Below are 70,299 nucleotides of genomic sequence, written 5' to 3' on the forward strand. Positions count from 1 at the left end.
AATAATGAAAGAAGGAGAGAAAGAAAAATGGAGGGAAGGAGAAGCAAAGAAAGAAAGAAAGAAAGAAAGAGAGAATGTATAGGGGGAGTGGTCTGAGCATGGCTGAGTGAGGGCGCGCAGAGTCCGTGCTCCGAGCAAAACCGCCAGTCACAGGAGATTTGTGCCTGAAGATCCCGGGATGAGCGCACCTAGACAGAGGGAAACGAAAACCTCCCGTAGAGTTGCAGGGTGTGCTGGCTCTCAGTCTGCTATACAGCAATATTTCCCCACCAAGAGGATATTGGCTATCAGGCATATCGCTGAGGCCACAGACACAGCCAAGCCCCGTGAGGGGGTGAGCGTGCAGCTGGATAGAGGGGGAGAGATGAAGTGCTCAATGGATGCAGGGAACAGCGGAGTGGAAGACGAGGAGGCTGCCCCGCATACGATCCGTATACGATCAGAAGCAGAGGATCTTAAGAGTCTAATTCAGGCATTACCAACGAAAGCCGATATAGAGGCTCTTATTAAAAGAGTGGAGGAGACTCACCGCGTGGAGATTCAGCAGGTGCATACTGAGATCCAGCTAATTTCCGACCGCCTGACAGCGGGGGAGGTAAGAGCGTCCTCATTGGGAGGAAAAATGGAGAGAATGGAGAGGGAGAGTAAGGAGCATGGCGAGACGATGGCAGAGATGCAGCTTCAGGTCGAGGAGCTCGAGGATCGCAGCCGTCGCTGCAACCTGAGGCTCTGAGGCGTCCCAGAAGTCACTGAACAGGAGGACTTGCAGGGGAAGGTAATGAGCGTTTTTCACAAAGTTTTAGATTGCAATGTCCCGGCCGACATGGACTTGGACAGAGTACACAGGGCGCTAGGTCCTAAATCGATAGACCCCCAAAGACCCAGGGATATAATCTGCCGCCTCCACAGGTGTGCGCATAAGGAGATTTTGCTGAGGAAGGCATGGGAGGCTGGCACTATTGAGATAGAGGGGTCAGTAGTGAAGCTCTTACCTGACCTTTCGCGGGCCATATTACAACGTAGAGCACAGTTGCGAACAGTCTTAGACTGTGTACGACGGGAGGGATACACATACAGATGGAAATACCCGCTTGCTGTGGTAATAAGAAAAGGATCATCTACATGCACATTGTGACCTTACAGCGATCTTTCAAAGTTATTTGCTTTCATAGGTGTTGAGCCGTTTATGGTGCCGAATTGGAGACTCCCACTCTCTCTGCTACAGAGAAAAAACCCAGAAATATAGAAGGAGAGGGGGGAGAGGGAGAGAGAAGGAAGAGATAAATATGTTACAGTATATTGGGACACACGCTGGAAACTAAGCCATACCTCAGAATTTGCTTTTCTGCTTTTTCTGGGGGTTTTTTTTTCCATCGCCCAGGTTCCCAACTTGTTTAATTACTTCCTCCCATGATGATTTGAGAAGTATGAGTGGAGTGAAATCTGCCTTTTTTTTTTCTCTTGTGTGGATTGGTATGAATGGAGAAACGAGAGGTGAGAGGTGGGTAGCAAGTGGGAGGAGGAAGTTTAGAGGAGAGAGGGGGGTGGGACGGAAGGGGAACAGGAGATATAGATGGAGAGTTCAAGATAAATACATAAATATGATTATATGATTATATATATAAATATGGAGGGAGGGAAGGGGGAGAGGGGGGATCAGGTCCCTTGGGAGACTTTCATAACCTAGGTTCCTAGAAGGTGTGGTCACTTAGGAGAATATTATATTTCACGGGGGGTAAAGAGATGGTTGGGAGAAAATGCGAGGATAGGGGTTTGCCGTGTCTTTTTTTTTTTTTTTTTTTGGGGAATGGTTTTCTTTTTTTTTTTTGAAGTGTTGTGGGGGGTATATATCTTTTTTTTTTTTAGAGAGGGAGGGGGTAAAGGAGAGGTGGGTCAGTGAATACATAGGATGGTGGCACAAGGGTGGGCTTGGATTTCGGGAGGAATAACGGGAGAGGGAGGGTCAGAGAAGGAGAGCATATTTAATATTAACACTAGGAATTGTTTTTTTTTTTTTTTAAAAGAGTTAAATAACAAACACTATTAATCACTAATATCATTAATAAAATAAAAGCACATAGTCAGGGACCTGGGGGAGATGGAGGGCCCACGGGATTGGATCCCCCTATCTGAACCTAAAGATGAATAAAATACTTCCATGAGTTGTACCCTTCGGTTTTACCCCCTTCCCTCCTTTTCCTCTCTTTTCCTCCCCCCTTTTTTTTAAGCTGAAAAATGAGGAGGAATGTATGGTGTTATTTTATTGTTGTATTAATGTATTATTGTATTGTACTGTTTGAATAAGGTTGATACACAATATGGCTCTTGTGTGAGGAGGGGGGAGAGAAACAGAGAGGAGATATGGAAAATGGGAATGAGGGGGTATGATCAATATGAATATAGGGGAGGTTTAAGTGGTGGACAAGTGTGGGTACACATATGTGTATGTTTACACATGTCCATTTATATGTGTATGTCTATACATGTGTGTATATATATATATATATATATATATATATATATAGACGGATATATTTGGTCTTTCTATCTTTTTTTTTCTTTCTCTTCTGTGATCTCCCCTTTCTTTTGCAAGAGCCATGTTGGAGTAGATACAATGTACTATGAAGTAACTGGTGATATTATAAAATACGCTATTAGAAAAGACTGGTAGAGTGCGCTGGGAAAGCTCGGCCTGGAGCAGCCATGCACAACCACAAAACCCCACTAGGTCAACACTCATAGTCCGGAGCAGTGGCGGAATTATAGGGGTCGCCAAGATCGCCATGGCGACCGGGCCCCTTGCTGCAGGGGGCCCAAGGGCCCCCTGTACTTCTGCGATAGGAGGGAAGGCTGAGAGGAGCTCACAATCATCAGCCGAACTGAAATCGGCACTGTGCGGCAGCTCCTCACATTAGGCTTAGTGAAAGCAGTGTGTGCTCTTTGTCTCCCCCTAGAGTGCAGTACCCGCCAGGAAGAGGTAAATGTCTGCTGTTTTTTTTTTAATAAGCCTGTGTGTGTGTGTGAGCATGCTTGTACGAGTGAACATGCTTGTATGTGTGTGTTTGAGCATGCTTGTATGAGTGAACATGCTTGTATGTGTGTGTGTGAGCATGCTTGTATGAGTGAACATGCTTGTATGTGTGTGTGTGTGTGTGAGCATGCTTGTATGAGTGAACATGCTTGTATGTGTGTGTGTGAGCATGCTTGTATGAGTGAACATGCTTTTATGTGTGTGTGTGTGAGCATGCTTGTATGAGTGAACATGCTTGTGTGTGTGTAAGCATGCTTGTATGAGTGAACATGCTTTTATGTGTGTGTGTGAGCATGCTTGTATGAGTGAACATGCTTGTGTGTGTGAACATGCTTTTATGTATGTGTGTGTGAGCATGCTCGTATGTGCGTGTGTGTGAGCATGCTTGTATGTATGTGTGTGAGCATGCTTGTATGTGTGTGTGAGCATGCTTGTATGTGCATGTGTGTGAGCATGCTTGTGTGTGCGTGAGCATGCTTGTGTGTGTGTGTGTGAGCATGCTTGTATGTGTGTGTGTGTGTGTGTGTGAGCATGCTTGTATGTGTGTGTGTGTGTGTGTGTGTGTGTGTGTGAGCATGTATGTGTGTGTGTGTGAGCATGCATGTGTGTGAGCATGCATGTGTGTGTGTGTGTGTGTGTGTGAGCATGCATATATGTGTGTGTGTGAGCATGCATGTATGTGTGTGTGAGCATGCATGTATGTGTGTGTGTGCGAGCATGCTTGTATCTGTGTGCGTGCATGCTTATATCTGTGTGCGTGAGCATGCTTGTATGTATGTGTGTGTGTGTGAGCATTAATGTATGTGTGTGTGTGTGTGTGTGAGCATGCTTATATGTGTGTGTGTGAACATGCTTGTATGTGTGTGTGAGAGCATGCATGTATGTATGTGTGTGTGTGTTCATATATGTATGTGTATGTATGCATGTGTGTGTGCATGTGTTTATCAGTGGCGGTGCATCCAAAAGTGTGCACAGGTTCCACCCCCTCTATGACCGATGGATAGATTCATGCATAGCATAGCATGAATCTATCCATGGCCACCGCTGCCACCCCCATATTTAGGTGTCTGGTTCCTTTTGGGGTGCCGGGTGCCTGAATTACAGCGGCGGGGGGTGTTTTTGTAGCGCCTGATTAGAGCCATGGGCTATAATAGGCTTCAAAATAGGTGAACTGCGAGCGCCATGCTTGACGCTCACAGTCTACCCAGCCAGGTGTGTTAGAAAAGTGAATTAATATTCACTTTCCTAACACTGAACTGCCTCTCCACCAATCAGGTGTGCGGGTCTTTTACCCATCACTTGATTGGCTGAAACGATAGACACAGCTATTGGACGCCCATCAGGAGGAGAGGACGGGAGATGAGGATGGCAGTAGCTGCATGGAGGACCCCGCTCATGGCCGTTACCCGCTGCCCCACCAAGACAGGGTAAGTGGCGGGCAGACAGTGAGCGGGCAGTGGGGATTCACAGTGGCAGCATTTGATGGGCACAGTAGCAGCATTTGATGGGCACAGTAGCAGCATTTGATGGGCACAGTGGTAGCATTTGATGGGCACAGTGGCGGCATTTGATGGGCACAGCGGTGGCATTTGATGGGCACAGCGGTGGCATTTGGGCACAGCGGCAGAGTTTGATGGGCACAGTAGTGACATTTGATGGTACAGTGGTGGCATTTGATGGTACAGTGGTGGCGTTTGATGGGCACAGTGGCTGTAATTGATGTTTTTTAAATCGGTTCCTTTGTATGCAGCCACCCATTTGGGACTGGGCCCTGGTGTTCCACGATCAGGCTTGGAGAAAAGAGCCCTGTCCGGAGGTCGGGGGGGGGGGGGGGGCCCGCCATGGTTTCCTGCATCGGGGCCCTGAAGGACTAGTTACGCCACTGGTCCGGAGGGTCCGGAAGCTGAGTGGTTAAAAGCAGTAGAGCTTTGAGATTCGTGGGGAGGCTGTTGGTAAACGGCCAACCCAGGGATAGGTAGTGAGGGAGGGAGGGAGTAGGAAATTGGACGGGAGGGGGGTGGGAGGGGGTGGATTTAAAGGGGTTTCCCTTTTCTTTTTCTTTTTTCTTTTGTTTTTTTCTTTCTTTCGCTCTCTCCGAAGAAAAATGGAAACTTTAAAAATAATGTCCTTGAACGTAAAGGGATTGAATGTCCCTGAAAAAAGATGAACGTTATTCCATGATTTAAAGAGACTGAAGATAGATGTAGCATTTATTCAAGAAACGCATTTCAGAGAAAATAATCTCCCTTTGTTAAGGAATACGGGTTATCCAATGGTTTACCATGCATTCAATCTGGATTCCAAAACTAAGGGAGTAACCATTATGATATCAAATACAGTAGTATGGAATCACAGAGATTCCTTGATAGATGTAAAGGGAAGGTATTTGTTCGTAAAGGAGGGGTAGGAGTAACATTAGCAACATATTATGCCCCCAATATACAACAAGACTCTTTTGTTAAAGAGACATTTGATAAACTTATGGAATTTGCAGAAGGACAGTTGATTATGGGGGGAGACCTTAATATCCCACTAATCCATAGTGAAGACACCTCATCGGGGACATCATCAGTGACACCTAAAATAAGAAAGTGGATATCTCAGGCAATAATAGAAGCAAAACTGGTAGATATATGGCGATTATTACATCCCAAGGAAAGAGATTACTCTTTTTTTTCTAGTCCGCATAGAGTGTACTCACGGATAGATGTATTTTTTATCCCGCATAAACAACTATTCTCAGTTAAGGAAGACACTATTGGTCTAATTACCTGGTCAGGCCATGCCCCAATCTTTTTAAAATATAATCTAACGGGGAAAAAACATTTAACCCCCAGGATGTGGAAACTCAATGAGAGCCTCCTTCAAGACCCCTTAGTGCTGGAGGACGTTCGAAAGGAGATAAAATTCTTTTTTCAGGAGAATGAAGGTCCAGAAAGTTCCTTGGGAACAATCTGGGAAACGCACAAGGCAGTAATAAGGGGAGTACTGATTAAGCATGGAGCAAGGATTAAGAAGGAAAGGGAAATTAAGTTAACAGAACTTTTAGCAAAAATGCAACATCTAGAAGCCCGACATAAACATGCTCAGAATTTAGAAGTTGAACAAGAATTAATAAGTACATGTAGGCAAGTGACAGATTTGTTACAGTACAGAGCTAAAATGGCAATCCAAATAGGAGGTAAGTGTAGTTATGAATCTGGCAATAAATGCGGAAAACAATTGGCGAGAGCATTACGGGAAATACAAACAAAGACATACATACCTACAATTAGGAAAAAAGATGGGGAAGAAGTGTGGATGCCAGAACAGATTGCTGATGTGTTTGGCGATTTTTACTCCTCACTGTATAATTTGAATTTGAGGGCATCAGATCAGACAAAGATAAATAAATATCAAGTGGAATGCCGTGCCTGACATGCACTGCACGGGAGAAGATGGAATCGCCAATCACACTAGATGAGGTACAAACACGATAAAACAGGTAAAAAGAAGGAAAAAAAAAGAACAAAATATTCAGAAACAAAAACTGAGAGATGAAATTTTTAATATGGAGCAACAACATAAAAATAGTCCCACAGATAAAAAACTGTTTCAACAATTAGTGACCAAAAGGGAAGAATTACGAGAGCTAATGGAACAGGAAACCAAAAGAATCTATAATCAATTGGCCAAAGAAAGATACCAGGTAGTATTTAGCTAAAATGCTTCAAAAGAAAAAAGCTATTAATTATATAGAGAAAATCTAAACAGAGCACGGGGCAATGGTATATACAACAAAAGAAATAGCAGAATCATTTAGAATCTATTATAATCAACTCTATGCAGTAAAAAATAAGGAAAAGGAAAGGGAAATAAGAGGAAAAAAAATAAGGAAAATAGATGAATACTTAAACAATGCTAGATTACCTACGATTACTGAAAATGAAAAAGAAAACGTAGAAAGTCCCATTACGGAGGAGGAAATAAATAAAGCATTGATAGATTCAGCCCCCGGGAAAAGCCCTGGACCCGATGGACTAACAATTTACTACTATAAAAAATGTAAAGATATTCTGATCCCTAGACTTTGTAATTACATGAATGGGTTAGGGCTAAATTATGAAATGAGCAAAGTGGCACTGACAGCTTCAATTACTGTAATCCAAAAAGAGGGAAAGGACAAGACTATGTGTTCCAGCTACAGACCGATTTCGCTGTTGAATGCAGACACTAAATTATTTGCTAAAATATTAGCAGGAAGAATTAAAACATTGATGAATTCACTGGTTCATCCGGACCAGGTCGGGTTCGTAGCTGGGAGAGAAGGCAAGGACAATGGGGTGAGAACTCTCCTGTTGCTATCTCAGAGGGAGGAGACATAATCCCCGGTCCTTCTACTGTCGACGGATGCTCAAAAGGCCTTCGACAGGGTGGACTGGGGATTTATGTTCCAGACATTGGAAAAAATGGGAATTGGACCAAGGATGATCCAATGGATCAAAACATTATATTATCACCCTACAGCAACTATAAAGATAAATGGGTCTCTCTCCTTGCCCTTTGAGATGGAAAATGGGACTAGACAGGGGTGCCCTCTTTCCCCCCTTTTATTTGTATTATCGTTAGAGCCATTACTCTCTACGATTCAAAATAACCCGGAAATTACAGGAATTGAAGTGGGGAAAGAGGTACATAAATTGGCTGCCTTTGCAGATGACGTATTGTTCTATATTAGCAACCCTAAGAACACATTACCCAAGTTAAATAAGGCCCTGGAATATTATGGGGAATCGTTGAATTTCAAAATTAACCAAATAAAATCTGAAATTTTAAACATCAACCTTAGTAAACAAGAAGTACAACAGATCCAAAAAGAATGCAAATATACATGGAGTAAAGGGTTGAAATACCTAGGTATAAAACTGGCAAATTCCTTAAAGAAGATACAGTGGTGTGAAAAAGTGTTTGCCCCCTTCCTCATTTCCTGTTCCTTTGCATGTTTGTCACACTTAAGTGTTTCGGAACATCAAACCAATTTAAACAATAGTCAAGGACAACACAAGTAAACACAAAATGCAATTTGTAAATGAAGGTGTTTATTATTAAAGGTGAAAAAAAATCCAAACCATCATGGCCCTGTGTGAAAAAGTGATTGCCCCCCTTGTTAAAACATACTATAACTGTGGTTGTCCACACCTGAGTTCAATTTCTCTAGCCACACCCAGGCCTGATTATTGCCACACCTGTTCACAATCAAGGCATCACTTTAATAGGAGCTGCTTGACAAAGTAAGGTCCACCAGAAGATCCTTAAAAGCTACACATCATGCCGAGACCCAAAGAAATTCAGGAACAATTGAGAAAGAAAGTAATTGAGATCTATCAGTCTGGAAAGGGTTATAAAGCCATTTAAAAAGCTTTGGGAATCCAGCGAACCACAGTGAGAGCCATTATCCACAAATGGCGAAGACATGGAACAGTGGTGAACCTTCCCAGGAGTGGCCGGCCGCCCAAAATTACCCCAAGAGCGCAGCGACGACTCATCCAAGAGGTCACAAAAGACCCCACAACAACGTCCAAGGAACTGCAGGCCTCACTTGCCTCAGTTAAGGTCAGCGTTCATGCCTCCACCATCAGGAAAAGACTGGGCAAAAATGGCCTGCATGGCAGAGTTCCAAGGAGAAAACCACTGCTGAGCAAAAAGAACATCAAAGCTCGTCTCAATTTCTCCACAACACATCTTGATGATCCCCAAGACTTTTGGGACAACATTCTCTGGACCGATGAGACAAAAGTGGAACTCTTTGGAAGGTGTGTATCCAATTATATCTGGCGTAGAAGGAACACTGCATTTCATAAAAAGAACATTATACCAACAGTAAAATATGGTGGTTGTAGTGTGATGGTCTGGGGCTGTTTTGCTGCTTCAGGACCTGGAAGACTTGCCGTGATAAAAGGAACTATGAATTCTGCTGTCTACCAAGAGATCCTGAAGGAGAATGTCCGACCATCTGTTCGTGTACTCAAGCTGAAACGAACTTGGGTTCTGCAGCAGGACAATGATCCTAAACACAGCAGCAAGTCCACCACCGAATGGCTGAAGAAAAACAAAATGAAGACTTTGGAGTGGCCTAGCCAAAGTCCTGACCTGAATCCTATTGAGATGTTGTGGTATGACCTTAAAAAGGCCGTTCATGCTCGAAAACCCTCTAATGTAACTGAATTAGGACAATTCTGCAAAGATGAGTGGGCCAAAATTCCTCCAGGACGCTGTAAAACCCTCACTGCACGTTATCGCAAACGCTTGGTTGCAGTTTTTGCTGCTAAGGGTGGCCCAACAAGTTATTAGGTTTAGGGGGCAATCACTTTTTCACACAGGGCCATGGTGGTTTGGATTTTTTTTTCACCTTTAATAATAAACACCTTCATTTACAAATTGCATTTTGTGTTTACTTGTGTTGTCCTTGACTATTGTTTAAATTGGTTTGATGTTCCGAAACACTTAAGTGTGACAAACATGCAAAGGAACAGGAAATGAGGAAGGGGGCAAACACTTTTTCACACCACTGTATATCAACTAAATTACATCCCACTATTAAACGAAATTAAAAAAGAACTTGGAAGACTTGGTAATAGTCCATTATCATGGCTGGGACGAATAAACGCATTAAAGATGTTTATCCTCCCAAAGATCTTATACAAATTCCAGATGATGCCTATTGAAATCCCTGCTGGTTATTTTTCAAAGTTGAAATCCTTATTGCTTAAATTTATTTGGAAGAATAAAAAACCAAGGATTTCCTATTCAATATTAAAACAGGGAAAAAAGCGTGGGGGGCTTGCAGTCCTGGATATATACAACTATTATAAGGCAATAGTGCTGTCTAGAATTGTCGATTGGGGGGGCGAGACAGGAAATGAGAAAAGGTGGATACACCTAGAATACACATATAGTAAGGCACAATTAGATAAAATAGTATGGAACCCTCCAAAATTTAGGGTTTTGGATGCGAACACAAATGAGCTGACATGAATAGCATTAAAAATTTGGGATGGGGTGTACAAAAAATTAAATGGGCACTTTAATTCACCGTTTATAGCACTGAAGGAAAAAGAGTTTTTTCCCCCCGGGAAAAAGGAAATAGGAGGTAATTGGATAAAAAAAGAAAAAATACAAATAAAAGATATTATGAAAGAAGGGAAACTTATAACACTAAGGGAATTAGCACATAAGGGCTTAATGGTAATGTGCGAATGGCGGTATCTCCAGCTGGCCCATTTTATTGGAAGCTTACCTCAACCAATAAGATCCGGAGAGGAGCTGACCATGTTGGAGCGACTCTGTACAACAGACAACTCTAAAGGAATTGTATCCAGGATGTATGGACTGTTGATGTCGGTGGGAGAGCTGGAGACCCCGCCATATATCAAAAAGTGGGAAAAGGAATTAGGAACACAGAGGGATAAAGACACAATAAGCAAAATATTAACCCTTTCATGACTAAGCCTATTTTTGGAATTTGGTGTTTACAAGTTAAAATCCATATTTTCTACTAGAAAATTACTTGGAACCCCCAAACATTACATATATTTTTTTAACAGAGACTCTAGAGAATAAAACGGCGATTGTTGCAATATTTTATGTCACACGGTATTTGCGCAGCAGTGTTTTAAATGCAACTTTTTGGGAAAAGGGACACTTTCATGAATTAAAAAAAAAAAACAGTAAAATTATCCCATTTTTTTTGCATAATGTGAAAGATAATGTTACGCCGAGTAAATAGATACCAAACATGTCACACTTTATAATTGCACGCACTTGTGGATTGACGACAAAGTACGGTACCTAAAAATCTCAATAGGCGACGCTTTAAACATCTTTTACGGTTACCAGGTTAGTGTTACAGAGGAGGTCTAGTGCTAGAATTATTACTCTTGCTCTGACGATAGCGGCGATACCTCACATGTGTGATTTGAACACCGTTTACATACGCGGGCGCGACTTCCGTATGCGCTTTCTTTGCTTTGCGAGCTCGCGGGGACGGCGGGCGCTTTAAAAAATTTTTTTTTTTTTTTTTTAATTTATTTAATTTATTTTAAAATGACTAAATTGTTTAAAAAAAATAAAATAAATGTGATCACTTTTATTGCTGTCACAAGGAATGTAAACATCCCTTGTGACAGTAATAGGCGGTGACAGGTACTCTTTATGGAGGGATCGGGGGTCTAAAAGACCCCCCACCCCTCCTTTACACTTCAGTGTATTCAGATCACCGAAAACGGCGATTCTGAATACCGGATATTTTTTTAAAACCGGCGCCATTGGCAGCCGAGTAAACGGGAAGTGACGTCATGACGTCGCTTCCATGTTTACTATGAGGAGACTGGAACGAAGCCGATTACAGCTTCGTTCCAGTTCCTCCCCAGCGGCCGGAGGCATCGCAGCAGGAATCGGTGCTCCCGATCGAGCGGGAGCACCGGTAACAGCGGCGGGAGGCGGCGGGAGGGGGGACGTCCCCTCCCGCTCCTCCGGCATAACAGCCGAGCGGCTTTTAGCCGCATCGGTTGTTATGGCCGGATAGCCAATCGCCCGCTGAACAAAACGTTACCGGGATGATGCCTGCAGGTGCGGGCATCATCCCGGTATACCCCCCGGAAGCCGAGTACGCACATCTGCGTACGCTCGGCGGGAAAGGGTTAAGATTAACACATTGCTCGGCAATAGACAGTAAAACAGCCGAAATGAACTATGAGTGCCTAACTAGATGGTACAACACGCCGGATAAGACTGCAAAATACCAACAGGGAAGATCGGCAGAATGTTGGAGGGGCTGTAAAACCACAGGCACAATGGCCCATCTCTGGTGGGGATGCCCAAAAATCAAAATCTATTGGGGAAAGATCTTGCAATAGATAAGAGAAATAACTAAAATAAGCATGAAGGCGGATCCTTGGATCGTACTTCTCCACGGAACAAAGAGTAACGAAAAACAATATCAAGAAACTATTATCCCACACCTCCTTAACGCAGCGAAGAAATTGATCCCTAAAAAGTGGCAGGAGGTGGAAAGTCCAACGATGTGGGAGTGGGTAGATGCAGTTGATGAGGTATAAAAGATGGAAAAGTTGAGTAGTGGAGAAGATAATAAAAGAGAAGCAGTAATAAAAAAATGGGAATGTTGGAAAGATTTTAAGAAGGATTGGAGTTACGCAGAATATTTAAGACCATATTAGACCAATATGGGAGGAGGATAGGAGGAGACGGGAAAACGCTGACATTTAACTTGGGAAAGGAGGGGGGGGGGAAAGGTAATGGGAAGGGAAATAATAAAGAGGTGTACGATGAATAAAAGATATGAATTTAATAAGGGAAAAATATCTAATTTAATTGTTATTGATAATTTCTGATATATAATGAGATGCTACAATGATGTGAAGACGAAAGGAGACAGTGATGAACAAAAAGTTGATTACACGTCCCTCTAGAGAATTCACTGACGTGGCAATAATATATAAATAAATAAATAAATAAAAAGAAAAAAAAAAACAGGTAAAAAGTGGGAAAGCACCTGGCCCAGATGGATTTTCAGCCCAGTATTATAAGATGCTTATGCCGGAATTATGCCCATATATGGTTAAATTGTTCAATGAAATAGGAGACATATCGACTTTCCACTCAGAAACAGCTAAAGCTACAATTACAGTGATACAGAAAGAAGGCAAAGACCCGAAACAATGTGGAAGTTATAGGCCAATATCTTTGCTGATTGCGGATATGAAAATATTCAGTAAAATAATAGCCTTGAGGATACAACAGTATTTGCCCTCTTTGATTCACAAAGACCAAGTGGCAGGGGCGTAACTAGAAATCACAGGGCCCCATAGCAAAATGTTGCATGGGCCCCCCCCCACAAAAAAAAATGAACTAATGCCATTGAACAACAGATTACCACACTCATGTAGCACAGTACCCAGGAAACAGCTTATATTAATTTCATCCAACAAAGTATGCAGTATACTGTATGCAGCCCCTGAAGGACACACATGCATATCCCCATCAGACACCACCCTCAGTGCAGGACATCCCCAGCAGTGCAAACCCACCCCTCTCAGTGCAGACCCCCTCAGTAGTACCGACCCCCCAGCAGTGCAGACACCCCCCTTAGTACATACAACCCACTTAGTGCAGACCCCCCCATCAGTACAGACACTCCCCACCTCTGTGCAGACCCCCCCAGCAGTACAGACACCCCCCATTACAGACCCCCCCTCAGTGCAGACACCCCCCATCAGTACAGACCCCCCACCAATGCAGACATCCCCCTTAGTACCCACACCCCCCCTCGGTAGTGCAGAGCAGATCCCCCCTTGGTAGTGCAGAGCAGATACCCCTCGGTAGTGCAGAGCAGATCCCCCCTCGGTAGTGCAGAGCAAATCCCCCCTCGGTAGTGCAGAGCAGATCCCCCCTCAGTAGTGCAGAGCAGACCCCCCCCTCAGTAGTGCAGAGCAGACCCCCTCAGTAGTGCAGAGCAGACCCCCCCCCCAGTAGTGCAGAGCAGACCCCCCCCAGTAGTGCAGAGCAGACCCCCCCTCAGTAGTGCAGAGCAGACCCCCCCTCAGTAGTGCAGAGCAGACCCCCCCCCCTCAGTAGTGCAGAGCAGACCCCCCCCCTCAGTAGTGCAGAGCAGACCCCCCCTCAGTAGTGCAGAGCAGACCCTCCTAGTAGTGCAGAGCAGACCCCCCCCCCCTCAGTAGTGCAGAGCAGACCCCCCCTCAGTAGTACAGAGCAGACCCCCCCCTCAGTAGTGCAGAGCAGACCCCCCCCCTCAGTAGTGCAGAGCAGACCCCCCTCAGTAGTGCAGAGCAGACCCTCCTAGTAGTGCAGAGCAGACCCCCCCCCTCAGTAGTGCAGAGCAGACCCCCTCAGTAGTGCAGAGCAGACCCCCCCCTCAGTAGTGCAGAGCAGACCCCCCCCCTCAGTAGTGCAGAGCAGACCCCCCCTCAGTAGTGCAGAGCAGACCCTCCTAGTAGTGCAGAGCAGACCCCCCCCCCTCAGTAGTGCAGAGCAGACCCCCCCCCTCAGTAGTACAGAGCAGACCCCCCCTCAGTAGTGCAGAGCAGACCCCCCCCCCTCAGTAGTGCAGAGCAGACCCTCCTAGTAGTGCAGAGCAGACCCCCCCCCCTCAGTAGTGCAGAGCAGACCCCCCCCTTACATACCTCACAACAGCGCTGACATTCTCCACATACAGCGGTGTGTGTTCCTCGAGGCTCGAGCGCAGGCTCCTCCTCCTCTGTGCATGTAAACAGAGAGGAGGGGAGGTGGCTTAGGTCCACGCTGCTGCGTCCCTCAGCCTGCGCTCGAGCACCGAAGGCACAGGTGCTAGTGGTGCGGCTGCCGCTACTCAAGGGTGTCACCCCGCTGGCGGGTGTCACCCGGTGCGGCCCGCACCCGCGCAGCAAAGCCACTCACCGGGCCCTCGATCGGCTGCGGGCCCCATAGCGCCCGCATGGGTCGCTATGGCGGTAGTTCCGCCACTGCCAAGTGGGATTTGTTCCAACAAGAGAATCAAGAGACAATACTATCAAGGCCTTAAACTTAATGCATACAGCCAACTCCACCAAGACCCCCTGCATATTTTTAGGAACAGATGCAGAGAAGGCTTTTGACCTGGTAGGGTGGGGGTTCATGTTCTCGGTACTCCGACATATAAAGTTAGGGGGGAAAATGATAGGCTGGATAGCAAGTTTGTATGAAAAACCTACAGCTCAAGTAAGAGTAAACGGAGTGGTATCTTTATCTTTTCCAATAACAAATGGGACCAGACAGGGATGTCCACTGTCCCCTTTGTTATTCGCGTTGACCCTTGAACCACTATTATGCAGAGTAAGGCTTAACAGGGATATCCAAGGAATAACTATAGGAGGAATTCATAATAAAGTGACAGCATATGCAGATGATATGCTTTTTACAGTGACAAATCCGACAATTTCGCTCCCAAATCTATTTAAGGAAATTGAGGCATACAGTATACTATCCTACTTTAAAATAAACTGTTTCAAGTCAGAAGCCTTGATGATAGCAGTCCCAGAGAAAATGATGAGATTAATAAAATGAAATTAGAAATTTAAATGGATGGATCAAGGCCTGAAATATTTAGGAATAATGATTGCAACAGACCCCAATAAAATATATGAATTTAATTTTGTGCTGGCATTGAAGATGGTACGTGGATGTCTGGAGAGATGGCATAGGGGAATACACTCCTGGTTTGGAAGAAATAATATAACTAAGATGAATATTCTGCCAAAACTCCTGTAGCTCCTCCAGGCAATCCCAATTCTAATGCCAAGGATATTTTTTAGAACTATACAAACATTATTCATGAAATTTATATGGGCAGATAAGCAACCAAGGATAAGGAGGACACTATTAACATTACCGAAACAATACGGGGGACTGGCAACACCGGACATATATAAATATTATCAGGCAATACATTTAGGCCAACTGTTGGACTGGTGTCGACATGGAGACCAGAAAATATGGGTAAATTTAGAGCAAGCACAATGTAGGGAGCTATTACATAGAGCACCTTGGTGCTATAGAAACCTGACATTGGATACGAAGTTACATCCTACAATAGGACCCACACTACAGACATGTTACAATCTTTTAGTTAAGAATAATATATCGACACAGAATTACCCCCTAGTCCCTATATTAGGTAATCCTCGATTCATACCAGGTATACAGAAAGGACCTTTCGACAAACTGATTAAAAAAGGAATATATCAAGCCTCGCATTTCATAAAAATGGGCAAATGGCCAACAATGCAGGAGATGATGGATAGAAAAGGTCCCTTTCAATTAGATTTCTGGCAGGCGGCACAACTAGGACATTTTTAGTCAGTAAAAATAGCAGTACAATAGCAGTTCAGTACAGAGATAGCGCCAGAGTTATTAGATCGTGGCTATACGCCATTTGAGAAACTCTGTATGGAAAAGGAGCCAATTACACATGTAATTTCTAAAATGTACGCGCTATTGACTAAACCATTAGAAAATTTTCAGCTACCCTTCTTTGGGAAATAGACCTAGGAAGGACTTTTTCCGAGGAGCAGAAGAAAAACATGATAACAATCTATCTTTAAAACAGCAACATGTACAAAACTACAAGAAACTAATTATAAAATCATTTCACAATGGTACAGAACACCAGAAAAACTTCAAAAATATTTCCCCATACATCAAGTAAGTGTTGGAGGTGCCAGAAAGAAGTGCGAAATTTTCTACATATATTTTGGTCATGCCCAAAAATTGAGAAATATTGGAAGGACGTACGAGCGATTATTCAAAAATTTAGTGAAGTAGAAATACGGGAGGACCCAGCAGCATTCCTCTTGCATTTGTCAGAGATCCCGGGGAAAATATATAGGAATTCCATCCTGTGTCACTTGGTAAACACAGCCAAGGCATGTATAACACTTAGGTGGAAACAGACACAACCTCCTAGTGTGAGCAATGTGGCTTAAGAAAGTTGAGGAGGTGAACAGGATGGAAGACCTAATATGGACAGCTAGGAAAAGAAGAAAAACCTAATTAGAAACATGGACACCATGGAATCTTTATATCTCTTCGGAGGAGGGAAAGAGACAGATTGATGCGTTTTAAGGGGGAGGAGGGGGAGATATAGGGGAAGGAGATGAGAACTTCCCCTCTCCCCCTCCCCTTCTTGGTCTGTGGGGGTGTTGAGGGGGGTGGTTGTTTTTTTTTTCTTTCTTTGGGAATAACAAGGATGGAAATAAAGGGGGGACATGAGAAAGAAGAAGATAACAATAAAACTTTGGCCTGGCTGGGAATAGCGCCAACCCAGGACCAGACCTAGGTTATGTGGGACCGAACTCAGAGGGAGGAGTTTCCTCAACGTCGTCCCCATACATTACCACCAACTTAGCTTTTTGTCTTGGATTTACATATTATACTATAAGGGAAGCAAGAGGCAAAGGAAATAGAATGAATTGTTATGTTTTTTTAAATTATGTATGAATATGGAAATTCAATGTATGACATTTAGAAAGACTGTTTATGTAAATTTCCATTCTTATTTATATGAAAAAAAGGAGAAAAAATAAAGAAATTGTAAAAAAAGAAAGAAAGAAAGAAAGAAAGAAAGAGGGAGGGCGAGATGGAAGGAAGGAAGGATAAAAAGAAAGAAAGAAAGAAAGAAAGAAAGAAAGAAAGAAAGAAAGAAAGAAAGAAAGAAAGAAAGAAAGAAAGAAAATGAGCTGTAGAGAAGGAAAGAAAGCAAGAAAAAGTAAGGGAGGGAGAAGGAAACAAATAAAGAAAGAAGGAAAGAAAGAAAGAAAGAAAGAAAGAAAGAAAGAAGAATAGAAAGAAAGGGAGGGGGAGAGAGAAGTAAAGAATGAAAGAAAAAAGAAAAGGGGAGAGAGAGAGAAGGAAAGAAATAAAGAAAGAAGAAAAGGGAGTTGGAAAAAGGGAGGGAGAGAAGGAAAGAAATGGGGAAAGAAAGAAAGAACAAAAGAAGAATAAAAAAAGATAGAAGGAAAGAAAGAGGAAAAGGAAGGGAGACAGAAAGAAAGAAAGCAGGAAAGAAAGAAAGACAGAAAGAAAGAAAGAAAGAAAGAAAGAAAGAAAGAAAGAAAGAAAGAAAGAAAGAAAGAAGAAAAATGGAGGGAGACAAGTAAAAAATAATTAAATAAAGAGAGAAAGAAAAACGGAGAGAGAAAGAAACAAACAAACAAAAGAAAGAAAGAATGAAAGAAAGAAAGAAAATGGGAGCGAGAGAGAAGGAAAGAAACAAATAAATAAATAAAAAAGAACTAAAGAAAGAAGAAAAGAAAGAATGAAAGAAAGAAAAGAAAAAGGGAGGAAGAGAGAGAAGGAAGGAATGAAAGAAAGAACGAGGGAAAGAAAGAAAGAAAATGTACGGGAGAGAAGGAAAGAAAGAAAAGCAGAGAAAGGAAGAAGAAAAGGAATGAAAAGGAGAAAGAAAGGAGAAAAAAGAAGGAAGAAAGAAGGAAATAAAGAAGGAAAGAAAGAAAGAGAGAAAGAAAGAGAGAAAGAAGGAAAATGGGAGTGAAAGAGAGAGGGAAAGGGGTGTGGCCAGGCATCGGATGTTGCCAGACGCACACTCAGACAGCTCCACCGAAACTCCATTACAATATCATGGGAGCCCGCTCCACTCTGCCCTAAGACCCACTGAATGGTGCCCGGAAGCCTCGCTGACTCTGACAGAGGCGTGCCATGCCCTCCGGGAGCCAGACATCCGCCATGAAGCGGCAAAATCCATCCCGCTCGGCGACCCTCATGGGCCAAAATGGTGCCGCCTCGCAGCGCTCCACGAAGGACATACACAGGGAGGCGGCTGCAAAGCTGTTCTCCAAGCCGCTCTCCTCGGATCTAGCCATCTTCTCCGGTACTGCAGAGGAGTTGCCTGGAGGTACCTCGGAAGCAGATGACACGATGCTGCTGTAGGATTTGCATGGCGTGATACTACCATGGGACACAGTGAGTACTCCAAAAAAGACTCAGTTGGGCCTTTATCCTGGAGCAGCCCTGACAGTTAAGGGGAACCTATGTTACGGGACATTTTCACGGTAGTGAACTCCTGCAATGTCTCCATAGCAGCCCTTACTACTGAGATAAAAGGGGTTAAGGCGGAAATTACTTTCCTGCGCCATGACACACAAAAACTCAGGGAAAGGACCTTTGCACTGGAGGGGAGAGTGAGCTCCCTAGAGGATGACATGGCGCCCATGCAGAATGACCTTACTTACAACAATCACCTGCTCTCACAACATGTCGCCCGTTTAGATGACATGGAGAATAGAATGAGAAGGATTAATGTGAGGGCCATAGGAATACCAGAACGCATGGAGGGGAAGAACCCGGTGGAGTTTATTGAAAGATGGCTTACCAACGCCTTTGGTAGAGAAGTGTTTTCCCCCATGTTTTCGGTGGAATGTGCAAACCGGGTCCCGGCCAGACCACTGCCACCGGGGGCTCCTCCTGGAGCTTTCCTCTTCAAGCTCCTCAATTCTAAGGACAGAGATGTAATTCTTCTTAATGCCAGGATAAAACCAGCCAACCTGAAGTTGGAGAATAATAAGATCTCTCTTTTCCCGGACTCCTCCGCTGATTTACAGAAAAAACCTGCTAAATTTACAGATGTCAAGCGATGCTATGTTGTATCATTCTCGGCTACGAGTCGAGGCTCTAGGCTCTGTGCAGTTTTTTGATACTCCATCTATGGCCATGCAATGGCTGGACCGCGAGGAACAATCTATCCGTGCAGCTCACACCAGGCGTGGTGAAACTCACTGAGGAGCTTACCCTGAACACTATCCCCTGTGACTCATCACACTTTTTCTCCCCACTTCCATCATGACAAGGCGAAGGTAACTAAATATCTGTCTGACTTTGGTTATGTTTCTGGAACCATGTGTGGCGGTAGTTCTTGCTGCTGAGAAGTTTAAGACACTGCAGTGCACTTCCTCTCTTGCCCCCGGGATGGATTGGACTAGATCCCCATCCGAGTTCCGGAAAGTCTTTAAGGCACTGTTAGCCTACTGTTTACTGTCTTTATTTTTATTTTTGTTTTCCTCCTCTCTTTCTACTACCGAAGTGCATGTCATGACCTCTTCAATGTGCCACTTGACGGCTGTGGGATCCACCTTACACAATGCCTTTGCTCTAGGACTCTAGGCGTTTGTTAAGAGGGTTGAGAGCGGCCAGCAAGATCGCCTACGGCCACATCACCCTGAATGCTCCTGATCTCGTCTGATCTCGGATGCTAAGCCAGGTCGGGCCTGGTTAGTACCTGGAAGGAAGACCGCCTGGGAATACCAGGTGTCGTAGGCTTTTTTTTAATAAGTTGTTGGCATCAACGAACTGTTTTATTTTTCTGCTTGTTTGCCGAGGTGACCATCTTGGCGTTTTTCAACAGGGTTGAGAGTGGCCAGCAAAATCGCCTACGGCCACATAACCCTGAATGAGCCTGAGCTCATCTGATCTCAGATGCTAAGTAGGGTCGGGCCTGGTTAGTACCTGGATGGGAGACCGCCTGGGAATACCAGGAGCCGTAGACTTTTTTTAATATGTTGTTGGCGTCAACGACCTGTTTTATTTTTCTGCTTGTTTGCCGAGGTGACCATCTTGGCGTTTGTCAAGAGCGTTCAGAGTGGCCAGCAAGATCATCTACTGCCACATCACCCTGAATGCGCCCAATCTCGTCTGATCTTGGATGCTAAGAAGGGCCGGGCCTGGTTAGTACCTGGATTGGAGACCGCCTGGGAATACCAGGTACCGTAGGCAGGTTTTTTATATGTTGTTGGCGTCGACGACCTGTTTTATTTTTCTGCTTGTTTGCTGAGGTGACCATCTTGGCATTTGTCAATAGGGTTGAGAGTGGCCAGCAAGATCGCCTATGGACACATCACCCTGAATGCGCCCCATCTCATCTGATCTCGGATGCTAAGCAGGGTCATGTCTGGTTAGTACCAGGATGGAAGACCGCCTAGGAGTACCAGGTGCCGTAGGCTTTTTTTAATATGTTGTTGGCGTCGACGACCTTTTTTATTTTTCTGCTTGTTTGCCGAGTTGACCATCTTGGCGTTTGTCAAGAAGGTTGAGAGTGGCCAGCAAGATTGCCAACGGCCACATCACCCTGAATGCGCCCAATTTAGTCTGATCTCGGATGCTAAGCAGGGTTGGGCCTGGTTAGTTCCTGGATGCGATTCCGCCTGGGAATACCAGGTGCCGTAGGCTTTTTTTTTTATTTGTTGTTGGCATCGACGACCTGTTTTATTTTTCTGCTTGTTTGCTGAGGTGACCATCTTGGCATTTGTCAATAGGGTTGAGAGTGGTCAGCAAGATCGCCTACAGCCACATCACCCTGAATGCGCCCGATCTTGTCTGATCTCGGATGCTGAGCAGGGTCGTGCCTGGTTAGTACCTGGATTGGAGACCACCTGGAAAAACCTGGTACCGCAGGCTTTTTTTTAATATGTTGTTGGCGTCGACGACCTGTTTTATTTTTCTGCTTGTTGTCCAAGGTGACCATCTTGGTGTTTGTCAAGAGGGTTGAGAATGGCCAGCAAGATTGCCTATGGCCACATCACCCTAAATGCCTTTGATCTCGGCTGATCTCGGATGCTAAAAAGGGTCAGGCCTGGTTAGAACCTGGATGGAAGACCGCCTGGGAGTACTAGGTGCCATAGGCTTTTTTTAATATGTTGTTGGCGTCGATGACCTGTTTTATTTTTCTGTTGTTTGCTGAGTTGACCATCTTGGCGTTTGTCAAGAGGGTTGAGGGTGGACACCAAGATCGCCCACACCCACATCACCCTGAATGCACCTGATCTCGTCTGATCTCAGATGCTGAGCAGGGTCGGGCCTGGTTAGTACCTGGATGGGAAACCGCCTGGGAATACCAGGTGCAGTAGGCTTTTTTTTTTATTTGTTGGTGGCGTCGACGACCTGTTTTATTTTTCTGCTTGTTTGCCGAGGTGACCATCTTGGCGTTTGTCAAGAGGGTTGAGAGTGGCCAGCAAGATTGCCTACGGCCACATCACCCTAAATGCGCCCGATCTCGTCTGATATCGGATGCTAAACAGGGTCAGGCCTGGTTAGTACCTGGATGGGAGACCGCCTGGGAATACCAGGTGCCGTAGGCTTTTTTTAAATATGTTGTTGGCGTTGACGACCTGTTTTTTTTTTCTGCTTGTTTGCCGAGGTGACCATCTTGGCGTTTCTCAAGAGGGTTGAGACTGGCCAGCAAGATCGCCTACGGCCACATCACCCTGAATAAGCCCGATCTCGTCTGATTTTGGATGCTAAGCAGGGTCGGGCCTATTTAGTACCTGGATGGGAGATCACCTGGGAATATCAGGTGCGGTAGGCAGTTTTATAATATGTTGTTGGCGTCGACGACCTGTTTTATGTTTCTGCTTGTTTGCTGAGGTGACCATCTTGGCATTTGTCAAGAGGGTTGGGAGTGGCCCACAAGATCGCCTACGGCCTGAATCACCCTGAATGCGCCCCCTCTCGTCTGATCTCGGATGCTATGCAGGGTCAGGTCTGGTTAGTACCTGGATGGAAGACTGCCTGGGAGTACCAGGTGCCATAGGCTTTTTTTAATATGTTGTTGGCGTCGATGACCTGTTTTATTTTTCTGTTGTTTGCCGAGTTGACCCTCTTGGCGTTTGTCAAGAGGGTTGAGAGTGGACACGAAGATCGCCTACGGCCACATCACCCTGAATGCGCCCGATCTCGTTTGATCTCAGGTGCTGAGCAGGGTCGGGCCTGGTTAGTAGTACCTGGATGGGAAACAGCCTGGGAATACCTGGTGCCGCAGGCTTTTTTAATATGTTGTTGGTGTCGACGACCGGTTTTATTTTTCTGCTTGTTTGCCGAGGTGACCATATTGGCGTTTATCAAGAGGGTTGAGAGTGTCAAGATCGCCTACAGCCACATCACCCTGAATTAGCCCGATCTCGTCTGAGCTTGAATGCTAAGCTGGGTTGTGCCTGGTTAGTACCTGAAAGGGAGACCGCCTGGGAATGTCAGGTGCCGTAGGCTTTTTTTAAATATGTTGTTGGCGTCAACGACCTGTTTTATTTTTCTGCTTGTTTGCCGAGGTGACCATCTTGGCATTTGTCAAGAGGGTTGAGAGTGGCCAGCAAGATCACCTACAGCCACATCACCCTGAATGCGCCCAATCTCGTCTGATCTCGGATGCTAAGAAGGGCCGGGCCTGGTTAGTACCTGGATGGCAGACCGCCTGGGAATACCAGGTGCCATAGGCAGTTTTTTATATGTTGTTGGCGTTGACGACCTGTGTTATTTTTCTGCTTGTTTTCCGAGGTGACCATGTTGGCATTTGTCAAGAGGGTTGAGAGTGGCCAGCAAGATTGCCTATGGCCACATCACCCTGAATGTGCCCCATCTCGTCTGATCTCGGATGCCAAGCCGGGTCGGGTCTGGTTAGTTCCTGGATGGAAGACCGCCTGGGAGTACCAGTTGCCGTAGGCTTTTTTTAATATGTTGTTGGTGTCGACGACCTGTTTTATTTTTCCGCTTGTTTGCCGAGTTGACCATCTTGGCGTTTGTCAAGAGGGTTGAGAGTAGCCAGCAAGATACCCTACGCCCACATCACCCTGAATGCGCCCAATTTAATCTGATCTTGGATGCTAAGCAGGTTTGGGCCTGGTTGGTTCCTGAATGGGAGACCGCCTGGGAATACCAGATGCTGTAGGCTTTTTTAAAATATGTTGTAGGACACCAAGATCGCCTACGCCCACATCACCCTGAATGCACCCGATCTCGTCTGATCTCGGATGCTGACCAGGGTCGGGCCTGGTTAGTACCTGGATGGGAAACCGCCTGGGAATACCTGGTGCTGCGGGCTTTTTTTTAATATATTGTTGGCGTCGATGACCTGTTTTATTTTTCGGCTTGTTTGCCGAGGGGACCATCTTGGCGTTTGTCAAGAGGGTAAAGAGTAGCCACCAAGATTTCCTACGACCACATAACCCTGAATGCGCCTGATCAGAGGCGGCTCTAGGCTTTGTGAGGCCTTAGGCAAAACTTAGACATGATGCCCCACTCACGCCCATAATGGGAAAAATAATTCAAGCGATAAAAAAATAACGGTGTGCCCCCCCACAGCCTTGCCGACTTCCCTCCTCTGCTCTCCAGCTGACTGCTGTGGGGGGGGGGGGGGGGTTCAGGATGGAGGCTGGGAAAAGGACCTGGTAAATTACATTTACCAGCCCTTCCCTTCCTAAAAGAACACAGTGCATGGTTGGAACTGATCACTCACTTTGTTCATTCATGGAATACTATGCTTTAGTTTATGAATTAACAGGAGCCTCTGTCTCCTGTTCATTCATCTACAGTGCAGCTGACGCTATAGAGAAAGGAACTGGGGAACGTGTTTCCTCATTTCCTTTCTCTGTCTCAAAAGTGAGACTTCAGGGGTCCGTTTAGAACCCTGATATCTCACCAAAGATACCAAAAACTCTCACCAAAAAACGTAAAAATAAATAAATAAAAAGATTGTAAAAATAATAAAAAATATAACTGTGAAGAATATAAAAAAAAATCAGACTAAAATTTTGAATCAAACTAAAAAGCCATGCCCAATAGGTAGCATAATTAATCCACGCTCACTGTTTTTTCTGTATGCTACAGGTCACCATCTCCCTAGTAGGGGCCCCTACTGTACAATGGTGGTAAATTGGAGTAGGAGAGGAAAGTGGAGGGTATGACAGTGGGTAATATGTACATGAGAGGGGTGCGGATTGTATGGTGGAAGTAGTATGTACATGAGAGGGGTGCTGAGGGTATGGTAGGTAGTATGTACATGAGTGGGGGGTAGTGGGGGGTAGTATGACATGAGAGGGGTGCGGAGTGTATGGTGGGGGGTAGAATGACATGAGAGGGGTGCGGAGTGTATCGTGGGGGGTAGTATGACATGAGAGGGGTGCGGAGTGTATGGTGGGGGGTAGTATGACATGAGAGGGGTGCGGAGTGTATGGTGGGGGGTAGTATGACATGAGAGGGGTGCGGAGTGTATGGTGGGGGGCAGTATGACATGAGAGGGGTGTGGAGTGTATGGTGGGGGGTAGTATGACATGAGAGGGGTGCGGAGTATATGCTGGGTAGTATGAAATGAGAGGGGTGCGGAGTGTATGGTGGGGGTAGTGTGACATGAGAGGGGTGCGGAGTGTATGGTGGGGGGTAGTATGACATGAGAGGGGTGCGGAGTGTATGGTGGGTAGTATGACATGAGAGGGGTGTGGAGTGTATGGTGGGTAGTATGACATGAGAGGGGTGCGGAGTGTATGGTGGGGGGTAGTATGACATGAGAGGGGTGCGGAGTGTATGGTGGGGGGCAGTATGACATGAGAGGGGTGTGGAGTGTATGGTGGGGGGTAGTATAACATGAGAGGGGTGCGGAGTATATGCTGGGTAGTATGAAATGAGAGGGGTGCGGAGTGTATGGTGGGGGTAGTGTGACATGAGAGGGGTGCGGAGTGTATGGTGGGGGGTAGTATGACATGAGAGGGGTGCGGAGTGTATGGTGGGTAGTATGACATGAGAGGGGTGTGGAGTGTATGGTGGGTAGTATAACATGAGAGGGGTGCGGAGTGTATGGTGGGGGGTAGTATTACATGAGAGGGGTGCGGAGTGTATGGTGGGTAGTATGACATGAGAGGGGTGTGGAGTGTATGGTGGGTAGTATGACATGAGAGGGGTGCTGAGTGTATGGTGGATAGTATGACATGAGAGGGGTGTGGAGAGTATGGTGGGGGGTAGTATGACATGAGAGGTGTGCGGAAGTGTATGGTGGATAGTATGACATGAGAGGAGTGCGTAGTGTATGGTGGGGGGGTAGTATGACATGAGAGGGGTGTGGAGTGTATGGTGGGGGGTAGTATGACATGAGAGGGGTGCGGAGTGTATGGTGGGGGGTAGTATGACATGAGAGGGGTGTGGAGTGTATGGTGTGGGGTAGTATGACATGAGAGGGGTGCGGAGTGTATGGTGGGGGGTAGTATGACATGAGAGGGGTGCGGAGTGTATGGTGGGGGGCAGTATGACATGAGAGGGGTGTGGAGTGTATGGTGGGGGGTAGTATGACATGAGAGGGGTGCGGAGTATATGCTGGGTAGTATGAAATGAGAGGGGTGCGGAGTGTATGGTGGGGGTAGTGTGACATGAGAGGGGTGCGGAGTGTATGGTGGGGGGTAGTATGACATGAGAGGGGTGCGGAGTGTATGGTGGGTAGTATGACATGAGAGGGGTGTGGAGTGTATGGTGGGTAGTATGACATGAGAGGGGTGCGGAGTGTATGGTGGGGGGTAGTATGACATGAGAGGGGTGCGGAGTGTATGGTGGGGGGCAGTATGACATGAGAGGGGTGTGGAGTGTATGGTGGGGGGTGGTATGACATGAGAGGGGTGCGGAGTATATGCTGGGTAGTATGAAATGAGAGGGGTGCGGAGTGTATGGTGGGGGTAGTGTGACATGAGAGGGGTGCGGAGTGTATGGTGGGGGGTAGTATGACATGAGAGGGGTGCGGAGTGTATGGTGGGTAGTATGACATGAGAGGGGTGTGGAGTGTATGGTGGGTAGTATAACATGAGAGGGGTGCGGAGTGTATGGTGGGGGGTAGTATGACATGAGAGGGGTGCGGAGTGTATGGTGGGTAGTATGACATGAGAGGGGTGTGGAGTGTATGGTGGGGGGTAGTATGACATGAGAGGTGTGCGGAAGTGTATGGTGGATAGTATGACATGAGAGGAGTGCGTAGTGTATGGTGGGGGGGTAGTATGACATGAGAGGGGTGTGGAGTGTATGGTGGGGGGTAGTATGACATGAGAGGGGTGCGGAGTGTATGGTGGGGGGTAGTATGACATGAGAGGGGTGTGGAGTGTATGGTGTGGGGTAGTATGACATGAGAGGGGTGCGGAGTGTATGGTGGGGGGTAGTATGACATGAGAGGGGTGCGGAGTGTATGGTGGGGGGTAGTATGACATGAGAGGGGTGCGGAGTGTATGGTGGGGGGTAGTATGACATGAGAGGGGTGTAGAGTGTATGGTGTGGGGTAGGATGACATGAGAGGGGTGCGGAGTGTATGGTAGGGGGTAATATGACATGAGAGGGGTGCATAGTGTATGGTGGGGGTGTAGTATGACATGAGAGGGGTTTGGAGTGTATGGTGGGGGGTAGTATGACATGAGAGGGGTGTGAGTGTATGGTGTGGGGTAGTATGACATGAGAGGGGTGCATAGTGTATGGTGGGGGTAGTATGTAGATGAGAGGGGTGCGTAGTGTATGGTGGGGGGTAGTATTAAATACACCACTAATGCATTAGTGACTAGTGGCAGTTAATTAACCCCTTTAATGCTGCACCATATAGGGATTAATTAACACTGATACGGTTGCCACTAATGCAGCACACAGGGGTTAACTGCCACTGGTCACTAATGCATAGTAATGCATTAACCCCCTCCATGCTGCATATTATAAATACCATCTGCAAACTTACTTGCACTGTTGCAGGGGGCTTCACTGGCTCCTCGCAGGTCTGTGCAGCAGCACTCTCCTCTGCCTTTTCATCCCGCCTCCCGGCCTGTGAATGATATCACGCCGGGCGGGACTAGGAAGCTCCTGTCGGGCGGACATTACTCCGCCTGACAGGGAAGTGAATGCGTTAGTTGGACATAGCATACTCGCACCTAGGGATGAGCCGAACACCCCCCGGTTCGGTTCGCACCAGAACTTTCGAACGGACCCCAAATTTGAACGAACTTTAGAACCCCATTGAAGTCTATGGGACTCGAACGTTCGAAATTAAAAGTGCTAATTTTAACGGCTAATATGCAAGATACTGTCCTAAAAAGGGTTTGGGGACCTGGCTCCTGCCCCAGGGGACATGGGTCAATGCCTAAAATGTTTTTAAAAATGGCGGTTTTGGCGGGAGCACTGATTTTAATGATGATTAAAGTGAAAAAAAAAAAGTGAAATATTCCTTTAAATATGGTGCCTGGGGGGTGTCTGTAGTATGCCTGTGAAGTGCCACGTGTTTCCCGTGTTTAGAACAGTCCCTGCACAAAATTACATTAAACGGACATAACACCATTTAAAACTGCTTGCGGTTTTAATGTTATATCTGGTTCCTGCAATATGGTTGAAAATCATTGAGAAAATGGCATGGGTAGCCCTCCCTGCCCATTACCAGCCTATTTGGGTCTTGTACGCATATTAAGGGGAACCCTGTACCCATATTAAAAAAAGGAAATGCGTGTGGCCCCCAGGCCCTATATACTCAGAACAGCAGTATACAGGCGGTGCAAACAAGACAGGGACTGTGTAGGTTTGTTGTGTTAAGTTGAATCTGTTTGTAATTTTCAACTGGTACATTTTTAAAGTGTAGCTCCAGTCAAAAAAACTATTTTTAAGCTTTTTGGAAAACATAGGGAAGGGTTATCACCCCTGTATAATTTGTTTTGTCGTCCATCTTTTTTCATCTCACTTGCTGTTGTCTCCTTCCGTTTGCAAGTAGGAGATGTTTGTAAATTGGATGTTTGAAAGTAGGGGCCTGCCCTATATGCTCTGCAGAAATGGCGGAACAAGGTGTTGGTTTTGCCACAACATTGTAAGCCCTCAAAGTGACTCTTGGTGGGCGCTGGAGCGCCCTGCTGTGAACGATTATATCAAGAATTGTAATTACATGCCATTGTTGAACAGTGGTAGAAAAATTGACCTTTGGTGGTTGTGGTGCTGGTGCCACAACACTATAAGTCCTCACCGTTACTCTGGGTGGGCACAGGAAGGGGCCCTCCTGTGAAATATTATATCAAGAATTGTAATTACATGTCCCTGTTAAACAGGGGCAGAAAAATTTGGCCTTAGGCACTGCTGCTGGTGCCACCACACTGCAACCTCTTCCATATACGCTAGTTTTATTGCAGGAATTAGCCCTGCTGCAAAGCATTACATCAAAAATTGTACTTAAACGCCCCTGTTAAACAGGGGCAGAAAAATTGGGCCTTAGGCACTGGTGCTGGTGCCACCACACTGCAACCTCTGCCATATACTCTAGTTTTATTGCAGGAATTAGCCCTGCTGCAAAGCATTGCATCAAAAATTTTAATTAAACGCCCCTGTTAAACAGGGGCATAAAAATTGGGCCTTAGGCACTGGTGCTGGTGCCACCACACTGCAACCTCTTCCATATACTCTAGTTTTATTGCAGGAATTAGCCCTGCTGCAAAGCATTGCATCAAAAATTGTAATTAAACGCCCCTGTTAAACAGGGGCAGAAAAATTGGGCCTTAGGCACTGGTGCTGGTGCCACCACACTGCAACCTCTTCCATATACTCTAGTTTTATTGCAGGAATTAGCCCTGCTGCAAAGCATTGCATCAAAAATTGTACTTAAACGCCCCTGTTAAACAGGGGCAGAAAAATTGGGCCTTAGGCACTGGTGCTGGTGCCACCACACTGCAACCTCTTCCATATACTCTAGTTTTATTGCAGGAATTAGCCCTGCTGCAAAGCATTGCATCAAAAATTCTAATTAAACGCCCCTGTTAAACAGGGGCAGAAAAATTGGGCCTTAGGCACTGGTGCTGGTGCCACCACACTGCAACCTCTCCCATATACTCTTGTTTGATTGCAGGAATTAGCCCTGCTGCAAAGCATTGCATCAAAAATTGTACTTAAACTCCCCTGTTAAACAGGGGCAGAAAAATTGTGCTGATGGCATCAACCAGAACCAGAAATGTTCTTCCAACATATCAGCGGAGGAGGAAGAGGATAGACAATCAACATAACAGGACAGTCACTCAGCATCAGCATAGGCAGTCTTGAAGGGATGTGATATTTCAAAAAAAATTATTCTGTTACATCAGCTTCAGGTGCTTGGTAGCTGTGGGTGATCCAAGACTGATTCATCTTGATGAAGGTCAGTCGATCAACTGATTCGGTGGACAGGCGCACCCTGTGATCGGTAACAAAGCCACCAGCAGCACTGAAGGTGCGTTTCAAAAGAACGCTGGATGCAGGACAGGCCAGTAGCTCAATTGCATACTGAGCAAGCTCTGGCCAGTGATCCATCCTCAAGACCCAGTAATCCAGAGGATTTTCGGTGGGAAAGGTGTCCAAGTCTGACCTTGCCCCTAGGTATTCCTGCACCATGTAAATCAGACGCTGGCGATGGGTGTTGGAACCGATCATACCTTGGGGCTGCGGACTAAAAAATTGTCTGAAAGCATCAGTCAGACGGCCACCTTCTCCACCGCTCCTTCTGACCGATGCCTCAGCAACACGTTGTCCGGGACCAGGAGTTTGTAACCTCTCAGTCTCTGGGAACGCGTTGCACAGACCTTTCTGCAAGGCCTCCCGGAGATGTCTCATCCTCTGCTCCCTCTGCGATGGCAAGATAAGGTCGGCAACCTTACCCTTGTTCCGTGGATCAAGGAGGGTGGCCAGCTAGTAATGGTCCCTCTCCTTGATCCGAAGAATACGAGGATCCTTCCGCAGGCTTTGCAGGATCAGGGAGGCCATGCAGCGTAGGTTAGCTGAGGCATTCGGTCAGGAGTCCTCTGGGTCACTAAGGACAACATGATCCGCAGCTACCTCCTCCCAGCCACGTACAAGTCCACGTGTTTCTTGGGACTGTAAATCATCCCTACAAGACTGCTGCTGCTGCTGATGCTGAGTGCCAGCCTCCACCTCCATGCTGACACAATCATCCTCCTCCTCCTCTTCCTCCTCCTCATCCTCTTCCTGTGTGATGGGTGGCACAGCAGGAACACTGTCTGGATAAAGGGGGCCTTGAGAGGCAAGGAAGTCCTCCTCTTCCTGCCTCTGTTCTGCCTCAAGTGCCCTGTCCATTATTCCACGCAGCGTATGCTCCATGAGGTGGACAAGAGGTACAGTGTCACTGATGCATGCACTGTCACTGCTCATCATCCTTGTGGCCTCCTCAAACGGTGACAGGACAGTGCATGCATCCCTGATCATGCCCCACTGGCGTGGTGAGAAAAAACCGAGCTCCCCTGACCCTGTCCTGGTGCCGTAGTTGCACAGGTACTCATTGATGGCCCTCTGCTGCGTGTGCAGCCGCTGCAGCATGGCCAACGTTGAGTTCCACCTGGTGGGCATGTCACATATAAGGCGGTTCTTGGGCAGGTTCAACTCCTTTTGGAGCTCAGCCAGCCGAGCACAGGCATTAAATGATCGGCGGAAATGCACACAGACTTTCCTGGCCTGCTTCAGGACATCCTGTAAGCCGGGGTACCTGCCCAAGAACCGCTGCACCACCAGGTTAAGGACGTGAGCTACACAGGGCACATGGGTCAGTTGTCCCTGTCGGAGGGCGGAGAGGAGGTTGGTGCCATTGTCACAAACCACCATTCCTGGCTTAAGCTGGCGTGGCGTCAACCACCTCTCGGCCTGCCCCTGCAGAGCTGACAAAACATCCGCCCCAGTGTGGCTCCTGTCCCCCAAACAAACCAGCGCAAGCACGGCATGACATTGTTTTGCCTGCGTACTTGCGTAGCCCCTGGAACGCCTACGAAGCACCGCTGGTTCTGAGGACAGAGCACTGGAAGAGGCCATGGAGGAAGAAGAAGAGGAGGGGGTGGAGGAGAGAGGTGTGTCACAACCAATAGTAGCATTTTGGAGGCGTGGTGGCGGAACAACCTCCAACCTTCCTGCATCCTTCCCAGCTGCCAGAAGAGTGACCCAATGGTCCGTGAAAGACAGGTAACGTCCCTGTCCATGCCTGCTGGACCATGAGTCATCGGTAATATGCACCTTACCGCTGACCGCCCTGTCCAGCGAGGCAAGGACATTGCCTTCCACATGCCGGTAGAGAGCCGGAATCGCCTTCCGTGAGAAAAAGTGGCGTTTGGGGACCTGCCACTGAGGAACCGCACATTGTACAAACTCACGGAAGGGGGCCGAGTCTACCAACTGAAAAGGCAGCAGTTGAAGTGCTAGCAATTTAGCCAAGCTAGCATTCAACCGCTGGGCATGTGGATGGCTGGGAGTGAACTTCTTTCGCCGGTCCAGCAGCTGGGGCAGGGACATTTGCCTGCTATAATCGGACGTGGGTGTACCGCTAGCAGAGTTCCCGGAAGCACTTGGCTGTGACACACCTAATTCTACACCTTCATTCCTCTCAGAGCAGGTTTCAGAGAGGCCTGAAGGTCTAGTGGGGTTGGAGATGCCAGCTGATGAGGAGCAGGGAGAGGTCCGCTTTGTTCTTTGGTGTGGGTCTTTGAGGTGCGCTTGCCAACGAGCTGCATGGCAGGTCAACATATGTCTGGTCAAGCATGTGGTGCCCAAGCGGCTGATGTTTTGGCCACGCGAGATACTCTTGAGACATATGTTGCAAATAGCAGCGGTGCGATCTGATGCACTCGTCTCAAAAAAGGCCCACACCAAAGAACTTTTAGAATAACGCGCAGAGGCAGTGCCCTGCACAGGCGGAGCTCTGCGGTGTGATTCAGTCTGTGTGCTGCCCCTAAGCTGGCCCCCGGAGGGCATCCTGCCTCGTTGGACATGTGCCTCCTCCTCCTCCTCTCTCCTTCCAGGCACCCACGTGGAGTCAGTGCCCTCATCATCCCCTCCCTCTTCATCGCTGTAGCAAACCTGGCAGTATGCTGCAGCTTGTGGAACATGACTGCCAGATTGCTGTCCTTCTTGAGCATCCCCTCTCTCTGCGCTCACGCTACTGCCTTCCTCTAGCTGAGTGTCATCATCAGAGCCCACAAAACACTGGGCATCCTCCTGGAGCATGTACCCAACACTGTGCTCAAAGAGTTCAGGAGACTCCTCAGGAGGATGTGGTGGGTCTAGGGAAGGAGTCACTGATGATGACATTTAGAGGAGGGAAGACGATGCGTTGGCAGCTGCTTTGCTAGTACCCTGAGACTGGGTGAGAGAGGATGAGGAGGATGAAGAGGGCTTGGTCATCCACTCTACCAAGTCATTGGCATGTTGCGGCTCAACATGTCCAGCTGCCGAAAAGAAGGACAAGCGTGTCCCATGGCCACGTGCTGATGACAATGCACCGCGTCCACGACCAGCACTGTTGTCTCTAGACACAGAGCCTGCTTGCCCTCTTTTATCGGCTCGCGCCTGTCTGCCTCTCCTTGCTGGCCTTCCAGACATGGTAATGGCCTGAAGGGAGTTGGGTAAAAAAGCAGTTGGGTAATGTATATTGTGCTAGAGGCACACAACACCCACTAACTCCTGCAGATGCCTTTATTATAGAACACCAGAGATAAAGGGGTATATATAGATGTATACTGTGCTGTGCTGGAGGCACACACAACTTCCAATAACTCCTGCAGATGGCAAGTGGTCTCAAATAGAGAAGAGCTATGTAGGTGGATATAGCGGTATGTACTGGGTACAGAGCACACAGACAGCACGCACTAGCTCCTAACACTACTGACTGCAAGCTCTATTATAAAAGATAGATCACTAGCTATATAGGTGAGGTGAATATAGTGGTGTATACTGCGGTCAGGGCACGCAGACAACAACCACTACACAACAGCAAGATCGAAAATCGTCCGAAAACGATCGGTGTGTACTGTGTTGAAGGTACACAGAACACCCACTAACTCCTGCAGATGCCTTTATTATAGAACACCAGAGATAAAGGGGTATATACAGATGTATACTGTGCTGTGCTGGAGGCACACACAACTTCCAATAACTCCTGCAGATGGCAAGTGGGCTCAAATAGAGAACAGCTATGTAGGTGGATATAGCGGTATGTACTGGGTACAGAGCACGCAGACAGCACGCACTAGCTCCTAACACTACTGACTGCAAGCTCTATTATAAAAGATAGATCACTAGCTATATAGGTGGGGTGAATATAGCGGTGTATACTGCGGTCAGGGCACGCAGACAACAACCACTACACAATAGCAAGATCGAAAATCGGCCGAAAACGATCGGTGTGTACTGTGTTGAAGGTACACAGAACACCCACTGCTTCAGACGCCAACACACTACACAAGGCCGCCGCGCTGGCGGCCTTATATAGTGTGGGGCGTGCAGTACACAACCTGAGCTATGATTGGCCACAGGCATCCTGCCTGTGGCCAATCATGGCTCTCCTCGCTGCTGCCGCTGCGATTGGCAAAGCATGCGGGGTCACAGTTCATGCTTGGCCAATCATGAGCCAGCAATGCACTGCGCCATCACAGTGCATTGTGGGCCGTGAGCGCCAAACGATTTCGCCGAACGGACGAACAGCCGATGTTCGAGTCGAACGTATGTTCGACTCGAACACGAAGCTCATCCCTACTCGCACCGCTCTGCTGCAGATTTAACACAGTGCTGCGGCGGCTGACGGATGTCACGGCAGCGATGCAGAGCAAGCCCCATTTTCCCGAGGCCCGCCTGAACCCGCCCCTACATCCTGGCGGGTTCAGCAGTGGCCGACAGCTCCGCCTTATTTACAATTCGTCTGCAGCAGCGCTGTATACAGTAAAGATGGTGACGCTTTACTATCCCGGCCCGCTAACCCTCCCAGCTTGGGGACACTGACCGGGGACATTCCCTCCCATTCTTCCACACGTACATCAGGCAAATTAGGCGGTCGCGAGGCCCCTGGGAGCGCGGGGCCTTAGGCAACCACATTATTTGCCTAATTAGAGAGCCGCCTCTGCGCCTGATCTCGGATGCTAAGCAGGGTCGCGCCTGGCTAGTACCTGGATGGGACACCGCCTGGGAATACCAGGTGCTGTAGGCTTTTTTTTATATGTTGTTGGCGTTGACGACCTGTTTTATTTTTCTGCTTGCTTGTCGAGCTGACCATCTTGGCGTTTGTCAAGAAGGTTGAGAGTGGCCGTAAGATTGCCTACAGCCACATCACCCTGAAAGCGCCCAATCTCATCTGATCTCGGATGCTAAGCAGGGTTGGGCCTGGTTAGTACCTGGATGGGAGACCGCCTGGGAATATCAGGTGCTGTAGGCTTTTTTTTTAATATGTTGTGGGCGTCGACAACCTGTTTTATTTTTCTGCTTGTTTGCCGAGGTGACCATCTTGGCATTTGTCTAGAAGGTTGAGAATGGCCAGCAAGATCACCTACGGCCACATCACCCTGAATGCGCCCAATCTCATCTGATCTTGAATGCTAAGTAGGGTCGGGTCTGGTTAGTATCTGGATGGAAGACTGCCTGGCAGTTTCAGGTGCCGTAGGCTTTTTTTAACATGTTGTTGGCGTCAACGACCTGTTTTGTTTTTCTGTTGTTTGCCGAGTTGACCATCTTGGCATTTGTCAAAAGGGTTGAGAGTGGCCACCAAGATCGCCTACGGCCACATCACCCTGAATGCGCCTGATCTCGGATACTGAGCAGGGTGGTGCCTGGTTAGTACCTGGATAGGAAACCGCCTGGTAATACCTGGTGCTGCAGGCTTTTTTTCAACATGTTGTTGGCGTCGACGACCTGTTTTATTTTTCTGCTTGTTTGCTGAGGTGACCATCTTGCCATTTGTCAAGAGGGTTGAGAGTGGCCAGCAAGTTCACCTATGGCCACATCACCCTGAATGAGCCCGATCTTGTCTGATCTCAGATGCTAAGCAGGGTCGGGCCTGGTTAGTACCTGGCTTTTTTTTAAGATGTTGTTGACATCGACGACCTGTTTTATTTTTCTGCTTGTTTGCCGACGTGACCATCTTGGCGTTTTTGTCAAGAGGGTAAAGAGTAGCCAGCAAGATCGCCTACGACCACATAACCCTGAATGCGCCTGATCTCGGATGCTAAGCAGGGTCAGGCCTGGTTAGTATCTGGGTGGCAAACCGCCTGGAAAAACCTGGAAATATTGCCGAAGGCCGCGTCACCCTGAATGCGCCCGATCTCATCGGATCTCAGATGCTAAGCAGGGTCAGGGCTGGTTAGTACCTGGATGGGAGACCGCCTGGGAATATCAGGTGCCGTAGGCTTTTTTTAAAATATGTTGTTGGGGTCTACGACCTGTTTTGTTTTTCTGCTTGTTTGCTGAGGTGACCATCTTGGTGTTTGTCAAGAGGGTTGGGAGTGGCCAGCAAGATCGCCTACAGCCACATCACCCTCAGCCACATCACCCTCAGCCACATCACCCTCAGCCACATCACCCTAAATGAGCCCGATCTCGTCTGATCTCGGAAGCTTAGCAGGGTCGGGCCTGGTTAGTACCTGGATGGGAGACTGCCTGGGAATACCATGTGCCGTAGGCTTTTTTTAATATGTTGTTGGCGTCGATGACCTGTTTTATTTTTCTGCTTGTTTGCCGAGGTGACCATCTTGGCATTTGTCAAGAAGGTTCAGAGTGGCCAGCAAGTTCGACTAAGGCCACATCACCCTGAATGCGCCCGATCTCATCTGATCTCGGATGCTTAGCAGGGTCGGGCCTGGTAAGTACCTGAATGGAAAACCGCCTGGAAAAACCTGGTGCCGCAGGCTTTTTTTTTATATATTGATGGCGTCGATTACCTGTTTTATTTTCTGCTTGTTTGCCGAGGTGACCATCTTGACGTTTGTCAAGAGGGTTGAGAGTGGCCAGCAAGATTGCCTATGGCCAGATCACCCTGAATTAGCCCGATCTCCGACCGCCTGGAAAAACCTGGTGCCGTAGGCTTTTTTTTAATATATTGTTGGCGTCGATGACCTGTTTTATTTTCTGCTTGTTTGCCGAGGTGACCATTTTGGCCTTTGTCAAGAGGGTTGAGAGTGGCTAGCAAGAACGCCTACGGCCACATCACCCTGAATGAGCCTGAGCTCATCTGATCTCAGATGCTAAGCAGGGTCGGGCCTGGTTAGCACCTGGATGGGAGACCGCCTGGGAATACCAGGTACTGTAGGCAGTTTTTTTTATATGTTTTTGGCGTCGACGACCTGTTTTATTTTTCTGCTTGTTTGCCGAGGTGACCATCTTGGCATTTATCAAGAGGGTTGAGAGTGGCCAGCAACATCGCCTATGGCCACATCACCTTGAATGCGCCCAATCTCATCTGATCTCAAATGCTAAGCAGGGTCGGGTCTGGTTAGTACCTGGATGGAAGTCCGCCTGGGAGTACCAGGTGCCGTAGGCTTTTTTTAATATGTTGTTGGCGTCGACGACCTTTTTTATTTTTCCACTTGTTTGCCGAGTTGACCATCTTGGCGTTTGTCAAGAGGGTTGAGAATGGCCAGCAGGATTGCCTACGGCCACATCACCCTGAATGCGCCCAATTTAGTCTGATCTCGGATGCCAAGCAGGGCTGGGCCTGGTTAGTTCCTGGATGGGAGACCGCCTGGGAATACCAGCTTTTTTTTAATATGTTGTTCGCGTCGACGACCTGTTTTTCTTTTTTCTGCTTGTTTGCTGAGGTGACCATCTTGGCGTTTGTCAATAGGGTTAAGAGTGGCCAGCAAGATTGCCGAGTTGCCACATCACCCTGAATGCGCCCGATCTCGTCTGATCTCGGATGCTGAGCAGGGTTGGGCCTATTTAGTACCTGGATGGCAGACCGCCTGGAAAAACCTGGTACTGCAGGCTTTTCTTTTAATATGTTGTTGGCGTCGACGACCTGTTTTATTTTTCTGCTTGTTTGCCGAGGTGACCATCTTGGAGTTTGTCAAGAGGGTTGAGAGTGGCCAGCAAGATCGTCTATGGCCACATCACCCTGAATGCGCCGAATTTCATCTGATCTCGGATGCTAAGCAGGGTTGGGCCTGGTTAGTTCCTGGATGGGAGACCGCCTGGGAATATCAGGTGCCGTAGGATTTTTTTTAATGTGTTTTTTTTTTTTTATTCGTTTATTGAGTGTTAGTGCGAGTTGTACAGAGTAAACAATACATTCTGAAAACACAATTTGGCTCGGTCATACACTTCAATGTACAAGCAGTAAAAGATATGAAATCGTATGTTGAAAATGTTTAGACACCTCTACAATGTACACAAGCGCTAATCTGCATGGACGTACTGAGCCACCCTTAGCAAGTGAGTCAGCCACCAGGGGGTCTCCAGTATCCTTGTGACGCCCCCCAGAGAGTAGCATTATAGATCAGCTGTTCCATAGCTATTCGGTCCATGCAGGTCCGTGCCAGCACCGCGGGCCCACATGGCCGTGGCCCGGGGGGCCAAGAAAAAGGAGATAGATACAGAGAAACGGAAAAGGAAAGGGGAAAAAAAAAGGGGGGGAGAGATAGGGATAGGAGTGGGCATCAAAAGGGACCCCACAGGGGGACTCCAGTTCCATCCATGGAAGATGGCAGAGGGCCCGTGTCCAACTTCCCAGATTAACACCCCAACATAGGCATCAGGCGGGCGCCTGGTTGGCCACAGATGCAACCTCGCGCAGGTATGTCTGAGTGCCAGTGAAGTACCTCCAAGGTCTCCACTTCTCACAGAATTTTTCCTCAGTATTGTACAGGGTGGCGGTCAGTTCCTCCATCCGGAGAACATAATTAACTTTAGAATACCATAAGGGGGTAGGGGGTTGGGGTTGCTAGGATCTTCCCTACCTGTTGGGGGTAAAGCGTAGTCCCAGGTCCCTTTTCCACTGACCAATGGGGGGGCCCAACGTCCATGGACAACAAGAGATTATACAGTAGAGAAAGAGTATGGCGTACAGGCTCAGTCTTATGGCAGATGGTCTCAAATGAGGTCAAGGTCCTCGGTGTGTAGAGGGCCAGCCGAACCGCCACCAAGAAATGACGAAGCTGGTAAACGCTGAAAACATCAAGTGGCAGTTCCGCCAACCCCCCCACCGCCTGCAAACTTGGAATTATCCCAGAAGGCCACACCTCCTCCAGTCTGTGCTTGCCCAATCCAACCAGCCGACGAAGTCTGGCGTTGGTAAACCCTGGGGGAAATTCCGGATTCCCGATGATCGGGGTCATAGGGGAGGGAAGAGGCGAGAGATCGGTGGTGCGGAATAGTCTCCTTGTCACGGACAATGTTGCCCCAATAAGCGGGTGATCCCGCATGGCTTTTGGTAAGGACGTCAGGAGCCACGGGGATGTCAATAAGGGGAGAGATGCGTCCTCAATTTCCATCCCCACCCACTGTTTGTGCGATGCATTACAATGCCAGTCCACAACTCAGTAGGGTCGCCCTATAGTACCTACGCATGTCGGGCAGTCCCACACCACCCTGATCCTTGGGTTTGGTAAGGGTCTGAAGCTTTGTCCTAGGTGGTTTCCGCGCCCATATGAAATTCCTAAGGAGGGACTTCAATTGTATAAAAAATTTTGGGGGGACGTAGATCGGTAAGGCTTGGTAGACATATAGAATTCTCGGCAGTGCCGTCATCTTAAAGGCGTTGCATCGCCCAAACCAGGTCAATGACAGGGAGTGCCACCCCTCTAGGTGTGACTTTAGTTTCTGTAACAGAGGGACATAGTTGTGTAGATACAACTGCGCCCAGGGCTGGACTGGGACAAAAATTTAGCCCTTTACTTCATCCAGACCGGGCCAATTTAATTTTGCGAACACGCACAAGAACAGTATACTGTATATATATATATATATATATATATAAACACATATATATATATATATATATATATATATATATATGCTGTTGGGGAGTGGGGTGGAGGACACAGAGGGACAGTGTGGGTGGTGGAGGACACAGGGGGACACTGTGGGGGTGGGGGGTGGAGGACACAGTTGAACACTGTGGGGGGTGGAGGACACAGTTGGACACAGTGGGAGGTGGAGGACACAGGGGGGTGGAGGACACAGGGGGACATAGTGGGGGTGAAGGACACAGTGTGGGTGGAGGACACAGTGGGGGTGGAGGACACAGTGGGGGTGGAGGACAGAGGGGGACAGCGTGGGGGGGGTGGAGGACAGAGGGGGACAGCATGGGGGGAACAGGAGAGTTTTACGGGGCCTCCTGTGATCCTGTTGGAGCCATTACTTTGACAGGCTGTTACTCAAAGTGGCCCACTGAGCCATCGGCCCACCGGAAAACTCCCAGTAGTCCCAATGGCCAGTACATGCCTGACTGCGCCAGGTCCGCGGTGAGATTAATACCCAGGTATCTGATGGAGTCGGTTGCCCAATGGAACGCGAAAGCCGAGCGAAGGCCCTGGGCCTCGGCCTCCGGGACAGAGACATTCAAAACCGTGGACTTGGCGCAATTGACCTTATAGTTGGAGAGAGTCCCATATACTCGCAGCGCCTCTAGAATATTTGGGAGGGAGACGACGGGGTTGGAGACCAAAAAAATTAGATCGCACGCATAGGCCGCGAGCTTGTGGTGAGCTGAGGACTTCCGGAGACCCGTTATGTTGAGGTCTTTGCGTACATGACACATAAAAGGTTCCAGTGTCAGGATAAAAATTAAAGGGGACAGGGGGCACCCCTGCCACGTCCCGTTAGAGATCGCAAAGTAGTCCGAGCACCAGTCATTCACCTGCACCGCTGCCGTAGACTTAGAATACAGCGCTGAGATCCAACTCTGCATGTTGGAGCCTAGGCCCACATGTGCCAGGGTGGCCTGTAAAAAAGGCCTGGCCACCCTGTCAAAGGCCTTTTCTGCGTCCATGGAGAGAAGGAGGAAGGGCCTCCCCTCTCCACGGGCATCATGAATCAGGTTAAGAACTCGGGTCTTATTATCCCGTGCCTCCCGCATAGGGACAAACCCTACTTGATCAAGGTGTATCAAGCTAGGGATGTGCGGAGCTAATCTGTTCGAAAGGATCTTAGCAAAAAGTTTCAGGTCCACATTTAAAAGTGCAATGGGGCGGAAATTCCCGCACTGTGATAGGTCTTTCCCCTCCTTGGGTATTAGGGATATGAACGCCTGCAGTGAGTCAGCTTGTAGGTCACCCCCTGCCTTCACCATATTAAATGCTTTAAGGAAGTGCCGTGTCAGTAGTTCCGTGTAGGTACGGTAGTATGTCAAGGTGAAGCCATCAGGCCCCGGTGCCTTCCATGGTTCCATTTGGGCAAGGGCCACCTGGAATTCCTCAGCTGTAATGTCCGTTTCCAAAGCGTCGCGGACCTCCACGGACAAAGTAGGCATACCGGAAGCCCTGATCTATTCCCCCGCCGCCGCTTTCTTAGACGCTATGATGTCCACGCTTGCCCCCGGTTGAAGGTTGTAGAGTTGATGGTAGTAATGAAGGAATTCCTGTGCCAATTCTATCGATGTGTTGGCTTTGGTGCCCTGTCTAGTGGTGATAAATGGAATGAAGGTGCGCTGTCTCGGACCCCACAAGGCCCTCGCTAGCATCGCTCCAGGCTTATTTGAGAATTCAAAGAACGAACGCTTTGCCCAGGCAAGGCGATGAACCATCTTCTGATATAGCAGGTCCCGCAGCCTCCCCCTGGCGCCTCCAGGTGAGACGCTGCAAGGGACCGTTTGTGAAGGAGTTCAAGCGAGCGCACCTCCCGCACCAAGAATTCAATCTGTCTGTCCCTCTCTTGCTTCCGCTGCAACCCAATTCGGATCAACGTCCCCCTCACCACGCACTTATGGGCCTCCCAGACACACGAGGGGCTGAGGGCTGGGTCTACATTGTCCCTGAAGTAAAGTCTGAGCACCTCCTCCACCTCCTTTCGGACCTCGGGGTCCTGCAGGAGGGATTCATTAAGCCTCCACATGGGGGGGAGCGGGCATCCAAGTCCCACGTCAGTGTCAGGTGGATTGGGGCATGGTCAGAAAAGGAGATGTGGTCAATTTGAGCCGAAGTCACCCTGGGGAGGTCCCTGTGTTGGAGTTGAAAGAAGTCGATCCTGGAGTAAGTATGGTGAACGGGGCAAAAGTGCGTAAAGTCCTTCTCCTCTGGATTCAGGACCCTCCAGGGATCGACCAAGTTCAGGCCATGCAGTTCCGCCTTGAGATTCTTAAGCCAGGGGTATGTGAGGTGGGATGCTCCTCTCGATACATCCAGGAGTGGTTCCTGCGCATAATTGAAGTCACCCCCCATCAAAAGAACCCCCTCGCCCACTTCTAGGAGTATTGGGGTCAAAGTTCTCATAAAATCTAAGTGGCCCGTGTTTGGGAAGTATACGTTCAACATAGTGATAATAGTGTTCCTGAGCCTACCCTTGACCAGTAAGTAACGCCCCTGCGGATCTGCTCTCATCTCCAATAGGGTCCAGGGGACTGACTTCGCTATTAAAATGCTGACCCCTTTAGATTTAGCAATTGGGGAGGGAGCGTGATACACTGTGGGAAAGCCGCGGTTACCAAGCCTGGGGACCGCCTGCTGCCTAAAGAATGTCTCTTGTAGGAACGCAATCTGGGTGTTGCATTTTTTAAGATCGGAGAGGAGCCTGGACCTCTTCTTGGGGGTGGAGAGACCCTGGACATTTAAGGAGGTGAATTTGACCCCCTGTGGGGGTCCGCCCGCTGTGGAATGTGTCGCTGCGGGCATGATGTTGCGTCAAGGACGTGGGGGGGAGGTAGGTAAAAGACAAAAAAAAAAAAAAGGGGGGGAGGGGAAGAGAGGGGAGAGAGAGGAGACAAATTGCAGGTAAAGAAGAAGGAAAGAGAAAGAAAATAGTGAGAGAGGTTGGCACCAAAGAAGTGCAGAGGCAAGTGCCACAGCACAAGCGCCTTACTAAAACACTAACGTGCACGCGCAACCTAGTAGTGGAACGTGAAAGGCTGACTCAGTCAAGAAGTTGGGAGGCGTGCGGGCCAGGCCAACCCACCAAGTTAAACAAATACACATTAAATAAAACCATAAACCAACATTAACCAAAACTGCTCATGGAGAATAACCACCCTCACCTACCCGCGTGACCACCCCTACCCCGCTATCTCTCCTCATTACCACTCCTGTCTGCCATACCCTGCTCCCGGGGGAACGGGGGTCAGTCCAAAAAGGAAAAAAAAAAGAAAGCAACCCGCTATTTATCCAGTCCTCAGCTTGTCCCCGGGCAAGTGGGCGGTCCCCGATCCCGCTTCCCACAGGCGACCAAGCAACCTGTTGCACACGTCTGTTCAAGTTGAACACACAAAATGTCACCAGTGAGGACAGAAAGGGGAGCACCCTTCCCATATAATAATCCGAGAGGTCTCCGCTCAACCCCTTCAGGCAAGGGCCTGACAGAGTACCCAAGGCCACCAGCCATCAGCCCAAACCCCAGAAATAGCCCGAACACACATTACCCAAAAGAGTCCCCACCCCCCCAAAAACTGGAACCATTCTCATATGTGAAAACAGGACCCCTGCCCTAGAGGCATGTAAAGTTCACCTATCCTGAGTAGCGTCCTCCAACCGGGGTGGGTCAAGGTTCGGGGGAGGCAAAGTCGGCCCTGGGTTCCGGCTAAGATCCGGAACAACGACGTCTTCTGCTGATCCTCTGGGGTCTGGGCTTCGGTTCTCCCTGTCATCCACGGATAGCTGCAGGGAGACAAGGCGCCGTGTATGGGACAGCTGAGTGTTCTCCAGTGCAAGCACCCTGGCTTCAAGAGAGCCTGTGACAGTCTCCACCGCAGTCACCCTTGTATCAACATAGTCTACGTGTTGCTTCAGGTCATTAATCTCTCTAGACAGGGTACTCACTATTGTGACTGTGGATTCAGCGATGTCCTGCTTTGTGCGGAGAAGTGCCATGAGCTCTTTCCAGGCCTCCGCTGGGGGCTGCCCCTGTGAAGAGGAGCGGGGTACCACACACAGTCCGTCGGAGCTTGGGATGTCCGGGGAGGGGATTGGCGAGTCCGCGCTCAGCTCCGGGAAGCGTTGCCGCAGCTGCGCCTGCTGTGTCCCATTCTTTTTACCCTGAGCTGCGGACGCCGCGTAAGAGCGCGGCGGCGCCATGTTGGCGGCTGCGGCCTGTAGTGAAGCGGCCGGAGTGCGGAGGAAATATGCCACGATATCAATCTTTCTGCGGGCGGTCGGTGTCCCGGGAGCGGGGTCTGCTGCTGACATAAGCTGGTCTGTGGATTCGCCGGCTGTATGCGGTGGTCAGCCCGGTCCCAGCACGGAGCTCCCTGGAAGCACGTCTTTACCACGCCATAGCAAAGTCACGCCCCTTTTTAATGTGTTGTTGGCGTCGATGACCTGTTTTATTTTTCTGCTTGTTTGCTGAGGTGACCATCTTGGCATTTGTCAAGAGCGTTCAGAGTGGCCAGCAAGATCGCCTATTGCCACATCACCATGAATGCGCCTGATCTCGTCTGATCTCTAGATGCTGAGCAGGGTCGCGCCTGATTAGTACCTGGATGGGAAACCGCCTGGGAATACCTGGTGCCGCAGGCTTTCTTTTAATATGTTGTTGGCGTCGACGTCCTGTTTTATTTTTCTGCTTGTTTGCTGAGGTGACCATCTTGGCGTTTGTCAAGAGGGTTGAGAGTGGCCAGCAAGATCGCCTATGGCCACATCACACTGAATGCATCCCATCTCTTCTGATCTTGAATGCTAAGCAGGGTCGGGTCTGGTTAGTACCTGGATGGAAGATCGCCTGGGAGTACCAGGTGCCGTAGGCTTTTTTTAATATGTTGTTGGCATCGACGTCCTGTTTTATTTTTCTGCTTGTTTGCTGAGGTGACCATCTTGGCGTTCGTCAAGAGGGTTGAGAGTGGCCAGAAAGATTGCCTATGGTCACATCACCCTAAATGCGCCTGATCTCGTCTGATCTCGGATGCTAAAAAGGGTTGGGACTGGTTAGTACCTAGATGGGAGACCGCCTGGGAATATCAGCTGCCGTAGGCTTTTTTTTTAATATGTTGTTGGCGTCTACAACCTGTTTTATTTTTCATTTTTCTGCATTTTTACTGAGGTGCCCATATTGGTGTTTGTCAAGAGGGTTGAGAGTGGCCAGCAAGATCCCATACTGCCACATCACCTGAATGAGCCCGATCTCGTCTGATCTTGGATGCTAAGCAATGTCGGGCCTGGTTAGTAACTGGATGGGAGACCGCCTGGGAATATCAGATGCCGTAGGCTTTTTTTTAATATGTTGTTGGCGTTGATGACCTGTTTTATTTTTCTGCTTGTTTGCCGAGGTGTCCATCTTGGCGTTTGTCAAGAGTGTTGAGAGTGGCTAGCAATATCGCCAATGGCCACATCACCCTGAGTGTGCCCGATATCATTCAGGCTGAGGCTAGTGTATACAGAGAGGCTAGGGGATACAATGAGGCTAGTGTATACAAAACGCAAGCTTTCGTATACATAGAGGCAAGTGTATAAATAAATGCTAGTGTATACAGAGAGACTGGGGTATGCAGAGAGGCTAGTGTATACAGAGAGGCTGGGTAATACAGAGCTACTATGGTATACAGAAAATGGCTGGATTAAACAGAGAGCCTGGGGTATACCGAGAGACTAGTGTAAAAAAAAAGACAGGCTAGTGCATTTTGATGACAGGCACGTGTATACAGAAGACTCACTGGGGCATACAGAGAGGCTGGAGTATATAGAGAATATAGAGTATACAGAAAACAGGCTTGGGTATAGAGAGAGGCTAGTGTATACAACGAGAGGCTAGGGTATATAGAAGACAGCCAAGAGAATAAAGAGAGGCTAGTATATCAAGAGAGGCTAGTGTATCCAGATGACTGGCTAGTGTAAATAAATGACTGGCTAGTGACTAGAGAAAGGCTAGTGTATACAGAAGAAAGTCTCGGGTATACATAGTGAGGCTGGGGTATACAGAGAAGCTAGGTTATACAGTAGTCAGGCTAGTGCATATAAAAGACAAGCTAAGTCATTCAGGACATGGCTGATAATGGGAACTGAGTTCCTGTTGGGCAAAAAGTACAGGAACTCCGTTCCTGTGAGTTCCCGCAGGACTTGAGCCCTGCATCTCCCCCAATGTAATATTGGCTGAGCATGGATGGGTATGGCTGGGTATTGGCAGAGTAAGTATTGGCAGGGTAAGAATTGGCAGGGTATTGCAGAATATTGGCAAGATAAGTATTGGCAGGGTATTGCAGAGTATTGACAGGGTATTGCAGATTATTGCTGGGTATTGCAGTTTATTGGCAGGGCACTGCTGGGTAATGCAGGGTAAGTATTGCAGAGTATTGGCAGAGTAAGTATTGCAGAGTATTGACAGAGTAAGAATTGCAGAGTATTGGCAGGGTATGTATTGCAGAATATTGGCAGGGTGGTACAGAGTATTGGCAGGGTATGTATTGCAGAGTATTGGCAGGGTATTTATGTGCAGAGTATTGGCAGAGTAAGTATTGCTGAGTATTAGCAGAGTAAGTATTGCAGAGTATTGGCCGGGTATGTTTTGCAGAGTATTGGCAGGGTGAGTACTGCAGAGTATTGGTAGGGTATGTATTGCAGGGTATTGGCAGGGTATTGAAGAGTATTGGCAGGGTATGTATTGCAGAGTATTGGCAGGGTATGTATTCCAGAGTATTGGCAGGGTGAGTACTGCAGAGTATTGGCAGGGTGAGTATTGCAGAGTATTGAGAGGGTATGTATTGCAGAGTATTGGCAGGGTATTGCAGAGTATTGGCAGGGTATTGCAGAGTACTGGCAGGGAATGTATGGTAGAGTATTAGCAGGGCATTGCAGAGTATTGGCAGGGTATTTCAGATTATTGGCAGGGTATTGCAGAGTACTGGCAGGGTATGTATTGCAGGGTATTGACAGGGTATTGCAGAGTACTGGAAGGGTATGTATTGCAGAGTATTGGCAGGGTATTGCAGAGTATTGGCAGGTTATGTATTGCAGAGTATTGGCAGGGTATTGCAGAGTATTGGCAGGGTATTGCAGAGTACTGGCAGGGTATGTATTGCAGAGTATTGGCAGGGTATTGCAGAGTATTGGCAGGGTATGTATTGCAGTGTACTGACAGGGTATGTATGGCAGAGTATTGGCAGGTTATTGCAGTGTATTGGCAGGGTATTGCAGAGTACTGGCAGGGTATGTATTGCAGGGCATTGGCAGGGAATTGCAGAGTACTGGAAGGGTATGTATTGCAGAGTATTGGCAGGGTATTGCAGAGTATTGGCAGGGTATGTATTGCAGAGTACTGGCAGGGTATGTATGGCAGAATATTGGCAGGGTATTGCAGAGTGTTGACAGGGTATTGCAGAGTACTGGCAGGGTATGTATTGAAGAGTATTGGCAGGGTGTTGCAGAGTACTGGCAGGGTATGTATTGCAGAGTTTTGGCAGGGTATTGCAGAGTACTGGCAGAGTATGTATTGCAGAGTATTGGCAGGGTATTGCAGAGTATTGGCAGGGTATTGCAGAGTACTGGCAGAGTATGTATTGCCGAGTATTGGCAGGGTATTTCAGAGCATTGACAGGGTATTGCAGAGAACTGGCAGGGAATGTATGGCAGAGTATTTGCAGGGTATTGCAGAGTATTGACAGGGTATTGCAGAGTACTGGCAGGGTATGTATTGCAGAGTATTGGCAGGGTATTGCAGAGTACTGACAGGGTATGTATTGCAGGGTATTGACAGGGTATTGCAGAGTATTGGCAGGGTATTGCAGAGTACTGGAAGGGTATGTATTGCAGAGTATTGGCAGGGTATGTATTGCAGACTGCAACTTAATAACACACGAACCTGGTATTCTCTTCCATTCTCAGGAGAGAGTATTGGCAGGGTGTTGCAGAGTATTGGCAGGGTATTGCAGAGTATTGGCAGGGTATGTATTGCAGAGTACTGGCAGGGTATGTATGGCAGAGTATTGGCAGGGTATTGCAGAGTGTTGACAGGGTATTGCAGAGTACTGGCAGGGTATGTATTGAAGAGTATTGGCAGGGTGTTGCAGAGTACTGGCAGGGTATGTATTGCAGAGTTTTGGCAGGGTATTGCAGAGTACTGGCAGAGTATGTATTGCAGAGTATTGGCAGGGTATTGCAGAGTATTGGCAGGGTATTGCAGAGTACTGGCAGAGTATGTATTGCCGAGTATTGGCAGGGTATTTCAGAGTATTGACAGGGTATTGCAGAGAACTGGCAGGGAATGTATGGCAGAGTATTGGCAGGGTATTGCAGAGTATTGACAGGGTATTGCAGAGTACTGGCAGGGTATGTATTGCAGAGTATTGGCAGGGTATTGCAGAGTACTGACAGGGTATGTATTGCAGGGTATTGACAGGGTATTGCAGAGTATTGGCAGGGTATTGCAGAGTACTGGAAGGGTATGTATTGCAGAGTATTGGCAGGGTATGTATTGCAGACTGCAACTTAATAACACACGAACCTGGTATTCTCTTCCATTCTCAGGAGAGAGTATTGGCAGGGTGTTGCAGAGTATTGGCAGGGTATTGCAGAGTATTGTCAGGGTATTGAAGAGTACTGGCAGGGTATGTTATGCAGAGTATTGGCAGGGTATTTCAGAGTATTGGCAGGGTATTGCAGAGTACTGGCAGGGTATGTATTGCAGAGTATTGGAAGGGTATTGCAGAGTATTGGCAGGGTATTGCAGAGTACTGGCAGAGTATGTATTGCCGAGTATTGGCAGGGTATTTCAGAGTATTGACAGGGTACTGCAGAGAACTGGCAGGGAATGTATGGCAGAGTATTGGCAGGGTATTGCAGAGTATTGACAGGGTATTGCAGAGTACTGGCAGGGTATGTATGGCAGAGTATTGCCAGGGTATTACAGAAAACTGGCAGGGAATGTATGGCAGAGTATTGGCAGGGCATTGCAGAGTGTTGACAGGGTATTGCAGAGTACTGACAGGGTATGTATTGAAGAGTATTGGCAGGGTGTTGCAGAGTACTGGCAGGGTATGTATTGCAGAGTATTGGCAGGGTATTGCAGAGTACTGGCAGAGTATGTAGTGCCGAGTATTGGCAGGGTATTTTAGAGTATTGACAGGGTATTGCAGAGAACTGGAAGGGAATGTATGGCAGAGTATTGGCAGGGTATTGCAGAGTATTGACAGGGTATTGCAGAGTACTGGTAGGGTATGTATGGCAGAGTATTGCCAGGGTATTACAGAAAACTGGAAGGGTATGTATTGCAGAGTATTGGCAGGGTATTGCAGAGTACTGGCAGGGTATGTATTGCAGAGTATTGGCAGGGTATTGCAGAGTATTGGCAGGGTATTGCAGAATACTGGCAGAGTATGTATTGCCGAGTATTGGCAGGTTATTTCAGAGTATTGACAGGGTATTGCAGAGAACTGGCAGGGAATGTATGGCAGAGTATTGGCAGGGTATTGCAGAGTATTGACAGGGTATTGCAGAGTACTGGCAGGGTATGTATGGCAGAGTATTGCCAGGGTATTACAGAAAACTGGAAGGGTATGTATTGCAGAGTATTGGCAGGGTATTGCAGAGTATTGGCAGGGTATTGCAGAGTACTGGCAGGGTATGTATTGCAGGGTATTGACAGAGTATTGCAGAGTATTGGCAGGGTATTGCAGAGTACTGGCAGGGTATGTATTGCAGAGTATTGGCCTGGTATGTATTGCAGACTGCAACTTAATAACACACGAACCTGGTATTCTCTTCCATTCTCAGGAGAGAGTATTGGCAGGGTGTTGCAGAGTATTGGCAGGGTATTGCAGAGTATTGTCAGGGTATTGCAGAGTACTGGCAGGGTATGTATTGCAGAGTATTGGCCTGGTATGTATTGCAGACTGCAACTTAATAACACACGAACCTGGTATTCTCTTTCATTCTCAGGAGAGAGTATTGGCAGGGTGTTGCAGAGTATTGTCAGGGTATTGCAGAGTATTGTCAGGGTATTGCAGAGAACTGGCAGGGTATGTTATGCAGAGTATTGGCAGGGTTTTGCAGAGTACTGGCAGGGTATGTATTGCAGAGTATTGGCAGGGTATTGCAGAGTACTGGCAGGGAATGTATGGCAGAGTATTGGCAGGGTATGGCAGAGTATTGGCAGGATATGTATTGCAGGGTATTGACAGGGTATTGCAGAGTAGTGGCAGGGTATGCATTGTAGAGTATTGGCAGGGTATTGCAGAGTATTGGCAGGGTATTGAAAAGTATTGGCAGGGTATGTATTGCAGAGTATTGGCAAGGTATTGCAGAGTATTGGCAGGGTATTGCAGAGTACTGGCAGGGAACGTATGGTAGAGTATTGGCAGGGTATTGCAGAGTACTGGCAGGGTATGTATTGCAGAGTAATGGAAGGGTATTGCAGAGTATTGGCAGGGTATTGCAGAGTATTGACAGGGTATTGCAGAGTACTGGCAGGGTATGTATGGCAGAGTATTGCCAGGGTATTACAGAAAACTGGAAGGGTATGTATTGCAGAGTATTGGCAGGGTATTGCAGAGTACTGGCAGGGTATGTATTGCAGGGTATTGACAGGGCATTGCAGAGTATTGGCAGGGTATTGCAGAGTACTTGCAGGGTATGTATTGCAGAGTATTGGCAGTGTATGTATTGCAGAAATGCAACTTAATAACACACAAACCTGGTATTCTCTTCCATTCTCAGGAGAGAGTATTGGCAGGGTGTTGCAGAGTACTGGCAGGGTATGTATTGCAGAGTATTGGTAGGGTATTGCAGAGTATTGTCAGGGTATTGCAGAGTACTGGCAGGGTATGTATTGCAGGGTATTGACAGGGTATTGCAGAGTATTGGCAGGGTATTGCAGAGTACTGGCAGGGTATGTATTGCAGAGTATTGGCCTGGTATGTATTGCAGACTGCAACTTAATAACACACGAACCTGGTATTCTCTTCCATTCTCAGGAGAGAGTATTGGCAGGGTGTTGCAGAGTATTGGCAGGGTATTGCAGAGTATTGTCAGGGTATTGCAGAGTACTGGCAGGGTATGTATTGCAGAGTATTGGCCTGGTATGTATTGCAGACTGCAACTTAATAACACACGAACCTGGTATTCTCTTCCATTCTCAGGAGAGAGTATTGGCAGGGTGTTGCAGAGTATTGTCAGGGTATTGCAGAGTATTGTCAGGGTATTGCAGAGAACTGGCAGGGTATGTTATGCAGAGTATTGGCAGGGTTTTGCAGAGTACTGGCAGGGTATGTATTGCAGAGTATTGGCAGGGTATTGCAGAGTACTGGCAGGGAATGTATGGCAGAGTATTGGCAGGGAATTGCAGAGTACTGGCAGGGTATGTATTGCAGAGTATTGGCAGGGTATGGCAGAGTATTGGCAGGATATGTATTGCAGGGTATTGACAGGGTATTGCAGAGTAGTGGCAGGGTATGCATTGTAGAGTATTGGCAGGGTATTGCAGAGTATTGGCAGGGTATTGCAAAGTATTGGCAGGGTATGTATTGCAGAGTATTGGCAGGGTATTGCAGAGTATTGGCAGGGTATTGCAGAGTACTGGCAGGGAACGTATGGTAGAGTATTGGCAGGGTATTGCAGAGTATTGGCAGGGTATTGCAGAGTACTGGCAGGGTATGTATTGCAGAGTAATGGAAGGGTATTGCAGAGTATTGGCAGGGTATTGCAGAGTATTGACAGGGTATTGCAGAGTACTGGCAGGGTATGTATGGCAGAGTATTGGCAGGGTATTACAGAAAACTGGAAGGGTATGTATTGCAGAGTATTGCCAGGGTATTGCAGAGTACTGGCAGGGTATGTATTGCAGGGTATTGACAGGGTATTGCAGAGTATTGGCAGGGTATTGCAGAGTACTTGCAGGGTATGTATTGCAGAGTATTGGCAGTGTATGTATTGCAGACTGCAACTTAATGACACACAAACCTGGTATTCTCTTCCATTCTCAGGAGAGAGTATTGGCAGGGTGTTGCAGAGTACTGGCAGGGTATGTATTGCAGAGTATTGGTAGGGTATTGCAGAGTATTGTCAGGGTATTGCAGAGTACTGGCAGGGTATGTATTGCAGAGTATTGGCAGGGTATTGCAGAGTATTGGCAGGGTATTGCAGAGTACTTTCAGGGTATGTATTGCAGAGTATTTGCAGGGTATTGCAGAGTATTGGCAGGGTATTGCAGAGTACTGGCAGGGGATGTATGGCAGAGTATTGGCAGGGTATTGCAGAGTATTGGCAGGGTATTTCAGAGTATTGCCAGGGTATTGCAGAGTACTGGCAGGGTATGTATTGCAGGGTATTGACAGGGTATTGCAGAGTATTGGCAGGGTATTGCAGAGTACTTGCAGGGTATGTATTGCAGAGTATTGGCAGTGTATGTATTGCAGACTGCAACTTAATAACACACAAACCTGGTATTCTCTTCCATTCTCAGGAGAGAGTATTGGCAGGGTGTTGCAGAGTACTGGCAGGGTATGTATTGCAGAGTATTGGCAGGGTATTGCAGAGTATTGGCAGGGTATTGCAGAGTACTGTCAGGGTATGTATTGCAGAGTATTGGCAGGGTATTGCAGAGTATTGTCAGGGTATTGCAGAGTACTGACAGGGAATGTATGGCAGAGTATTGGCAGGGTATTGCAGAGTATTGGCAGGGTATTGCAGATTACTGACAGGGTATGTATTGCAGAGTATTTGCAGGGTGTTGCAGAGTACTGGCAGGGTATGTATTGCAGAGTATTGGCAGGGTATTGCAGAGTACTGGCAGGGTATGTATTGCAGAGTATTTGCAGGGTGTTGCAGAGTACTGGCAGGGTATGTATTGCAGAGTATTGGCAGGGTATTGCAGAGTACTGGCAGGGTATGTATTGCAGAGTACTGACAGGGAATGTATGGCAGAGTATTGGCAGGGTATTGCAGAGTATTGGCAGGGTATTGCAGAGTACTGGCAGGGTATGTATGGCAGAGTATTGGCAGGGTGTTGCAGAGTACTGGTAGGGTATGTATTGCAGAGTATTGGCAGGGTATTGCAGAGTACTGGCAGGGTATGTATTGCAGAGTACTGGCAGGGTATGTATGGCAGAGTATTGGCAGGGTATTGCAGAGTATTGGCAGGGTATTGCAGAGTACTGGCAGGGTATGTATTGCAGAGTATTGGGAGGGTGTTGCAGAGTACTGGCAGGGTATGTGTTGCAGAGTATTGTCAGGGTATTGCAGAGTACTGGCAGGGTATGTATTGCAGAGTATTGGCCTGGTATGTATTGCAGACTGCAACTTAATAACACACGAACCTGGTATTCTCTTCCATTCTCAGGAGAGAGTATTGGCAGGGTGTTGCAGAGTATTGGCAGGGTATTGCAGAGTACTGGCAGGGTATGTATTGCAGAGTATTGGCCTGGTATGTATTGCAGACTGCAACTTAATAACACACGAACCTGGTATTCTCTTCCAATCTCAGGAGAGAGTATTGGCAGGGTGTTGCAGAGTATTGGCAGGGTATTGCAGAGTATTGTCAGGGTATTGCAGAGAACTGGCAGGGTATGTTATGTAGAGTATTGGCAGGGTTTTGCAGAGTACTGGCAGGGTATGTATTGCAGAGTATTGGCAGGGAATTGCAGAGTACTGGCAGGGTATGTATTGCAGAGTATTGGCAGGGTATGGCAGAGTATTGGCAGGATATGTATTGCAGGGTATTGACAGGGTATTGCAGAGTAGTGGCAGGGTATGCATTGTAGAGTATTGGCAGGGTATTGCAGAGTATTGGCAGGGTATTGCAAAGTATTGGCAGGGTATGTATTGCAGAGTATTGGCAGGGTATTGCAGAGTATTGGCAGGGTATTGCAGAGTACTGGCAGGGAACGTATGGTAGAGTATTGGCAGGGTATTGCAGAGTATTGGCAGGGTATTGCAGAGTACTTTCAGGGTATGTATTGCAGAGTATTGGCAGGGTATTGCAGAGTATTGGCAGGGTATTGCAGAGTACTGGCAGGGAATGTATGGCAGAGTATTGGCAGGGTATTGCAGAGTACTGGCAGGGTATGTATTGCAGAGTATTGGCAGGATATGTATGGCAGGGTATTGAGAGGGTATTGCAGAGTATTGTCAGGATATTGCAGAGTACTGGTAGGGTATGTTTTGCAGAGTATTGGCAGGGTATTGCAGAGTATTGGCAGGGTATTGCAGAGTACTGTCAGGGAATGTATGGCAGAGTATTGGCAGGGTATGGCAGAGTATTGGCAGGATATGTATTGCAGGGTATTGACAGGGTATTGCAGAGTACTGCAGGGTATGCATTGTAGAGTATTGGCAGGGTATTGCAAAGTATTGGCAGGGTATGTATTGCAGAGTATTGGCAGGGTATTGCAGAGTATTGGCATGGTATTGCAGAGTACTGGCAGGGAACGTATGGTAGAGTATTGGCAGGGTAATGCAGAGTATTGGCAGGGTATTGCAGAGTACTGGCAGGGTATGTATTGCAGAGTAATGGCAGGGTATTGCAGAGTACTGGCAGGGTATGTATGGCAGAGTATTGGCAGGGTATTGCAGAGTATTGGCAGGGTATTGCAGAGTACTGGCAGGGTATGTATGGCAGAGCATTGCCAGGGTATTACAGAAAACTGGAAGGGTATGTATTGCAGAGTATTGGCAGGGAATCTCAGAGTATTGGCAGAGTATTGCAGAGTATTGGCAGGGTATGTATTGCAGAGTACTGGCAGGGTATGTATGGCAGAGTATTGGCAGGGTATTGCAGAGTATTGGCAGGGTATTGCAGAGTACGGACAGGGTATGTATTGCAGAGTATTGGCAGGGTGTTGCAGAGTACTGGCAGGGTACGTATTGCAGAGTATTGGCAGGGTATTGCAGAGTATTGGCAGGGTATTGCAGAGTACTGGCAGAGTATGTATTGCCGAGTATTGGCAGGGTATTGCAGAGTATTGGCAGGGTATTGCAGAGTACTGGCAGGGTATGTATTGCAGAGTAATGGCAGGGTATTGCAGAGTACTGACAGGGTATGTATGGCAGAGAATTGGCCGGGTATTGCAGAGTATTGGCAGGGTATGTATGGCAGAGTATTGCCAGGGTATTACAGAAAACTGGAAGGGTATGTATTGCAGAGTATTGGCAGGGAATTTCACAGTATTGGCAGGGTATGTATTGCAAAGTACTGGCAGGGTATGTATGGCAGAGTATTGGCAGGGTATTACAGAGTATTGGCAGGGTATTGCAGAGTACTGGCAGGGTATGTATTGCAGAGTATTTGCAGGGTGTTGCAGAGTACTGGTAGGGTATGTATTGCAGAGTATTGGCAGGGTATTGCAGAGTACTAGCAGGGTATGTATTGCAGAGTACTGGCAGGATATGTATGGCAGAGTATTGGCAGGGTATTGCAGAGTACTGGCAGGGTATGTATTGCAGAGTATTGGCAGGGTGTTGCAGAGTACTGGCAGGGTATGTATTGCAGAGTATTGGCAGGGTATTGCAGAGTACTGGCAGGGTATGTATTGCAGAGTATTGGCAGGGTATTGCAGAGTATTGGCAGGGTATTGCAGAGTACTGGTAGGGTATGTATTGCAGGGTATTGAAAGGGTATTGCAGAGTATTGGCAGGGTATTGCAGAGTACTGGCAGGCTATGTATTGCAGAGTATTGGCAGGGTATGTATTGCAGACTGCAACTAAATAACACACGAACCTGGTATTCTCTTCTATTCTCAGGAGAGAGTATTGGCAGGGTGTTGCAGAGTATTGGCAGGGTATTGCAGAGTATTGGCAGGGTATTGCAGAGTACTGGCAGGGTATGTATTGCAGAGTATTGGCAGGGTATTGCAGAGTATTGGCGGGGTATTGCAGAGTACTGTCAGGGTATGTATTGCAGAGTATTGGCAGGGTATTGCAGAGTATTGGCAGGGTATTGCAGAGTACTGGCAGGGAATGTATGGCAGAGTATTGACAGGGTATTGCAGAGTACTGGCAGGGTATGTATTGCAGAGTATTGGCAGGGTATGGCAGAGTATTGGCAGGATATGTATTGCAGGGTATTGACAGGGTATTGCAGAGTACTGGCAGGGTATGTTTTGCAGAGTATTGGCAAGATATTTCAGAGTATTGGCAGGGTATTGCAGAGTACTGGCAGGGTATGTATTGCAGGGTATTGACAGGGTATTGCAGAGTATTGGCAGGGTATTGCAGAGTACTGGCAGGGTATGTATTTCAGAAACCTGGCAGGGTATTGCAGAGTACTGGCAGGGTATGCATGGCAGAGTATTGGCAGGGTCTTGCAGAGCATTGGCAGGGTATTGCAGAGTACTGGCAGGGTATGTATGGCAGAGTATTGCCAGGGTATTACAGAAAGCTGGAAAGGGTATGTATTGCTGAGTATTGGCAGGGTATTTCAGAGTATTGCCAGGGTATTGCAGAGTACTGGCAGGGTATGTATTGCAGGGTATTGACAGGGTATTGCAGAGTATTGGCAGGGTATTGCAGAGTACTTGCAGGGTATGTATTGCAGAGTATTGGCAGTGTATGTATTGCAGACTGCAACTTAATAACACACAAACCTGGTATTCTCTTCCATTCTCAGGAGAGAGTATTGGCAGGGTGTTGCAGAGTACTGGCAGGGTATGTATTGCAGAGTATTGGCAGGGTATTGCAGAGTATTGGCAGGGTATTGCAGAGTACTGTCAGGGTATGTATTGCAGAGTATTGGCAGGGTATTGCAGAGTATTGTCAGGGTATTGCAGAGTACTGACAGGGAATGTATGGCAGAGTATTGGCAGGGTATTGCAGAGTATTGGCAGGGTATTGCAGATTACTGACTGGGTATGTATTGCAGAGTATTTGCAGGGTGTTGCAGAGTACTGGCAGGGAATGTATTGCAGAGTATTGGCAGGGTATTGCAGAGTACTGGCAGGGTATGTATTGCAGAGTATTTGCAGGGTGTTGCAGAGTACTGGCAGGGTATGTATTGCAGAGTATTGGCAGGGTATTGCAGAGTACTGGCAGGGTATGTATTGCAGAGTACTGACAGGGAATGTATGGCAGAGTATTGGCAGGGTATTGCAGAGTATTGGCAGGGTATTGCAGAGTACTGGCAGGGTATGTATGGCAGAGTATTGGCAGGGTGTTGCAGAGTACTGGCAGGGTATGTATTGCAGAGTATTGGCAGGGTATTGCAGAGTACTGGCAGGGTATGTATTGCAGAGTACTGGCAGGGTATGTATGGCAGAGTATTGGCAGGGTATTGCAGAGTATTGGCAGGGTATTGCAGAGTACTGGCAGGGTATGTATTGCAGAGTATTGGCAGGGTGTTGCAGAGTACTGGCAGGGTATGTATTGCAGAGTATTGGCAGGGTATTGCAGAGTACTGGCAGGGTATGTATTGCAGAGTATTGGCAGGGTATTGCAGAGTACTGGTAGGGTATGTATTGCAGGGTATTGACAGGGTATTGCAGAGTATTGGCAGGGTATTGCAGAGTACTGGCAGGCTATGTATTGCAGAGTATTGGCAGGGTATGTATTGCAGACTGCAACTTAATAACACACGAACCTGGTATTCTCTTCCATTCTCAGGAGAGAGTATTGGCAGGGTGTTGCAGAGTATTGGCAGGGTATTGCAGAGTATTGGCAGGGTATTGCAGAGTACTGGCAGGGTATGTATTGCAGAGTATTGGCAGGGTATTGCAGAGTATTGGCAGGGTATTGCAGAGTACTAGCAGGGAATGTATGGCAGAGTATTGACAGGGTATTGCAGAGTACTGGCAGGGTATGTATTGCAGAGTATTGGCAGGGTATGGCAGAGTATTGGCAGGATATGTATTGCAGGGTATTTACAGGGTATTGCAGAGTACTGGCAGGGTATGTATTGCAGAGTATTGGCAAGATATTTCAGAGTATTGGCAGGGTATTGCAGAGTACTGGCAGGGTATGTATTGCAGGGTATTGACAGGGTATTGCAGAGTATTGGCAGGGTATTGCAGAGTACTGGCAGGGTATGTATTGCAGAGGAATGGCAGGGTATTGCAGAGTACTGGCAGGGTATGCATGGCAGAGTATTGGCAGGGTCTTGCAGAGCATTGGCAGGGTATTGCAGAGTACTGGCAGGGTATGTATGGCAGAGTATTGCCAGGGTATTACAGAAAACTGGAAGGGTATGTATTGCAGAGTATTGGCAGGGTATTTCAGAGTATTGCCAGGGTATTGCAGAGTACTGGCAGGGTATGTATTGCAGGGTATTGACAGGGTAATGCAGAGTATTGGCAGGGTATTGCAGAGTACTTGCAGGGTATGTATTGCAGAGTATTGGCAGTGTATGTATTGCAGACTGCAACTTAATAACACACAAACCTGGTATTCTCTTCCATTCTCAGGAGAGAGTATTGGCAGGGTGTTGCAGAGTACTGGCAGGGTATGTATTGCAGAGTATTGGAAGGGTATTGCAGAGTATTGTCAGGGTATTGCAGAGTACTGGCAGGGTATGTATTGCAGAGTATTGGCAGGGTATTGCAGAGTATTGGCAGGGTATTGCAGACTACTGTCAGGGTATGTATTGCAGAGTATTGGCAGGGTATTGCAGAGTATTGGCAGGGTATTGCAGAGTACTGACAGGGAATGTATGGCAGAGTATTGGCAGGGTATTGCAGAGTATTGGCAGGGTATTGCAAAGTACTGGCAGGGTATGTATTGCAGAGTATTGGCAGGGTATGTATTGCAGGGTATTGACAGGGTATTGCAAAGTATTGTCAGGGTATTGCAGAGTACTGGCAGGGTATGTTTTGCAGAGTATTGGCAGGGTATTGCAGAGTATTGGCAGGGTATTGCAAAGTACTCTCAGGGTATGTATTGCAGAGTATTGGCAGGGTATTGCAGAGTATTGGCAGGGTATTGCAGAGTACTGGCCGGAAATGTATGGCAGAGTATTGGCAGGGTATGGCAGAGTTTTGGCAGGATATGTATTGCAGGGTATTGACAAGGTATTGAAAAGTACTGCAGGGTATGAATTGTTGAGTATTGGCAGGGTATTGCAAAGTATTGGCAGAGTATGTATTGCAGAGTATTGGCAGGGTATGGTAGAGTATTGGCAGGGTATTGCAGAGTATTGGCAGGGTATTGCAGAGTACTGGCAGGGTATGTATTGCAGAGTAATGGCAGGGTATTGCAGAGTACTGGCAGGGTATGTATGGCAGATTATTGACAGGGTATTGCAGAGTATTGGCAGGGTATTGCAGAGTACTGGCAGGGTATGTATGACAGAGTATTGCCAGGGTACTACAGAAAACTGGAAGGGTATGTATTGCAGAGTATTGTCAGGGTATTTCAGAGTATTGACAGGGTATTGCAGAGTACTGGCAGGGTATGTATGGCAGAGTATTGCCAGGGTATTACAGAAAACTGGAAGGGTATGTATTGCAGAGTATTGGCAGGGTATTGCAGAGTATTGGCAGGGTATTGCAGAGTACTGGCAGGGTATGTATTGCAGGGTATTGACAGAGTATTGCAGAGTATTGGCAGGGTATTGCAGAGTACTGGCAGGGTATGTATTGCAGAGTATTGGCCTGGTATGTATTGCAGACTGCAACTTAATAACACACGAACCTGGTATTCTCTTCCATTCTCAGGAGAGAGTATTGGCAGGGTGTTGCAGAGTATTGGCAGGGTATTGCAGAGTATTGTCAGGGTATTGCAGAGTACTGGCAGGGTATGTATTGCAGAGTATTGGCCTGGTATGTATTGCAGACTGCAACTTAATAACACACGAACCTGGTATTCTCTTTCATTCTCAGGAGAGAGTATTGGCAGGGTGTTGCAGAGTATTGTCAGGGTATTGCAGAGTATTGTCAGGGTATTGCAGAGAACTGGCAGGGTATGTTATGCAGAGTATTGGCAGGGTTTTGCAGAGTACTGGCAGGGTATGTATTGCAGAGTATTGGCAGGGTATTGCAGAGTACTGGCAGGGAATGTATGGCAGAGTATTGGCAGGGTATGGCAGAGTATTGGCAGGATATGTATTGCAGGGTATTGACAGGGTATTGCAGAGTAGTGGCAGGGTATGCATTGTAGAGTATTGGCAGGGTATTGCAGAGTATTGGCAGGGTATTGAAAAGTATTGGCAGGGTATGTATTGCAGAGTATTGGCAAGGTATTGCAGAGTATTGGCAGGGTATTGCAGAGTACTGGCAGGGAACGTATGGTAGAGTATTGGCAGGGTATTGCAGAGTACTGGCAGGGTATGTATTGCAGAGTAATGGAAGGGTATTGCAGAGTATTGGCAGGGTATTGCAGAGTATTGACAGGGTATTGCAGAGTACTGGCAGGGTATGTATGCAGAGTATTGCCAGGGTATTACAGAAAACTGGAAGGGTATGTATTGCAGAGTATTGGCAGGGTATTGCAGAGTACTGGCAGGGTATGTATTGCAGGGTATTGACAGGGCATTGCAGAGTATTGGCAGGGTATTGCAGAGTACTTGCAGGGTATGTATTGCAGAGTATTGGCAGTGTATGTATTGCAGAAATGCAACTTAATAACACACAAACCTGGTATTCTCTTCCATTCTCAGGAGAGAGTATTGGCAGGGTGTTGCAGAGTACTGGCAGGGTATGTATTGCAGAGTATTGGTAGGGTATTGCAGAGTATTGTCAGGGTATTGCAGAGTACTGGCAGGGTATGTATTGCAGGGTATTGACAGGGTATTGCAGAGTATTGGCAGGGTATTGCAGAGTACTGGCAGGGTATGTATTGCAGAGTATTGGCCTGGTATGTATTGCAGACTGCAACTTAATAACACACGAACCTGGTATTCTCTTCCATTCTCAGGAGAGAGTATTGGCAGGGTGTTGCAGAGTATTGGCAGGGTATTGCAGAGTATTGTCAGGGTATTGCAGAGTACTGGCAGGGTATGTATTGCAGAGTATTGGTCTGGTATGTATTGCAGACTGCAACTTAATAACACACGAACCTGGTATTCTCTTCCATTCTCAGGAGAGAGTATTGGCAGGGTGTTGCAGAGTATTGTCAGGGTATTGCAGAGTATTGTCAGGGTATTGCAGAGAACTGGCAGGGTATGTTATGCAGAGTATTGGCAGGGTTTTGCAGAGTACTGGCAGGGTATGTATTGCAGAGTATTGGCAGGGTATTGCAGAGTACTGGCAGGGAATGTATGGCAGAGTATTGGCAGGGAATTGCAGAGTACTGGCAGGGTATGTATTGCAGAGTATTGGCAGGGTATGGCAGAGTATTGGCAGGATATGTATTGCAGGGTATTGACAGGGTATTGCAGAGTAGTGGCAGGGTATGCATTGTAGAGTATTGGCAGGGTATTGCAGAGTATTGGCAGGGTATTGCAAAGTATTGGCAGGGTATGTATTGCAGAGTATTGGCAGGGTATTGCAGAGTATTGGCAGGGTATTGCAGAGTACTGGCAGGGAACGTTTGGTAGAGTATTTGCAGGGTATTGCAGAGTATTGGCAGGGTATTGCAGAGTACTGGCAGGGTATGTATTGCAGAGTAATGGAAGGGTATTGCAGAGTATTGGCAGGGTATTGCAGAGTATTGACAGGGTATTGCAGAGTACTGGCAGGGTATGTATGGCAGAGTATTGCCAGGGTATTACAGAAAACTGGAAGGGTATGTATTGCAGAGTATTGCCAGGGTATTGCAGAGTACTGGCAGGGTATGTATTGCAGGGTATTGACAGGGTATTGCAGAGTATTGGCAGGGTATTGCAGAGTACTTGCAGGGTATGTATTGCAGAGTATTGGCAGTGTATGTATTGCAGACTGCAACTTAATGACACACAAACCTGGTATTCTCTTCCATTCTCAGGAGAGAGTATTGGCAGGGTGTTGCAGAGTACTGGCAGGGTATGTATTGCAGAGTATTGGTAGGGTATTGCAGAGTATTGTCAGGGTATTGCAGAGTACTGGCAGGGTATGTATTGCAGAGTATTGGCAGGGTATTGCAGAGTATTGGCAGGGTATTGCAGAGTACTTTCAGGGTATGTATTGCAGAGTATTTGCAGGGTATTGCAGAGTATTGGCAGGGTATTGCAGAGTACTGGCAGGGGATGTATGGCAGAGTATTGGCAGGGTATTGCAGAGTATTGGCAGGGTATTTCAGAGTATTGCCAGGGTATTGCAGAGTACTGGCAGGGTATGTATTGCAGGGTATTGACAGGGTATTGCAGAGTATTGGCAGGGTATTGCAGAGTACTTGCAGGGTATGTATTGCAGAGTATTGGCAGTGTATGTATTGCAGACTGCAACTTAATAACACACAAACCTGGTATTCTCTTCCATTCTCAGGAGAGAGTATTGGCAGGGTGTTGCAGAGTACTGGCAGGGTATGTATTGCAGAGTATTGGCAGGGTATTGCAGAGTATTGGCAGGGTATTGCAGAGTACTGTCAGGGTATGTATTGCAGAGTATTGGCAGGGTATTGCAGAGTATTGTCAGGGTATTGCAGAGTACTGACAGGGAATGTATGGCAGAGTATTGGCAGGGTATTGCAGAGTATTGGCAGGGTATTGCAGATTACTGACAGGGTATGTATTGCAGAGTATTTGCAGGGTGTTGCAGAGTACTGGCAGGGTATGTATTGCAGAGTATTGGCAGGGTATTGCAGAGTACTGGCAGGGTATGTATTGCAGAGTATTTGCAGGGTGTTGCAGAGTACTGGCAGGGTATGTATTGCAGAGTATTGGCAGGGTATTGCAGAGTACTGGCAGGGTATGTATTGCAGAGTACTGACAGGGAATGTATGGCAGAGTATTGGCAGGGTATTGCAGAGTATTGGCAGGGTATTGCAGAGTACTGGCAGGGTATGTATGGCAGAGTATTGGCAGGGTTTTGCAGAGTACTGGTAGGGTATGTATTGCAGAGTATTGGCAGGGTATTGCAGAGTACTGGCAGGGTATGTATTGCAGAGTACTGGCAGGGTATGTATGGCAGAGTATTGGCAGGGTATTGCAGAGTATTGGCAGGGTATTGCAGAGTACTGGCAGGGTATGTATTGCAGAGTATTGGGAGGGTGTTGCAGAGTACTGGCAGGGTATGTGTTGCAGAGTATTGGCAGGGTATTGCAGAGTACTGGCAGGGTATGTATTGCAGAGTATTGGCCTGGTATGTATTGCAGACTGCAACTTAATAACACACGAACCTGGTATTCTCTTCCATTCTCAGGAGAGAGTATTGGCAGGGTGTTGCAGAGTATTGGCAGGGTATTGCAGAGTATTGGCAGGGTATTGCAGAGTACTGGCAGGGTATGTATTGCAGAGTATTGGCCTGGTATGTATTGCAGACTGCAACTTAATAACACACGAACCTGGTATTCTCTTCCAATCTCAGGAGAGAGTATTGGCAGGGTGTTGCAGAGTATTGGCAGGGTATTGCAGAGTATTGTCAGGGTATTGCAGAGAACTGGCAGGGTATGTTATGCAGAGTATTGGCAGGGTTTTGCAGAGTACTGGCAGGGTATGTATTGCAGAGTATTGGCAGGGAATTGCAGAGTACTGGCAGGGTATGTATTGCAGAGTATTGGCAGGGTATGGCAGAGTATTGGCAGGATATGTATTGCAGGGTATTGACAGGGTATTGCAGAGTAGTGGCAGGGTATGCATTGTAGAGTATTGGCAGGGTATTGCAGAGTATTGGCAGGGTATTGCAAAGTATTGGCAGGGTATGTATTGCAGAGTATTGGCAGGGTATTGCAGAGTATTGGCAGGGTATTGCAGAGTACTGGCAGGGAACGTATGGTAGAGTATTGGCAGGGTATTGCAGAGTATTGGCAGGGTATTGCAGAGTACTTTCAGGGTATGTATTGCAGAGTATTGGCAGGGTATTGCAGAGTATTGGCAGGGTATTGCAGATTACTGGCAGGGAATGTATGGCAGAGTATTGGCAGGGTATTGCAGAGTACTGGCAGGGTATGTATTGCAGAGTATTGGCAGGATATGTATGGCAGGGTATTGAGAGGGTATTGCAGAGTATTGTCAGGATATTGCAGAGTACTGGTAGGGTATGTTTTGCAGAGTATTGGCAGGGTATTGCAGAGTATTGGCAGGGTATTGCAGAGTACTGTCAGGGAATGTATGGCAGAGTATTGGCAGGGTATGGCAGAGTATTGGCAGGATATGTATTGCAGGGTATTGACAGGGTATTGCAGAGTACTGCAGGGTATGCATTGTAGAGTATTGGCAGGGTATTGCAAAGTATTGGCAGGGTATGTATTGCAGAGTATTGGCAGGGTATTGCAGAGTATTGGCATGGTATTGCAGAGTACTGGCAGGGAACGTATGGTAGAGTATTGGCAGGGTAATGCAGAGTATTGGCAGGGTATTGCAGAGTACTGGCAGGGTATGTATTGCAGAGTAATGGCAGGGTATTGCAGAGTACTGGCAGGGTATGTATGGCAGAGTATTGGCAGGGTATTGCAGAGTATTGGCAGGGTATTGCAGAGTACTGGCAGGGTATGTATGGCAGAGCATTGCCAGGGTATTACAGAAAACTGGAAGGGTATGTATTGCAGAGTATTGGCAGGGAATCTCAGAGTATTGGCAGAGTATTGCAGAGTATTGGCAGGGTATGTATTGCAGAGTACTGGCAGGGTATGTATGGCAGAGTATTGGCAGGGTATTGCAGAGTATTGGCAGGGTATTGCAGAGTACGGACATGGTATGTATTGCAGAGTATTGGCAGGGTGTTGCAGAGTACTGACAGGGTACGTATTGCAGAGTATTGGCAGGGTATTGCAGAGTATTGGCAGGGTATTGCAGAGTACTGGCAGAGTATGTATTGCCGAGTATTGGCAGGGTATTGCAGAGTATTGGCAGGGTATTGCAGAGTACTGGCAGGGTATGTATTGCAGAGTAATGGCAGGGTATTGCAGAGTACTGACAGGGTATGTATGGCAGAGAATTGGCCGGGTATTGCAGAGTATTGGCAGGGTATGTATGGCAGAGTATTGCCAGGGTATTACAGAAAACTGGAAGGGTATGTATTGCAGAGTATTGGCAGGGAATTTCACAGTATTGGCAGGGTATGTATTGCAAAGTACTGGCAGGGTATGTATGGCAGAGTATTGGCAGGGTATTACAGAGTATTGGCAGGGTATTGCAGAGTACTGGCAGGGTATGTATTGCAGAGTATTTGCAGGGTGTTGCAGAGTACTGGTAGGGTATGTATTGCAGAGTATTGGCAGGGTATTGCAGAGTACTAGCAGGGTATGTATTGCAGAGTACTGGCAGGATATGTATGGCAGAGTATTGGCAGGGTATTGCAGAGTACTGGCAGGGTATGTATTGCAGAGTATTGGCAGGGTGTTGCAGAGTACTGGTAGGGTATGTATTGCAGAGTATTGGCAGGGTATTGCAGAGTACTGGCAGGGTATGTATTGCAGAGTATTGGCAGGGTATTGCAGAGTATTGGCAGGGTATTGCAGAGTACTGGTAGGGTATGTATTGCAGGGTATTGAAAGGGTATTGCAGAGTATTGGCAGGGTATTGCAGAGTACTGGCAGGCTATGTATTGCAGAGTATTGGCAGGGTATGTATTGCAGACTGCAACTAAATAACACACGAACCTGGTATTCTCTTCTATTCTCAGGAGAGAGTATTGGCAGGGTGTTGCAGAGTATTGGCAGGGTATTGCAGAGTATTGGCAGGGTATTGCAGAGTACTGGCAGGGTATGTATTGCAGAGTATTGGCAGGGTATTGCAGAGTATTGGCGGGGTATTGCAGAGTACTGTCAGGGTATGTATTGCAGAATATTGGCAGGGTATTGCAGAGTATTGGCAGGGTATTGCAGAGTACTGGCAGGGAATGTATGGCAGAGTATTGACAGGGTATTGCAGAGTACTGGCAGGGTATGTATTGCAGAGTATTGGCAGGGTATGGCAGAGTATTGGCAGGATATGTATTGCAGGGTATTGACAGGGTATTTCAGAGTATTGGCAGGGTATTGCAGAGTACTGGCAGGGTATGTATTGCAGGGTATTGACAGGGTATTGCAGAGTATTGGCAGGGTATTGCAGAGTACTGGCAGGGTATGTATTTCAGAATACTGGCAGGGTATTGCAGAGTACTGGCAGGGTATGCATGGCAGAGTATTGGCACGGTCTTGCAGAGCATTGGCAGGGTATTGCAGAGTACTGGCAGGGTATGTATGGCAGAGTATTGCCAGGGTATTAGGCCGCGTACACACGGGCGGACTGTTCGCCCATCCTTGTTCGGCAAACAGTTTCATCAAACAGTCCGCTCAAAATTTGCATGAGCGGACTTGCCCACACACGAGCGGACTGTTTGACGAACAAGGTTGGGCAAACAGTTCGCTCAACTTTTGAAATGAACGGACTCGCCCACGTAAGGCGGAGGCAAATCCGCCCATTTCGAGCGCGTGTACAGGTAGGCGGGGCCCGCGAAGGAGACGTCGCGGGCTCCGCCGCCTGGAATGGGCTTAAAGGGGAACCCCAACGCCGAAAAAAATCGGCGTGGGGGTTCCCCCCAAGTCCACACCAGACCCTTGTCCGAGCACGCTACCCGGCCGGCCAGGAAAGGGGGGCGAGCGAGCGCGCCCCCCCTCCTGAGCCGTACCAGGCCGCGTGCCCTCAACATGGGGGGTGCCTTGGGGAAGGGGGGGCCGCGCGGCCCCCCCACCCCAAAGCACCTTGTCCCCATGTTGATGAGGACAAGGGCCTCTTCCCGACAACCCTGGCCGTTGGTTGTCGGGGTCTGCGGGCGGGGGGCTTATCGGAATCCGGGAGCCCCCTTTAAGAAGGGGCCCCCGGATACCGGCCCCCCACCCTATGTGAATGAGTATGGGGTACAATGTACCCCTACCCATTCACCTGTGAACTAAAGTACAATAAAAAACACAACACAGAGAAAAAATATTTTATTGCACAGCTCCGGGGGTCTTCTCGCCGGACTCCTCCGCTATGTGTGTGTAGCTCTTTTGCTAGCGGAGGAGTCCGGCTTTCTTTCTCCCCGCCGCCGGCCTCTTCTCCCGACTTCGGGGGTCTTGTCCCCCTCTTCGGTTCTTCTGCCGGGCCACCGCGCCTGGTCCGGTGGCCCGGTCTTCTGTCGCCGTCTTCCGTTCTTCTGTCGCCGCCTTCGGTTCTTCTGCAGGGCCACCGCGCCTTCTTGTAGCTCTTTTACAGGCGGTGGCCCGGTCTTCTGTCGCCGCTGTCGTCGCCGCCGCCGCCGCCTTCCGTTCTTGTTCTTCTTCTTGTTCTTCTTCTTCTTCTCCTGGAGATGTTGACTCGACGATCTCTCCGGCCGGAATGCCAGGGACACGCTCCGCTGCCACTTATATAGTGACAATGGGGCGGTGTCACATGGTATATGTCACATGGGTTGGTCACATGGGTTGATGTCACATGGGGACTATGACATCGTAAGGGGGCGGGGTCACCATGTGACCAACCCATGTGACATATACCATGTGACACCGCCCCATTGTCACTATATAAGTGACCGCACAGCGCGGCTCTGGCATTCCGGCCGGAGAGATCGTCGAGTCAACATCTCCAGGAGAAGAAGAAGAAGAACAAGAATGGAAGGCGGCGGCGGCGGCGACGACAGCGGCGACAGAAGACCGGGCCACCGCCTGTAAAAGAGCTACAAGAAGGCGCGGTGGCCCGGCAGAAGAACCGAAGGCGGCGACAGAAGAACGGAAGACGGCGACAGAAGACCGGGCCACCGGACCAGGCGCGGTGGCCCGGCAGAAGAACCGAAGAGGGGGACAAGACCCCCGAAGTCGGGAGAAGAGGCCGGCGGCGGGGAGGAAGAAAGCCGGACTCCTCCGCTAGCAAAAGAGCTACACACACATAGCGGAGGAGTCCGGCGAGAAGACCCCCGAAGACCCCCGGAGCTGTGCAATAAAATATTTTTTCTCTGTGTTGTGTTTTTTATTGTACTTTAGTTCACAGGTGAATGGGTAGGGGTACATTGTACCCCATACTCATTCACATAGGGTGGGGGGCCGGTATCCGGGGGCCCCCTTCTTAAAGGGGGCTCCCGGATTCCGATAAGCCCCCCGCCCGCAGACCCCGACAACCAACGGCCAGGGTTGTCGGGAAGAGGCCCTTGTCCTCATCAACATGGGGAGAAGGTGCTTTGGGGTGGGGGGGCCGCGCGGCCCCCCCTTCCCCAAGGCACCCCCCATGTTGAGGGCACGCGGCCTGGTACGGCTCAGGAGGGGGGGCGCGCTCGCTCGCCCCCCTTTCCTGGCCGGCCGGGTAGCGTGCTCTGACAAGGGTCTGGTGTGGACTTGGGGGGAACCCCCACGCCGATTTTTTTCGGCGTTGGGGTTCCCCTTTAAGCCCATTCCAGGCGGCGGAGCCCGCGACGTCTCCTTCGCGGGCCCCGCCTACCTGTACACGCGCTCGAAATGGGCGGACTTTCCGAGCGGGAACAGTCCGCTCATTTCGAAAGTACAGCGGACAAGCCCACACACGGGCGGACTGTTCGCTCAAACACAGTTTCAGCGGACAGTTTTTCGGAATTTCCGAAAGACTTTGTCCGTCCAACTGTCCGCTGAAACTGTCCGCTGAAAGCCCACACACGAGCGGACTGTCCGCCCAAACACTGTTCAGCGGACAAGGTTGGGCGAACAGTCCGCCCGTGTGTACGCGGCCTTACAGAAAGCTGGAAAGGGTATGTATTGCTGAGTATTGGCAGGGTATTTCAGAGTATTGCCAGGGTATTGCAGAGTACTGGCAGGGTATGTATTGCAGGGTATTGACAGGGTATTGCAGAGTATTGGCAGGGTATTGCAGAGTACTTGCAGGGTATGTATTGCAGAGTATTGGCAGTGTATGTATTGCAGACTGCAACTTAATAACACACAAACCTGGTATTCTCTTCCATTCTCAGGAGAGAGTATTGGCAGGGTGTTGCAGAGTACTGGCAGGGTATGTATTGCAGAGTATTGGCAGGGTATTGCAGAGTATTGGCAGGGTATTGCAGAGTACTGTCAGGGTATGTATTGCAGAGTATTGGCAGGGTATTGCAGAGTATTGTCAGGGTATTGCAGAGTACTGACAGGGAATGTATGGCAGAGTATTGGCAGGGTATTGCAGAGTATTGGCAGGGTATTGCAGATTACTGACTGGGTATGTATTGCAGAGTATTTGCAGGGTGTTGCAGAGTACTGGCAGGGAATGTATTGCAGAGTATTGGCAGGGTATTGCAGAGTACTGGCAGGGTATGTATTGCAGAGTATTTGCAGGGTGTTGCAGAGTACTGGCAGGGTATGTATTGCAGAGTATTGGCAGGGTATTGCAGAGTACTGGCAGGGTATGTATTGCAGAGTACTGACAGGGAATGTATGGCAGAGTATTGGCAGGGTATTGCAGAGTATTGGCAGGGTATTGCAGAGTACTGGCAGGGTATGTATGGCAGAGTATTGGCAGGGTGTTGCAGAGTACTGGCAGGGTATGTATTGCAGAGTATTGGCAGGGTATTGCAGAGTACTGGCAGGGTATGTATTGCAGAGTACTGGCAGGGTATGTATGGCAGAGTATTGGCAGGGTATTGCAGAGTATTGGCAGGGTATTGCAGAGTACTGGCAGGGTATGTATTGCAGAGTATTGGCAGGGTGTTGCAGAGTACTGGCAGGGTATGTATTGCAGAGTATTGGCAGGGTATTGCAGAGTACTGGCAGGGTATGTATTGCAGAGTATTGGCAGGGTATTGCAGAGTACTGGTAGGGTATGTATTGCAGGGTATTGACAGGGTATTGCAGAGTATTGGCAGGGTATTGCAGAGTACTGGCAGGCTATGTATTGCAGAGTATTGGCAGGGTATGTATTGCAGACTGCAACTTAATAACACACGAACCTGGTATTCTCTTCCATTCTCAGGAGAGAGTATTGGCAGGGTGTTGCAGAGTATTGGCAGGGTATTGCAGAGTATTGGCAGGGTATTGCAGAGTACTGGCAGGGTATGTATTGCAGAGTATTGGCAGGGTATTGCAGAGTATTGGCAGGGTATTGCAGAGTACTGGCAGGGAATGTATGGCAGAGTATTGACAGGGTATTGCAGAGTACTGGCAGGGTATGTATTGCAGAGTATTGGCAGGGTATGGCAGAGTATTGGCAGGATATGTATTGCAGGGTATTTACAGGGTATTGCAGAGTACTGGCAGGGTATGTATTGCAGAGTATTGGCAAGATATTTCAGAGTATTGGCAGGGTATTGCAGAGTACTGGCAGGGTATGTATTGCAGGGTATTGACAGGGTATTGCAGAGTATTGGCAGGGTATTGCAGAGTACTGGCAGGGTATGTATTGCAGAGGAATGGCAGGGTATTGCAGAGTACTGGCAGGGTATGCATGGCAGAGTATTGGCAGGGTCTTGCAGAGCATTGGCAGGGTATTGCAGAGTACTGGCAGGGTATGTATGGCAGAGTATTGCCAGGGTATTACAGAAAACTGGAAGGGTATGTATTGCAGAGTATTGGCAGGGTATTTCAGAGTATTGCCAGGGTATTGCAGAGTACTGGCAGGGTATGTATTGCAGGGTATTGACAGGGTATTGCAGAGTATTGGCAGGGTATTGCAGAGTACTTGCAGGGTATGTATTGCAGAGTATTGGCAGTGTATGTATTGCAGACTGCAACTTAATAACACACAAACCTGGTATTCTCTTCCATTCTCAGGAGAGAGTATTGGCAGGGTGTTGCAGAGTACTGGCAGGGTATGTATTGCAGAGTATTGGAAGGGTATTGCAGAGTATTGTCAGGGTATTGCAGAGTACTGGCAGGGTATGTATTGCAGAGTATTGGCAGGGTATTGCAGAGTATTGGCAGGGTATTGCAGACTACTGTCAGGGTATGTATTGCAGAGTATTGGCAGGGTATTGCAGAGTATTGGCAGGGTATTGCAGAGTACTGACAGGGAATGTATGGCAGAGTATTGGCAGGGTATTGCAGAGTATTGGCAGGGTATTGCAAAGTACTGGCAGGGTATGTATTGCAGAGTATTGGCAGGGTATGTATTGCAGGGTATTGACAGGGTATTGCAAAGTATTGTCAGGGTATTGCAGAGTACTGGCAGGGTATGTTTTGCAGAGTATTGGCAGGGTATTGCAGAGTATTGGCAGGGTATTGCA

At 47.9% G+C, this 70,299-nt stretch overlaps 1 non-coding gene and 24 pseudogenes across 1 annotated transcript; all 25 read left to right on the forward strand.

Annotated features, from left to right (window-relative positions):
• The first annotated feature begins 19,775 nt into the window (after nt 1-19,775).
• On the forward strand, nt 19,776-19,894 carry LOC143948332 (5S ribosomal RNA; annotated as a pseudogene).
• A 108-nt stretch (nt 19,895-20,002) lies between these two features.
• LOC143955763 (5S ribosomal RNA) lies at nt 20,003-20,121 on the forward strand (annotated as a pseudogene).
• Nucleotides 20,122-20,228: 107 nt separating this feature from the next.
• LOC143943281 (5S ribosomal RNA) lies at nt 20,229-20,347 on the forward strand (annotated as a pseudogene).
• A 108-nt stretch (nt 20,348-20,455) lies between these two features.
• Nucleotides 20,456-20,574, forward strand: LOC143944347 (5S ribosomal RNA; annotated as a pseudogene).
• Nucleotides 20,575-20,681: 107 nt separating this feature from the next.
• Nucleotides 20,682-20,800, forward strand: LOC143946807 (5S ribosomal RNA; annotated as a pseudogene).
• Nucleotides 20,801-20,909: 109 nt separating this feature from the next.
• LOC143949635 (5S ribosomal RNA) lies at nt 20,910-21,028 on the forward strand (annotated as a pseudogene).
• A 333-nt stretch (nt 21,029-21,361) lies between these two features.
• Nucleotides 21,362-21,480, forward strand: LOC143953604 (5S ribosomal RNA; annotated as a pseudogene).
• Nucleotides 21,481-21,589: 109 nt separating this feature from the next.
• Nucleotides 21,590-21,708, forward strand: LOC143954023 (5S ribosomal RNA; annotated as a pseudogene).
• Nucleotides 21,709-21,816: 108 nt separating this feature from the next.
• Nucleotides 21,817-21,935, forward strand: LOC143943118 (5S ribosomal RNA; annotated as a pseudogene).
• A 334-nt stretch (nt 21,936-22,269) lies between these two features.
• LOC143951526 (5S ribosomal RNA) lies at nt 22,270-22,391 on the forward strand (annotated as a pseudogene).
• A 102-nt stretch (nt 22,392-22,493) lies between these two features.
• LOC143948707 (5S ribosomal RNA) lies at nt 22,494-22,612 on the forward strand (annotated as a pseudogene).
• A 108-nt stretch (nt 22,613-22,720) lies between these two features.
• Nucleotides 22,721-22,839, forward strand: LOC143943128 (5S ribosomal RNA; annotated as a pseudogene).
• A 107-nt stretch (nt 22,840-22,946) lies between these two features.
• Nucleotides 22,947-23,065, forward strand: LOC143948310 (5S ribosomal RNA; annotated as a pseudogene).
• Nucleotides 23,066-23,322: 257 nt separating this feature from the next.
• LOC143954133 (5S ribosomal RNA) lies at nt 23,323-23,441 on the forward strand (annotated as a pseudogene).
• A 10,993-nt stretch (nt 23,442-34,434) lies between these two features.
• Nucleotides 34,435-34,553, forward strand: LOC143942464 (5S ribosomal RNA). The gene has a single exon (XR_013264782.1). It is a non-coding gene; the product is annotated as a 5S ribosomal RNA (ribosomal RNA).
• A 109-nt stretch (nt 34,554-34,662) lies between these two features.
• On the forward strand, nt 34,663-34,781 carry LOC143944842 (5S ribosomal RNA; annotated as a pseudogene).
• Nucleotides 34,782-35,403: 622 nt separating this feature from the next.
• Nucleotides 35,404-35,522, forward strand: LOC143949128 (5S ribosomal RNA; annotated as a pseudogene).
• A 154-nt stretch (nt 35,523-35,676) lies between these two features.
• Nucleotides 35,677-35,795, forward strand: LOC143949117 (5S ribosomal RNA; annotated as a pseudogene).
• Nucleotides 35,796-35,902: 107 nt separating this feature from the next.
• LOC143945282 (5S ribosomal RNA) lies at nt 35,903-36,021 on the forward strand (annotated as a pseudogene).
• Nucleotides 36,022-36,303: 282 nt separating this feature from the next.
• LOC143948211 (5S ribosomal RNA) lies at nt 36,304-36,422 on the forward strand (annotated as a pseudogene).
• Nucleotides 36,423-36,531: 109 nt separating this feature from the next.
• Nucleotides 36,532-36,650, forward strand: LOC143942534 (5S ribosomal RNA; annotated as a pseudogene).
• Nucleotides 36,651-37,205: 555 nt separating this feature from the next.
• On the forward strand, nt 37,206-37,324 carry LOC143956747 (5S ribosomal RNA; annotated as a pseudogene).
• A 6,323-nt stretch (nt 37,325-43,647) lies between these two features.
• LOC143952632 (5S ribosomal RNA) lies at nt 43,648-43,767 on the forward strand (annotated as a pseudogene).
• A 108-nt stretch (nt 43,768-43,875) lies between these two features.
• Nucleotides 43,876-43,994, forward strand: LOC143946818 (5S ribosomal RNA; annotated as a pseudogene).
• Nucleotides 43,995-44,101: 107 nt separating this feature from the next.
• LOC143952013 (5S ribosomal RNA) lies at nt 44,102-44,220 on the forward strand (annotated as a pseudogene).
• Nucleotides 44,221-70,299: the final 26,079 nt, after the last annotated feature.

This window comes from Lithobates pipiens, unplaced genomic scaffold, assembly GCF_037356315.1.
Source record: "Lithobates pipiens isolate NorthernLeopardFrog02 unplaced genomic scaffold, aLitPip1_a1.2 Scaffold_10, whole genome shotgun sequence".
In the NCBI taxonomy this organism is placed as follows: Eukaryota; Metazoa; Chordata; class Amphibia; order Anura; family Ranidae; genus Lithobates; species Lithobates pipiens.